The 72,089-nt window shown below is 39.6% G+C and overlaps 2 protein-coding genes and 1 long non-coding RNA gene across 10 annotated transcripts; 2 read left to right on the top strand and 1 right to left on the bottom strand.

Annotated features, from left to right (window-relative positions):
- Positions 1 to 19,305: 19,305 nt before the first annotated feature.
- Positions 19,306 to 61,888, bottom strand: lmo1 (LIM domain only 1). Of its 8 annotated transcripts, none has more exons than XM_069897491.1 (5): positions 61,247 to 61,273; positions 57,343 to 57,456; positions 34,650 to 34,863; positions 20,943 to 21,068; positions 19,306 to 19,707 (listed from the first exon to the last, which is right to left on the bottom strand). In XM_069897491.1, the coding sequence occupies exons 3-5, from the start codon at positions 34,853 to 34,855 to the stop codon at positions 19,602 to 19,604; spliced, it is 438 nt and encodes a 145-aa protein (XP_069753592.1). In that variant the 5' UTR covers positions 34,856 to 34,863; positions 57,343 to 57,456; positions 61,247 to 61,273; the 3' UTR covers positions 19,306 to 19,601. The 8 variants fall into 8 exon arrangements, with proteins under 8 accessions (XP_069753592.1, XP_069753584.1, XP_069753573.1 ...); XM_069897483.1 differs by lacking the exon at positions 61,247 to 61,273 and adding an exon at positions 60,211 to 60,428; XM_069897472.1 differs by lacking the exons at positions 57,343 to 57,456; positions 61,247 to 61,273 and adding an exon at positions 61,380 to 61,888.
- LOC138754103 (cuticle collagen dpy-7-like) lies at positions 26,982 to 31,375 on the top strand (the record flags this gene model as incomplete). Its single annotated transcript, XM_069917927.1, has 3 exons — positions 26,982 to 27,093; positions 27,680 to 27,748; positions 31,272 to 31,375. Coding segments are annotated over 3 exons (285 nt in total), but the record flags the coding sequence as incomplete, so codon positions are not given.
- LOC138742731 (uncharacterized) lies at positions 60,701 to 63,507 on the top strand. Its single transcript, XR_011344379.1, has 2 exons — positions 60,701 to 61,539; positions 62,582 to 63,507. It is a non-coding gene; the product is annotated as an uncharacterized lncRNA (long non-coding RNA).
- Positions 63,508 to 72,089: the final 8,582 nt, after the last annotated feature.

The raw sequence follows: 72,089 nt of genomic DNA, 5'->3' as shown, positions 1-72,089 counted from the left end.
ATGCACTGGAATCCAATGTCAGGTAAGATTGTAAATATAGCACACCTTGTTTTGGTGGGGTGGGTGGTGCAGATGAGGTAATACTAAGAATTTTAATCCCAAATCAACACCGACTCTCTTTTCAAAATAACTATATCGATTAATTATCATTGCCTTCAATATTTCTCAATCATTCATGATAGGCTGAACAATTACTGCAGAATAAATATCTTTTGCTTCTCAGAGTCATTAGGATCTGCACTGCTGGTTTGTTTGTTTTTTTAAATTTATTCTGGGGTCTTGAATGTGGTTAGCAAAGCCAGCATGTATGACAAATATTGGTCATTATTCATGCTCCCTGTGAAAATGCTTGTGAGTTATTTTCTTTGACCTCTTAACTCTAAGTGGTGAAGGAGCTATCACTGTCCATTTATGGTTGGGTAGACCATTGTTGGATTGTGATCCACTAGCCAAGTAAGGATGGTGTTTGACTTGTTGGGAAGCTTTGCGCTGGCGCTGTTTCCTCGCAACAGTTGTCCTGGCTGCGGCATGCTTGTGAGAGTCTATCAAAACCCATGTCAAGTTGTGGCAGTACATCCTGAAGGCCATATACCAGGCATGGTTTAATCATTTTGCATCAATGGAAAAGGAAATAGCAAAGCAAAAGAAACAATTCTACTTTTTTTTGTTCATATCATACATGGACATTGTCATAGAGTATTAAAGTATGGAAACATGACCTTTGGTTTGCTGAATCTGTGCTGACAGCAATCACCTATCTACAGCCATATACAGCAGATTATATTAACTTAGATTTTCTCTTTCAAATTTGACCTGACCTGATCATTTCCCCTTCTCTGAATTAGTTTCCAGAATTGTTGTGTTTTTTAAAAAATTCCACCGTTTCAGTGGTGTTTCTTTTCTTTCGCCTCCTTCTATTTATATTTGCACCATGCAGATACACAGCAAATAAACAACCTTCATCGGCTTTTAACAGCTGTGGCTGCTGCAAATCTTTACATATGTTTCCTGTGCTCTCTGTAACCTTCCCCCCCCCCCCCACCCCCCTTCTCTGCAACTTCTGTTCCATTTCCAACTTTTACTGGTTCTGATGAAACTCTCTACCAATGCCACATGACCCCTCGAAGATTTTTAATGTGTTCTGCTTTCATTTTACAACAATACAGAGAAATGTGATTTTGGTGCAGTAGGTGGTGCTGTCTTGAAGTGAGCCTGTATTGTTGAAGCAGGATAAATGCCCTTCTACCGAGCCAATGGTTCTATATTTTATCAGATTGTATGATGGGCACAGGTGGAAAAAGTATGAAGGTCTTCCCTTTCTCAAGATGATCAATGGAAGAGACGATTAAAGAGAAGAAAAGTGAAGTTCAAATTTATTCACGTTTCAACAGAGGCGATATCTTGAGAAGGCAACCTATATACTCAAGGACTCCCTCCATCCAGGCCATGCCCTCTTCACTCTGCTACTATCAGGAAAAATGAACAGGAGCCTGAAGGCAAGCACTCAGCACCCCAAGGACAGCTTCCTCCCCTCTTCCATCGGATTCCTGTATGAACAGTGGGTGACACGCTGATACAGCGCCAGTGATCAGGTCTAGGGTTCAAATCCCATGCTGTCTGTAAGGAGTTTGTACGTTCTCTCCATGTTTATGTGGGTTTTCCCCAGAGGCTTTGGTTTCCTCCCACCATTCGAAATGTACCAGGGGTTGGAGGTTAGTTAGGTGTAACTGGGAAGCATGGGCTCGTGGGTTAAAAGGACCTGTTAACGGACTGCATATCTAAATTTGCTAAATCTAAATCTAAATAAAAAAGTGAACCAGACATGGCCTCACTTTGACTTTTTCTTGCACTTTTATTATTTATTTTGTAAGGTGGTTTATATAAATATTTCCATTGTGATGCTGCCACAAAATAATAAATCTTGTGGCATATTCATGACAATATATTCTGAAGTTTATTTATCATCCAATTGTATAAGTTCAAACTCAACAAAACACTGTTCTCCAGTCCTTGGTGCAACGTATAGCAAACACACATTCAGACATAACACACATACAGACAAATGATGCAAATACACAGTACATTTATACAAATCTTAAAATAAATAAATATTACTTTTAAATAAATAGTTGAGTTACAGAGGGTTTGTATGGGCAATTCATCAGTCTCACTGCCTGTGGGAAAGTAATCAATATTCCACATTTGGTGGTGCAATGTGTAGGATCACACCAAATCTAAAGGTTATCTAAATCTTGAATGGTTGTTGCGTGAAAGAAACCCCCCCCCCCCTTAATTTTGATATCAGTTATCCACTCACAATAATTGTTGACTCTCTGGGGCGTTCACCATAGTTTATAAAAAGAAACATTTCCACCCCTTTAGTAACAGGGGGCTCATGGCATCTTCAAAAGAACTTCCAGAACAGTATGAGCAATGTTCTGCATGATATAGTTTATGAACCCAGACAGCAGCAACAGAAATTTGCCAAGACAGTGTTATATTTAATATTTTTATTATTATTTACCAATAATATAACACCTTATCTAAATTTAACCCTCAACAGAGAGAGTGTGAGTGTGTATAAAAAAAATCTAACCCAAACCTTTACAGCTCAGGCACAATTCTGGAATGTCACTTCAAATTTCAGTCACAGAAATCCAGTATCGACAGAAAAAATCTTAAATTGATGTAAAGAAGAGATTGAAAATGAGGTAGGTGAGACTGTTGTAATCTCAAAATCCTTGTTGAGTTACTTCCTGAGAAATATCCCTTCAGACAAGTGGTAGTCAAACTCTTGGCATAGGGGAAATAAAGTGACTGGCTTTTAGCTTCTAGAACCTTTGAGTGGGTCAGCTGAAATGACCATCACAATGGTCACGAAGGAGGTTTAAATGATATCCCTGCAGAAGTGAACTTTCCTTTGGCCACATGAAGCGGAGTATTCTTCAGAGCTACTGCTCTTGTGGTACTTACTTAAAAATGACCCCTGATCAAACCATGCACTGTTTCTTTACATTAAAGTGTACATTGCATTGATAAATTATATATAAGCTATGTTTAGGGCTTGAGCCCTTTGACCAGGTATGCTATTTAATTTTTAATGACCCCCTGGAACTGACCAGAAACTTTTTTTGGTTTTTTTTCCCCTTAGTAAAATCAACAAAACTGCAGATTCTGGAAATCTAAAATAAAAACAGAACAGGCTGGAACTATTGAACTTGTCAGTCGGCAGCTGCGGGAATAGAATCAGAGCTAACATTTCTGGTCAAATATCCTTCCTGAGAACTGTGGATTTTAAACATGAAACATTAGCTCATTTCTCTGTACCACAGAAGCAGCTCAACTTGCCGAGTGTTTCGAACACTATTTGCTTTTATCCTAGATGAAGTAGAAAAAGGCTATCCAGTTCTGCCATGCAACTCTCTCCACCTGGATCTGCTCCAGCAGTTCCTCGAGGATGTGCGGCAAGTGCGCAAAATTAGCTGCTCTGAAATTATAAATTGAGTATAAATTACCCACCGACTGGTTACCCCCATTATTTGAATGGTGATTGAGGCTCAATTTCTCAAGCTTTGAGCACCTGTTGGATATACTGGCAGCTGGGCCATAACTACTTTTCATAAAATACACTACAATTAAGGTGGTTCAGAGAGAAAATTTAGACACCAAACATTGCCCCACTGTCACTCATTAACAGTAGGTGCACATATTCTGAAATGTTTGCTCATTGATGCAGGAACTAGACAATCTTTATTAATCTGGCAATTCCAAGAAGGCATATGCAGTTAGATATGTTAGTCAGATGGTCATCAGCAAGGATTTCAACTGCCACAGAAAAGGGAAAGGCTCCTTTTTCCACCTTTTTTGTCCAAGCACCTTTTGTGATCTCAGAGAAACAAAAAGATACGCAGCCTCCTTTTTGATATTGAGATAAATTTACAACAGCATTGCAGGTTTCAAAATTAGACTCCAGATTTATTGTCCTGAAGATGCCACAAAATTCATTGTTTTGCAGCAGTATCACAGTGCAAACATTCATATGAACTACCTTACAAAAATAAAAAGAATGTACTAAAAGTCAAAGTAAGGCAATGTCTGTGGTTCCTTGACCATTCAGGAAGCTGATGGCATCAGGGAAGAAGCTGTCCTTGAGCTGCTGAGCGCGCATCTTCAGGCTCCTGTACCTTATTCCCTGATAGTAGCAGAGTGAAGAGGGCATGGCCTGGGTGGTGGGCTTCCTTAAGGATAGAGTCTGCTTTCTTAAGACACTGCCTCTTGTCGATGTCCTCAATGGAGTGAAGTCTGGTGCCCAAGATATCAAAGGCTGAGTTAACAATCCTTTGGATTTTTTTCTTGTCCTGAGTGTTGACACCTCTGTACCAGACAGTGATGCAACCAGCCAGAATGCTCTCCATTGTACACCTTTAGATGTTTTTGAGAGTTTTCGGTGATATACCGAATCTCCACAAACACCTCATAAAGTACAGCTGCTGGAGAACCCTCTTCCTGATTGCATCGATGTGGAGGCTCCAGGACAGATCTTTGGAGATGTTGACCTTGGAATGTGAAGTTCTTAACCCTCTTCACTACTGAGCCCTCGATGAGGACTGGATCATGTTCTCCTGACCTCCTCCTGGTCCACGATCATCTCCTTGGCTTTGCTAACATTGAGTCCAAGGTTGCTGGTGTGACACCACTCAATGAACTGATCTATCTCCCTCATGTACTCTTCCTCATGGCCATTTGCAATTCTGCCGACATACGTGGTGTCATCAGCAAATTTGTAGATAGCATGTACATAAGTTTGCTGCAAAATTAATACCTCATTATATTTCAATTTTAAAGAATACACTGTCATTGAATATGCACATTTCAGTAGTGGTACTGTAGGTAGAGAATTATGCAGATACACAGGGCACTTCTTGAACATGTGCATCTTGTTTATTCTATTCTTTACATTGCATATGTACAAATATATCAAATATTTACATACTTTACAAAAGAGAAAACCTATGTTTTGGAAGACTATCCACAGTTCTTCCTGACATGTTGCCATTCATTGTTATTGCTTTAAATAAAATTCAGAGCTTCAGCACAATGAAATTGTCAGACCAGTCCCTTCAGTATTTTCATTTATATCAAGCACCTGTAGAATAGCCTGTAGTTTTCTTGCCTCTTCTTTCACACAAGAAATTCTTTATTATGCCGTGCATCCTCTGGAATGTTTCCAAGTGGAGAAACAAGTTGTACAGAAAAAAATATTTTGCATGATGCTTCAGTATCATAGCAAGACCATAGAATCAATATCCCAGAGCAAAGGGCTTTATCACCAAAACTGTTGGACAAGAAAAGCAATGGAATATTTTTGTCTCAGAGCTTGGTAACCTTTCCAAAATTTTGAGGATCACTTTCCGTGATAGACTTGGAAGCATTAAGGACAAGGATAAGGATCTCTGAGACCAATATGCTCAATCCTCTGTCTATAACCATAATTATAAATGGTCTGACAATGAGAAAGAGAGCTCTGGTTTGTTTTCAAGTGGTAGTTAAGACAGTTTGTGTTCATTCAGTTGAAACATGCACCCAAACTATAGCTACAAATCTAATTCTAAGCCTTAATGTCCTCAGAGCAATGCGGACTTCTAATTCTGACAAAGAGAGAAGGGGCGGTGTGCTCTTTTTAGCTAATTCCGACTGGTGCACAGATGTTGGGGTTATGTCAACCTCCTGCTCCACAAACTTAGACCAAAATCGATCAAATACAGACACTTCTATCTATCCCTAGAGTTTATATGCCTCCCGATGTCGATAGCAAACAGGCACTTGTTGAGCTGCATGATGTAGCCTGGACACAAGTCTTGGCCCACCTCAACATACTGCAAATCATAGTTGGTGACTTAAACCAGGCCTGTCTCAAGAAATCCTTACCCAATTATCACCAGCAGGTAACCTATTGTATCAGAGATAACAGCACACTCGACCATAGCTACACCAAGATAAGAAAGGTGCACCATGCTTTACAGAGTCTGCATTTTGGTGAGTCAGATGACCTAGTTGTGCTCCTTCTGCCTGCATGCAGACAGCTAAAAAAAAAAAGAGGGTCGAGAGATCAAAATAGCCCGAAGGTAATCAAGGGTTGGGGAAACCCTGAACAATTTGGTGGGGAACACTTTGCCAGAATCAGAGGTCCAGTCCAGTCTGTGAATGATGAAACCCTCCGGTCAGATCATGGCACCCAGTGTGTTCTCAGTTATCTCAGTGCAGCAAACAATTGTGATTTCTCTCATCTATCTCTCAAGTCATGGAATTGGGCAGAGCTGAAGATCTCAGCTGAGGATCTAAATAATTACACTCGGGCTGTTATAGACTTTAACAAAGCAGCTGTGGACAAGTGTATCCCCACCAAATCATTCTGGGTTTTCCCAACCAAAAATCCAGGATGAACAATGAAATCTAGAACCTGCTGAGAACCAGATCACAAGCATTTAAGTCCAGATATCCAGATAACAACACAAGGAGCAGATTCAACTTACTAAAAGCCATCTCCTGGGTGAAGTGGAGATTCCAGATGCAAATGCAAGCAACAAAGGATACCTGACAGCTGTGGCAGCACCTAAATGACATAACCTGCTACAAAACCAATTCTGGTGCAATAGAAGACACCAAAGCTAAACTTTCAGATAAGCTCAAAGCCTTCTACACCCAATTTGACCACTAGTACAACATTTCTCACCCCTATGTCCCATGATGGTCCTCTAAAGTCAGTATACAAATATAACATACACACTACCTTCAGGAGAGTGAATCCAAGGAAAGCATCTGGAATGTAGGGAGTACCCAGCCAAGAACTAAAACCCGGTGCTCTCCATCTAGCCAATGGATATCTTCAACATCTCATTCCAAAAGGAGTATTTCAAACAGGCCTCAAATGTAATGGTGCCCAAGCAGAGTGTGGTTACCTGGCTAAATGACAAGCAACCAGTGTTACTCACATCCACAGTGATGAAGTGTTTTGATAGGCTGGTGTGAAGCAAATAAGTTCTTGTTTGAATGACATGGATCCTTTCCAATTTTCCTACTGTAGCAACATGTCTATGGTGATGGCATTCCACTGGCTCAACACAAAACCCTGGAATACCTGGACAGCAAAGATGCATCCATCAGGATATTGCTAGCGACTACATTTTGGCATTCAACCCCATCATCCCCTTAAAATTGATTAGCAACTCCAAGACCTGGGCCTCAACACCCACTGTGCAATTTGATCCTTGATTTCCTCACCTCCAGACAACAATCAGTGGGGATTGGTAAGAACATCTCCTCCACAATCTCTCGAGTACCACAGAGCTGTGTTCTTAGCTCCCTGCTCTACTCACATCACATCAATGACTATGGAGCTTGGTAAGACAACACCCTCCACAAATTTGCTGTCAATACCACAGTAGTGAGTAGAATAAAAATGGGTGATGAATCAGCATACAAGAGGGAGATTGAAAACATGACTGAATAGTGTGCTAATAACAGCCTCACACTCAATGACACCAAAATCAAGGAGCTAATTGTTGACTTCAGGAAAGGAAAACCAGGTGTATGACCCAGTGACCATTTGGGGCGGGGTGGGGGAGGGGAAGGGGGAATCAGACGTGCAGAGGATGAGGAAATTTAAATTCCTGGTAGTCACCATCTCGGAGGAACTTTCCTGGACCATCATATGAATGTTATTGTGAAGAAAGCTCATCAGTGCCTCTACTTCCTCAGGAGGTTTGATATGGCATCAGGAACCTTGGCAAACGTTTACAGATGTGTAGTGGAAAGTGTGCGGACCAGCTGCATCACAGCCTGGTATGGGGCTACCAATACCTCTGAGTGGAGAGGCCTGCAAAAGGTAGTGGGCACGGCCCAGGCAAAACTCTCTCCATAGAGAAAAATCTATATGGAACGCTGCTGATGGAGAGCAGAAGCAATCATCAAGGATTGATTCACACCACCCTGAATATGCTCTGTTCTCACTGCTGTCACCAGGAAGGAGTTATAGGCGGCAGAAGAAATGTACCACCAGGTTCAGGAACAATTGCTCCTCCTCCACCATCAACAAATTCAATTGATGACTTATTTAAGGAATCTTTCTTTGCATATTATTTATTATTGAATATTTTTTCTGTATTTGCAGTCAGTTTTTTTACATTTCTCTTTTCTATACTATCTTTTTCTTGAATACAGGAAAAAGAATCTCAGGCTTGTATGTGATATCATGTATGTACTATGACAATAAATTTGAACGTAACATGCAAAATTATATTTATTACATTGTCAATATATTGAAGCAAACAGGCTAGGCCTGCCAATAGTCATTGGGATTTTAGTGTGACCTGAAATTACTTCCTCACTCAAAACCACTGTCCATTTGTCTATGAAAATGTGTGTAATTGAGACTGATAACAGCGAAAATAAATCCAACCTAAACAGATGGCATTTTGCACAGGGGCAGATCAATGGAAACAGAGTCAAGTTCAAATTTCAGCAATTTCTACCTATGGCAACAGAGAGACAAAAATGTCAATAATGCAATGTTATTATTGATTTGCACCATTTCCCTTTATTACAGATGTAACAAGCAAGACAATTCAACCAGGAGGCATTTGTAATTTCATCAGTTTTGCCTGAAGGATTGCTTGATCTTCGTGTAACAGGAATGAGTCTTCAATTAAAGATCAGTTTCCACTTGCTATTGTAGGAAACAGATCAGGACTCTTTTCACTTTAAACGCTTTTTAGAATAGAGAAAAAATATCATTTAGCATCCAAAAGATCGATCAGTTTTCTCAAACAAGTGTTTAAAAACCTTGCTTGTTATGTCACTGAAATGGCATCTGAACAGACATAGTACATCATTGTCCTGACCATTAACAGCACAGTTTGTAAAGAGACCAACAATTGTAACCAAAACGCATCTACATTAATCTTTTGTATATGGAAGTACATATTAAGAAACATCCAACACTCTGGAAAAACATGTTTCAAAATATTTAAAGTCAAAAAGAAAATATTGGATTGACTCTGCGAAATAGACAGTAACTGCTCTCTCTCTACTGATAGGTTATTGAAACAGAAACTTGCGTATAAGAAACCTTTGGCATCTGTTGAAGGGGGATGGAAATTGCAAATGTTGGAATGGAGACCAAGAGGGAAAGTCATTGGGGCTGGTAGTGACTGAGAAAGGGTGATGAAGCCTTATTAATCACATGATCTGTGTGAAGGAGATATAATAGAGGACAGCAAAAGAGGGAAGACAAATGCTGGAACATTGGACATGAAGTACCACAGATGCTGGAAATATTCAGGACAGGCAGCATCTTTGGTTCTTTCGACACGCACTACAATGTTCTTCATCCTTCTATGATGTCTTCCTACTACTTCCTTGCTTCATCTTTTAAAAAAAAATTCTTTCCCATCCCAGCATCTTCAAACTTTGGTATTTACCCCCCCCCCCCCCCCCACCTCTTTCCCCTCCCACCTGTCAGGCTTTGTTCATCTCTCTCCTCATCCCCCCATCCATCCTTTTATTCCAGTGTCTGCCCTTTTGCTATACAGGATGAAGGGCTACAGCCCAAAACCTTGACCAGCTGTTGCCTTCCATGGATATTGCCTGACTTGCTGAGTTCTTCCAGCATTCTGTTGCTTCAATGCAATTGAACTGAATTCACTTTTAAATGAATAGCAGGTGTTGGCTCTCTGGAACCACAATGAAATTTCCTGTAGTTCTGCTATTCAGATCAGTTGCGTTAACTTGCTCTTTACCATGTTATCTTTTTGACAAATTTTGTGATTTTAAGTACACATTCTATAAAACATTCTATATGCAAATTCAAGAGAGTAATGGACACCTGCCTCTTGAGGCAAGTACTTCTTGTCCAAAGCAAATTCTTGCTACAATTGTGTGTGTGTTATTAAAGTTCGCCAATCAGCGTAATCTCATCTTTTAAAAATAAGCTATTTTAGCAAAATCTGAGCCTTTTGTTAGGTGACCACAAATCATTAATGATTGATTAATGGGGTAGGCTACAGGACAAGGGAGAACAAGGTCACCTTGGATCACTGGAAGTGCACTGAATGCTTGCTCTTGTCTCAGGAATGTTGCTGCACACAGATGAATGGTGGAAAATCTATTACAAAATAGAACTACTCTCAGCGTGACTGATGCTTGAATGGAGATAGAAATGTAGAGGGGAGCTGGTGGGACCACTATTTTATCTGGGACTTTGAAAAAAAAACAGCTATACAAAGCAACTTTAAACAAATTTAAAGCGAAATCGAGTTTCAGGTTTAGAGTGAACACCACTTGAGGATGTACATTTGAAATGCAAATTGGCCTCATTTTCAGATGCTGACATATCAGCCTGATATTACCGCTAATGAAAGACATGTTATTTTTCCCTGCCCTTTGCTTCAAGATCTGGGTCACACCAGCCTGACAGTGTGATAATAAACTGCAGCAGAATTAAACATCTCGACTGCTCAAATGGTATGTTAAATCAGTAATACATCACTGGCCTGGAAATCTGATGGTGCCACAGCTGTTTTGCAGGTATGAATAGATCCCCAACATATGATGCAGCACCAACATTTCACATTGAAAAGGAATCAAGGACTTTGCATGAAATAGGTACCATGTCCTATTCATTTGAAAAAAAGTTCTCAATAGCTCTTTGATGCTTCCTTCGCCAGATTGGTTTCCTCCAAATGAAATCTCTGGTATGCAAGCTGACCAAGAGCCCTTGCAGGGTGCTATCAAGAAGGGATTTTAAGATTTAGTTCCGCTGCAGCTAGGAGAAGCAGGGATTTTTCCTTTGGTTCCATTAATGCCACGTGCTACTTCTCAGCCTCCACTCAATTCTTACTGATCTCCTCCTGATTTGTTGATGACTCCATTTCTCTCTTGGTTACCTCTAACCCTCTTCTCCCTACCACCAACCACCCCCCCCCCCCCACAAGATGACCTCTTAATCTCCCTTCTCTGGACCTGCTCAGAGTAACCTCAAATGCAAATATTCTTCAACTCCAATGTTCTTCATCTTATTCATCTGATGTTTATATAGGCCTCAGGTTCATCACTCAGAAGGCTCAACCCATTTATATTTAAAAAAAAATCTCTGCTCTTTTTAAAATTGGAAAGGCCCCCCAAAAAACTCCCAAAGACTTGGATGAAGTGTGATGCAATTAGTTAAATAAATGATTGGTGAAATCCAGTGTTAATAATGATACATTAACCATTTCAGGACTGGTGCTAGATTTTTAAAATATCTGTAGCACATTCATAATCAGTAACAATTAAAAAACTGCCTGAAATGTATTTCAAAACATTGATTGCCATTCTATTTCAAAAGTTATGTGCCCCATCAAATCTTCAATTAGTTTTTTTTAATACCAGCAGTTGGGGACACCAGTAAATTATCTTTCAAGCAGGCACTCAATTCTCCAATTGCATCACCCACACTAACTCAGTAAAACAAACAAGTTTCACAGGAGCATTATTAATTGGCCTTGCTCATGTAATATTGTCAATATATGACTAGCAATTAAAACACATTGAATAATTTGTGTTTGTAATCAGTCTTATACTTGAAATCACATCTAATGCCCATGGTTTGTAATGGATACAACTTAAACATTGCAAAACTTGTCAACTGCAAAATGTATTTCATATATTAGTAAATACATTTTGTAGAAGTCTAGAAAAGTTATGTTGAGGGAATAGTATTGATATTTGTACTCCTTCTCACCATTAAAAAAAAGTATAGGCCCGCTAATCCTTGATGACACAAGTGCATACACCCTTCCTGATCTGAAGTCAGTCATTGCCAGCTGGATTTGTAGATTTAGCATGAGTTTTTGATCCAACAGGAAAAATATCCAACTATTGCCCCAGAGCCAATGAACATGGGTGACAACATTATTGAACTAATAATTTGATGATAGGCGTATAACAAAACTTGAAGAGATATCAGTAGCAGGCTCCCCAGTCCATTTGAATTCAAAGCACTGATGCTGTGCGCCTTTCAACCAAGGGTTAAGTAACCAAGGTTGGGATGAGTGCCTCAGAGGTGGATAAGGGAGGAATACTATCTCAAGGTTCACTCAGCTCTTTTTTCTATGGTTGGAAACAATTGCAGCTCAAGGAGAATATTAAAGAAGCCAAGTCAACTTTAGCTACTTAATAGGAGAAAGAGTAATGAAAGAGCAACTGACAAGCTTACCAATTTATAACTGGAGGAATTTGACATGAGATAATTATTCTGGCAATACAGAAGCATTGGCGCAGAGCTACAAATGGATGTTCAGCTGATATGTGAAAATGTAAGGTGAATTTGGTGATTTTAATAAGGTTTCAACTTCCAGTTCACCCAACCTTGGCAAAACTTCTTGCGTAGACAGTATATACGGAACCACCGTAATGAGGAGGCACTAGTAAAAACAATGACAAAAGGCTCTTTATTTTGTTATTTTAAAGTACTTGGCTTCTTAACCACTGATGCTACACATTGGAGAACCAGGTTTACCTTGAAGGGCTCAACCCTGAAACGTTGGTTATGCATCATTACCTTGGCTTATATAAAGTTCAATGTCCAGCGTTGTGCTTTACTTCAATGAATATTATGGATACAGTAAAGCTAAAACAATATCTATATGGTTGACTTTTGTGGGGAACGCAGGCCATTGAAATTTTAATGGGTCATTTGTCAGATAATGACTACAAAATTATCACACTACATTTAAAACAATGAGTTCATTCCCACTGTGGGAAAAAAAATTGTGTGAAGTGAACTTGCAATCCATAAAATGTATTCGTATATAAATGATAAAGATCAATATCAGCCTCTTGATTATTTTTCTTTTGATTTCCAGAAATTTTGGAGATGGAATCAATTTTAAAATCATTTCATTGTCTAGCTATTGCAATAAATATTGGACCCAAGATCTTCCACATACAATCTAAAGTATAATTTCATCAACTGTCTGTAAGGAGTTTGTATGTTCCCCCTGTGCCTGTAGGATTTCCTCGGATGCTCCAGTTTCCTTCTGCCCTTTAAAACATACAGGGGTTGTAGGTTAATTGTGGTATTTGGGTGGCATGGTCTCATGGGCTGGAAGTACCTGTTACTGTGCTGTTCATCTAAATTAACCTGCACCAGGACAAGACTTTCACACTGCCCATTAAGGAGAGTTAGTTTATTACATTGTAGAAAAGTTCCACTCTCCTGTCAGTACTTGAATAATTTTGAAGTCCAGATCTCTGGAATTTTTAAAAAAAGTGCTGCCTAATGTGTTGCGTCCCCATAAAATATATAGTTGAAAGGAATGGACATCCAAATTTATATAACTCAGTAGAAAACCTCACGAAATCATAACATTTTAGATCAGAATTTTCCTTGACAGCATAGACCATTTTAGTCAATCATAAATGGGCATCAATGGTAAAGAAGCAGCAGTACAGCTCTATTGGCTTGATAAGCAACTTCCAAGGACAATTGATAAATAACCAGGTAAACAAGAACTTCCTTTATTCCTAATTTTAGGACTGGTTTTGAAATTTTATTTAATTGGACTTCAAATTCCACAGCTGCCACGGTGGAATTTGAGTTCCCTGGATTGCTAGTGCACACTTCAATTATACTGCACAAGAATTTTTTTTTCCATAAGGGTTTTCTTCCATAAAAGAAATTGGGATTGTGATAGACAACTTCAAGATGGACACAAAGATAATTTCAGATTTGCTGCATCATGTAGGAAGCTGAAAAAACATTAACTTTTTATTGAATTTAGCATGTTTAAATACATAATGATGGTGACACATTGCATTAGTTCAACTGATATAAAAATGTTTTGCTGCCAATTTTTGTTTGTACTCAGCATCTGCTGCCTCTCATGTTATAGTGACTATCAATAGTTGGCCAACTTTGATGGATTACAGTTGCCCAGATACCATGGAAACATGGTCACAGTGTCATGGTGAAACCTTTCACCATGATTGACATTGACTGCACCTAGATCAGCAGGGAAGGCGGCCAAGTGCAAATGCAGAAAATAAATTTTCAATGATGTGTTGCCCTTCATGGCTTTGTATGCTTGAAGTACACTTAAAATGACAGGAAATCACAAAGGTTGATGGTATCCAAAAAGAAAAGTGTGAGATAGGAGAATTTTAGTGATTTTCTTGATCAGCAGTCAAAAATCTGTAAAATGTACCCATACGTGTTCAGGAAAAAAATCTTTGTTGTCTAGTGTTATTAGTAACATAACCATAATGAATTGGATCCATGATGGTCTTAAAAATAGCCACTATCACATATGGACTGAAATAAGTTTTTTTTTTCTCCTCTCCCCAACTGCATTTAGAAGGCTCATTCACAAATTGGGCAGGAACTGAACATTTTAAAGTTTCAAATTGGTCTCTTGTTAATTTTTTCCTCATTTCTTGACTCTCTTCCAAAGCCAGGAGCCGGTAGCATCATTACTTTAAATATTCAAAGTTGTCCATTAAACTTGAACCAGTATTTCCTTTCATTTCTCAGTGGATTGTCAGATAGTATTGACATCTTTGAACTGTTGGTAGTCTAACAACATATGCTCATTACCACACATGTAATAGAAATGTTATAAAAGCATTGCAAAGATTATAGCATCATGGGTCCTTTAAAATTCCTGTCACTGAAAATCTATATATATGAAGGTATGCACAAGAAGCCTGTTAATTTCTGAATGGCATTGAAATGGCTCTTCAAGCAATCAAGTAATGTCATTGATACTGTTTGCATCTGGAATAGCTTATCTACAAGTGTTTGTAAACTCAAGCTTACTGAACAGTTTCAGGTGATCAGTTCCAATCAGAAATACAAGAATGACTTGCGAAGCTGCATGCCAAAATTCAAGAACTTGCTCATTAGAAGAACTAGGAGGGCTACCACTTCACACCATGGATTCAGCATGACTAATGGAAGCCTTAGATTGGACTGTTCCAGTGACAGGAATTCAATGTGCGATTCAAATGAATTTTCCATGAACCATAGATTTTAACCCAAGCTCCTCATTCCTCTACCTTGCTGGAATCCTCAACCTTGCTTGACTTTATTACTTCTCTTTGAACAAAGAGTCTCATGTTCAGAAAGTGACAAGGATTTGAAGAGAATGACCAAACTGTTGTAGGAAATTTTGTACTCCCATCCCCAAGGATTACTGTAGTTTCCTGTCCCTCAAGATTAGTGTAGAAGGTTGCTCCAACCTGGCAAGTCATCAAAAGCACCAGAGAATGCTACCACCTTCAAATTAAAAACAATAATTGGACCATTTGCTTAAAAAAGAGCAATGAGAACCATGAGAAAATTTAAACTGCAATTTTGCTTGAAGGATAAATGTTGCTTCGGAAAATATGGTTTTCAAATATTCCATGAAAATTTGCATTCAGCAAAAAGAATGGAGAGACTTAGCTCCACATTTGAGGACGGCACCAACAATAATTCACCCTTTTTTCATTTTGCAGCTGAGACTTGATGCAAAAGGTTCTTGGAACAAGAAAGGCAGGATCTCAAACTCAGAATCTGAACTCAAGCAAGCATGCGCATCTTAGTGCTATGCAATTGCATAACACTAATTCATTACATAAGTGCTAAAATAGTAACATCTGAATATACTATCAGCCCATTTCTAGGACCCATGCTTTTGTATATTCTCTTCCTTCACTCTTCCTCAATGTTGTTTCCTTCAACACATTAAGCCCTGCAACATCATTCTTTTAAATGAAGTGCTCTTCCCATGACTCAAGTCATTTCCTCTGCCCTATATTTCCATTTAGAATTGTCTGAAACCGAAAGATAAATGACTAGATGTCAGAATGAATTATCCAAAAATGAAATAAATGCCAACAAGTAATGTTTCAGTACTGAAGTCATTCAAAGGACATTGTACTGAACACTTTTTGAAGAGATTAATGATTATAATAACCCACTTCATTTACATTTGAAAGTTACCAAAATTATTTTAACTCCGGTTTGGTGTCAAAACAAGTCTTAGCAGGGGGCATTAGAGTAACCAGGGTGGGGGTTACAATACCTCTGTGCCAGATAAGCTCTGTGCCTCTCCATTCAGTCCTGAGGCAGCAGGAGAGGATGGGTAACATCGACCAGGTTCCCCTGCTGCAGGAGATACAAGAGCAGGAAGTGCCTGACTTTGTGCCGCTCAGCAGCCCTGGAGTCCCAGTGCATGGGTCAGCAGTCTCCAGAACTGCCGACTGCTGGGACAGTCGACCCATGCACTGGGATTCCAGGGCTGCCACCATCATCCAAGCCGCTAAGGAGAGGTCACCAAGGTCGGCGAGAAATCACCAGCCAGGTATGGGCTGTGAAGATCCAGGCTTTGTTCTGAGGTTCCCACATCAGGTGGAGGAGGGTGGCAGCTCTGGGGGGAATCCAGGGAAGTATCCATAGACCCTGTCAGGGGATAACCCCATGAATGCCCACCTGCGCAGTGTGGGGCTGGAGTGCAGCTCAAGGCAGAGGGACCAGCAATTTCGATCAAGTGCAATGCTTGCTGCAATCTCTTCAAAGTGACCATACATGTGAAGGTGTCGGTCACAGACAGGCCATAAGTACAGTCAAAGCACATCGCCAGAGACTAATGGGGAGATCGGTACTGTCCCTAGAATTAAAAAAAACAGCCTACAAATACACCGGGACAGGTAAAGGGGGGAGGGGAGGAAATCCCTCCCCCCTCCCTTGGTGCTGACCCTGTTTGAACTCTATTGAGAATATTTCCTTTGTGGGAGATGGGCTTAGTAAAAGCACTGCAAGATTTATTTTCCATCTACAAATTTGGTACCAATATTAATTTGGTAGAGAAATGTTGCAATCTGAACAAAAGTGGAATAAGGTAGAGGAGAAGGGGCTGAACCACAAGACTAAACTTAAATGGAAGAAAATTGTTAAAGATAGCCAAGTGCCATATTAAATGCATTCATTGCATCTTCACAAGTGAGACAATAGCTGAATATAATTTTTACACATGGATTGCAAGACCAATCCCAGAGAACAAATTATTCACTGTTGTAGTTCAACATTTATAACATCAAGATTTAAAGAGGCATGGACAAATACAACCAGAAGGGACCAGCGTGATGACGACAACTTGGTCAGTAGGGCCAAAAGGCCTGTTTCTAAGCTATAAAACTATTGCCATCTGAAACCAGTGGCACAGACATCCACCATCATGACAGGCTTCAAGAGGCAAGTCTAACCTACCAGCCAGCTGTGACCCACTTCAATCTGCCCACTGTCCAAACAAATCCAAAGCATCTCCCTGGCCCTCAACTCAGGTCAGACTCTAGTTCATTGTCAGCAGTTCTGCCTTTGATTCCATAGTTCCTAATAAACAGCTCCAAAACTAGTCTATTGGCCTCAACATCAACTTGCTCTCCCACCAATTTGATGCTTGGCTATCTAATGGACAACAGGGAAGAAGGGAAGCAACATCTCCACAATCATACTCAAGAGTGTGGCATTAGAAAATTAAACGTTCCTCTGAAATACAATCATATTATTAAAATGCATCCAACACTCCTTGCATTTCAATTTGATAGTCAAATCCTACATTTGGAAACCAAGTCATTGTACAAATATCCTTCAATCACTGTACTGAAGTGATAACCTCAATAAATGATCACAATAAATGACCATTCTTTGGAATAATTTGACCATTATACTCCAGTATTTTGATTCTCCCCTCAAGATAGAATAAATATAGCAAGACGAATGGTTTTGAAACAAAAGATTGTTTTGCATACTGAAATGCACAAAAACCACTGTGTTGGTACATCGGTCATGAAATTACCCCAATCCAACAGAAATTTTCTTTTCAATCATCTATATAAATGTTTTTAAATTTAGACATACAGCATGGTAACAGGCCATTTCGGCCCATGACCCCATTCCCCCAATTACACACAACTAACCTACAACTCCTGGTACATTTTAAACAATGGGAGACAACTGGAGCTCCTGGGGAAAACCCACAGACATGGGCAGAACATACCAACTCCTTAGACAGTGGGGGATTTTGAACCCCCAGTCTCTGGAACTGTAATCGTATTATCATTTTGAACCAGTTTATGGAGATATTCACTTGTGTAAACATGATGCCAGACAATATTCTCAACATGCATCAAGCCACCGTCAGGTTCACTGGTGGAATTAGACTCATTGTCACACATCTGCCATACTGGCAGTGATCAAGCAAGTTTTTGTTTTTAAAATGCCACTGCATAAAGTATATTCAGATGTATTCCCAAGTGAAGGAACAGCATCTATTTGGCAATTTTCATGTTGCATACCTATTGCACTGGAAAACTTACAAGAGCAATTGTCATGGGAGAAGAGTTAGAAAATACAACGTACTTGAAACACCAGTCAGGCAGCATCTCTGGAAAAAGTGTTAATTTTTCAAGTCCAAGACCAGAGGTAGGAATTTTTAAAAAAAATTTTTTTTCAGCATCAGAGTAGGGGAGATGGGTAGTGCAAAGTGAAATCTCAAATCTTCATTTCTCATTTGTTCTACCCATCTCTCTCTCCCTCAGCTCCCCTGCTACTGAAAACTCTCCATCTTTCCTAGTTCTGGAAGTCTCAGACTTGATATTCTAACTCTAGCTTCCAAATGCTGCCCAACTGAATGTTTCTGGCATTGTGATGTTATTTTTGATTCCCAGGAGATTTTGTTTTGAGAAATCACTGTCAACAAAGGTCCAAATATCTGCAATAAGTAGAACACCATTTTCATGTTCATACAAGAATGAATCCACGAGAAGCAATGAAAAAATGTGATATAAAAACAATGCCCATTTTGCTTCATAAAGATCATTAGTTTCAAAGAATAAATCAACTCCCATAGATGTACTGCTTACAGGATCAGTGGTTTCCCTGAACCTCTAGTCTTTAAGGCATTTGAATACAAAGGGGAAACAAATTAACATTTTCAATTAAACATCACATTTAGCAGGCTCCTTGTCATTACAGATTTTTTTAAACAATGGCGGCATTGCACTCATTCAATTGTGGAGTGAGGCCTACAATGAAGGTACGTGTGTAAAAATCTTGCAGCCTTTGTAAGGGTTGTGTCAAAAGGCCTGTCCATGCTATAATGACTGATTGAAAATAGAACAGCTTTTTGTAACCATTTCAATTTTCAACTTTTTCTGATTGTGTTCCAAGGTGGTTTAATAAGTCACATGTTCGCAAGCAAAACATTTAATAATCTTTAATGCACACCAGTCATAATAAAATTGCAATACATTTATGTAAAATAAATGTTCCAGTTTATATATACAGAAACAGACTGTACATACCCCTCCCAAACCCAACATCACAAAACGTACAGGCAAAGCACTGCCCAGCTAAATAAGCACAGCTGTGCATCTAAAATGTTAACAGCTCAGTGTTGGAGATTGTTACTTTAATCCATCCTGGACTATTTGAAGTGTTGCAAGCAAGCCGACAGATGCTCTCTATTTTTGTTCAAGCATTGCAATTCACCCCCGCAATGCTTTTGAAGGCCATAGACAAGTCACTGAACTTGTGATGCGAAACTTCCATTCATCGCCCCTTCCTCATAGTCCATTTGGCAGAGGATCATATTATTCTTCAGAAAAAATTTGTCTCCCACACAAAACCTGGATGGAAAATTAGGTGTACCAGTAAGGTTGACTTCCCATACAATTGGCATCCAGTGACAATTTCTTTAGGCCCACTGAGTCAGATTGCATAACAATAGAGTTTGAAGCCACTGTATTTAAATATTGCAATGAATATTACTCAGGATCAGAAGGAAGCTGCCTAGCCTACAAATCTGCTTAGCACCATGTATACTCATTTTGAATTTAAATTCCACTGATTTGAGTATCCAGGATACCTATTGGATACAAATCAATGTCTGTTGCCACAGACAGCTGTGGAAGCCAAGTTATTAGGTATATTTAAAGCTGATGTTGATAGAGTTTGATTAGCAAGGATATCAAAAGTGGAGATGGTAAGAGAATGGGATTGAGGGAAAAAAATACATCAGCCATGATTTGAATGGCAGCAAACTCAATGGGTTGGATGGACAAATTTTGGTTCTACATTTACGGCCTTCAGCAAATATTGGACCAATCAAAAATTGTTCAGGATTAAGAGGATCTTGGAAGTAAATAGTTGTACCTACATTAATAAACACAGGTATTACATTTACTAGTGGAGTCATTAGTACATTGATGTTTTATCTTAATTCATTGAAGGTTGTAAATAATTAATTTGCAGTAAACATGTCTGAGCAAGAAATTCAAAGAAAATGGGGCTGTGACCCATTTAGGATAGTCAAATCGACTTTCAAATTTGATTAATAGGTGATCAATTAGTGATCAGGTTCCAGTAAGCATCAGAAATGCCTCCGTTTACTTTTGCTAGCAGCTCAATAGTAGGCGTTCTAACTGGTCAATCCCACCAGCTACTCAAAGATCAAAAGGTCAACATTTCTGGCTTCCTGCCAACCAAGGGCAATTGGCAAAAGCAGAGACCAAACCCTCTACCCCACCCCTCTGCTTGCATTTACTATTGGTGACAAGGGCAAGATGCACAATATTTGTAAACTGCAAAGACAATCTTGTTATTCTGTTCCACCCCCCCAAAAAAAATCAGACTCTCAAGGCTCTCTCAACTGTTGTCACAATACTTTTGAATTCATGTAATACAGCTCAAATTAGCACCTTTCTACATTTAGAGGCTGAATAGGAAGATTTAAAACATCTCTTAAACCAGAAACACAAGTGAAAGATCATTCTAGATGGGTCTATTTTTATGGACAGTTGAGAGACTGCTTGTTTCTTAACCTTTAACTTGATGCAATTCATTTTTCTCCTCTCCAACTTACCTCTGATTACACAGTTGACAAGCAAAGCAATCCAAGTGGTAGACATTTTCTCGGGCTCTCATCACCATCTCAAAGGCAGGGATCAGTTTACTGCATGCTGCACAATTCCCAGTTGTACCAAAGAGCCTAGATGAATAAAATAATAAAATGCAATGAAAAAAACAGAAAAGACAAATGGATAAAACAATCCAAATTCAGGGCCATGCATCCTTACAGAAGACATTAAAAATCATTTAACTTTGTATTTGATGGGATAGAATACCAAATAGTGATGTGGGAAGCAAATAGTCTAGTCTAGCACAATTAGTATAAAAGCCAACAGTTCCATTAAATACAAGGGCACATCATTATTGGAAGGTGCATTATACAAGACCACTCCACCTCCCTATGCTGGTGAACAAGGATCCTAAAACATTACAAGTTCAAGAGATCTCCTGATCTTTAGATAATCAGCTGTTAACTATGCAAAGAGTAGTAGTCCACCATATTTGTCTCAAGCTACACAATAGGCACAGCAAAATACCAAAGGTCCCAAAAATCTCAATTCTGGACTGTCAATCAGCTGCTGCAGAGAAAAACAAACATTTTTGGTTAATGACCATCAGAAAAGGAGATGGAGTAGTGGAATGTCAAGAAAGAATAAATCTGAAGATTGAAAGCTTCTAGAGTACACTAATACTGCAGCAATTGGAATACCAAATAACTGCATTGTGATATTGGAAGTCACTTTCAATTAACACATCGATATTCCTTAGTATTATCCCAATGGCTTTAAAATAAAGATTCCACCCCTCCCCCCCCCATCAGTCTTCAGAAATATTGCCATTTCTTCAAAAGTATTTGAGTCAAGTTGCTCACCTCCACTGACTTAATCTGCCACTTCCATCCATCCATCCATATTTATGGGTCATTTCATTTCCTCCTACACCTGCTCTGCCCCATTCTCCTCAAGGGAGAATTCTCTCAAATTACAAACTACTATTTAAGACAAATTAGAAACAGTAAATCCCTGAACAAGTCCTCACAAAAGCACAGCAATACCTTCCAACCTTTTAAAATTACTACAATCATAATCTCCAATGGCAACAGTTTAAGATGCACAAATTACATTTAAAAAAAAATGGCATATCTAAATTCTTGCATTTCGGTATTAACATCCCTCCCCCAATAAAAAGCAAGGACAAGCTGGCTCAGACTTGCGTATTAATTTGCTTGCAGTGCTCCCAATGGTCAAAAACTTGGTGTAATTAGTCAACTAATTAGATTGAACCAGATGTTAGTGCAGGTGGTAATTGTCTAACCACCTTTGCAATAGTGTTTATTGTTTGGAACCATTTAAATCTTCCAATCCCTTGGGCTTCAAGTGTGGGGAAAATAGATAATTATGTACTTTTAATCTCTTGGTAAACCATCCCATTTCAGATTTTAACTTCATTCATAATTTTAAGCAGCACGATAATAATTTGGACTGTGCAGTAAAATTGATCTGATTGCTAATTGCACTGATTAGAGTCATTTTGCATCAGTAGAATTGACTTCATTAGAAAACAATCCAAATATGACAGATTTCTGGGCAGTTCACTTTCCACAGATCTGCAAATCTACTCTGCTCATTCTTGACCTTCAATTAAACCAAGCATTTCTTTAGTTGTGTGTGATCAAAACAGATTTATACCTCCGAACAGGATCTAGCCGGATATATCCTCAAGCTGTATATCCAAGCCCTATTTTCCAGCCTTTGTCCAATATCTCTAGGTACCTCTCCAATGTCAGAAACAGCACAACGGTGCCTGCCACAACCACTTCAATTGGCTGATCATTTTACATACTCACTGCCCTCTGTGGGTAAAATTGCTCCTCATTCCCTTTAAATATTCCCCTTCACCATAAATCTATCCCCTCGAGTTTTACTCTCCACTACCTTGGATTCATGATTTTATACATCTCCAAGATCACTTCCAGTATCTTACACTTTAGGAAAAAAATTGGCCTATCCAATCTCCTTACAGTTCAAGCCATCCAGTTTCAGTAAATTTTTTTTTTTTTTTTTTTAAACATTTTTCCACCTTCATAACAATTTTCCCCACAGCTGGGTAACCAGGATTGTGCAGGATCTCCAACAACTTGTACAGTTGTAACATGACCTCTCAACTCTTGTACGCAATGCTCTGATTGAAGGCATGTCAAACATCTTCACCACCCCGTCTACCTCTGGTCAGTCTTCACCACCCCGTCTACCTCTGGTCAGTCTTCACCACCCCGTCTACCTCTGGTCAGTCTTCACCACCCCGTCTACCTCTGGTCAGTCTTCACCACCCCGTCTACCTCTGGTCAGTCTTCACCACCCCGTCTACCTTTGGTCAGTCTTCAGGAAATTTTGTTCTACAACATTCCTGACCTTTACTGTGCAAGTCTTACCCTGATTCACCTTCCCCCAATGAAACTCCTCCCATTTGTCCAAGTTGTATTCTATCTGCCATTCCTTACACCAGTTGACAGGGACGTTACCGGTGGGTATTTCTTGTGTCCTCCTCTGGAAAACACTCAGGATGAAAAGACAAAACTAATAGTTTGTAACATTCCATGGACATCAGATTTTCATTTCACCTGCATTGCTCCACACCAAACATTCCTCGAATTAAAGGACTACTCCCCTGGAGGAGGGGAGTTGAACATAATTTCTCTTTATGTGGATGAACTCTTGCTTTTCATATCAAGCCCCGAATCCTCTATTCCCAATGCTGTCATTACTTACTAAATTCAGTCATTTCTCAGGATACAAACTAAATTTACATAAGTGAACTTTTCCCTGTGGATAAATTTACATTAGTGTATACCAGCTTTCCTTTTAAGATAGTGCAAAATCAATTTGCTTCGCTTGATATTACAGTCACAAGAAAACAAGCATCTTTAGAGAAAATGTTCTCACTTTGTTAAAACAATGCTGAACACAGTCTACATCCCTGGTGAGCTGAATTAACTATCAAAATGAATATTGTTTAAATTATATTTTTTCCAGTCTATACCAACTTTCATTCCTAATTTTTATTGATTTATTAGACTCTGTTATATCGTCTTATATATGGAAGGGTAAGCACCCTCGACTAAGTAACGTTCATCCTCTAAATTCTTAAAGCCAAATGATCTTTTATTTATTCAAATGTGGATTCTTGTTACGACAAATGTGGGAGAGGCTTCCCTTATTCACTTGTTCTGAGTGTGTCCTAGCCTTGAAAAATACTGGCAGGATGTGTTCAAACCTTGTCCCTAATTCTCAATTTAAATCTGGAACCCAATCCTTTGGTTGCCCTTTTTTGTACCACTGGAGAAGACTACATTAATTTAATTTCAATCAAACATCATACTCTGTCCTTCACTTCTCTTTTGGTTAGATGTGCAATATTAATAAGATGGCGGGATGCTGCCCTGTCTAACCACGCTCAGTTGCTGAGGGATATTAGTTTAGTTTAAATCTAGAAAAGATTCGCTATTCAATTAGTAATCCAATGGTGTGGAGACCTTTCCTGTATTATTTTCAGAACCTTAGTTAAACAAAGAACTATTGATTCAATTTTTCCTCTTCCTTTTTTTCCTTTTCTCTAAATACAAAACCTGACTTCCAGCAACTTGCTGTGTTATTCCAGGAACAAATCATACTTTTAGTTACAAAATTCTGGTGTATAGATAGGGCCAAAGAGTTGAGAGCTTTTTGGGATAAACTTAAGCTGTGCTTTTAAAACATGGACATGCATTACAAGTTTGACAATCCTGTTGTGTTCAATATTTGACATGTGTACTTTACACATTTTCTGTATATGGGGGTTTGTTTATCCTTGTAAAATTCAATATAAATATTAAAGACTATTCTCACCCTCACCTTAAATTAAAGGACTACTCTCTCTACCCTTCCCCCCCCCCCCCCCCTTGATTTAAAGGACTACTTCCCTCTCTCTTGCTGGATAGGCTATATCATTTTTTTCCCTCCCAAAATGTAGGATACTGAAAGTGATCTTGGAGATGTATAAACTCATGAATGGATACACAAAGTGAATGTTCAGTCTGGTGTAGTGGAGTATAAAACTCTAGACCAGATTTATGGTGAAACAAAATATTTAAAGGGGACTTTGAAAAATTTTACCCACAGAGGGCAGTAGGTATGTGAAATGAGCAGCCAATTGAAGTGGTTGTGGCAGGCACCGTTGTGCTGTTTCTGACATTGGAAAGGTACCTAGAGAAGATCAAGATATTGGACAAAGGCAGGAAAATAGGACTTGGAAATACAGCTTGTGAACATATCAGGATGAAACCAGTTCTATGAGGTACAAATCAGTGTCGATTATACAGATAAAGAAATGCATGGTTTCATTAAAGGTCAAGAATATAACATTTTCTCTAGCTCCTGTTGTAATCTTAACTAAGATACAACAGATTCAAATTTATAACCAATTTGTGTCATCCACATACTAACCATCTGGACTTCATTCTTACCCAAATCATTATACTAGATGCAACCAGACCTAGCATCAAACTCTACAACACACAAATAATCACAAGCCTCCAATTTGTTCAATACCCTCCACCATCATCTTTCCAATTCCTACCACCAAGCCAATTTTAATGCTATTGGCTAGCTCACCCTGGATCCCATGTGGGATCTTGTCAACGGCCTCGATATCCAATGTAGGCACCATCTACCATCTTGCTCTACGCAAATCAGTCTTCAAAACAAATTCACAATTTCTAATGTGCAAAGCCGTGCTGTCTCCATAATCAGTTCTTGCCTTTCCAAATAGCAATCACAACTCTCAGAATATCCCAAGTAATTTTCCTATCAGTGGCCTATAGCTCATCTCATTCTTGTAGCCCTTAAAGACACAATATTAGTTATGTTCACTCTTCTGACAAGTCATCCCTCATCAACTATCTCTGCCAGGCCCCCAGCAATTTCTTCCCTAGCTTCCCACATTGTCCTAGCATAAACTCAGTTATGCCCCAGGATTTATCCACCTATTCTGCATTAAGACTGCCAGCAGAACAACCTCTTGAGGTCAAATGTTTCACTGTTCTCTTCCATAATCTTCTCCAAAGACAAATAACAATTTAAGACCTTCCCTATATCCTATATTTTAACGGAGAAGGCCACATTTAATAGGATCTATTCTCTCCCAAATTTCCCAGTTACCGTTGATATACGGAATCTTGCGATTCCCCTTTAACTTGTCTGCCAAAACAGTCTTGTGTCCTTTTCTAGAGAGCACACTTTGGTCAGAAAGAAAACCACTAATTTATGACATTCCATGGACATCAGATTCTCATTTCACTTGTTAAAAAGTGTTCAATACCTTAATACCCCCCGGCCCGCCCCGGACCCCCCGGCCCGCCCCGGACCCCCCGGCCCGCCCCGGACCCCCCGGCCCGCCCCGGACCCCCCGGCCCGCCCCGGACCCCCCGGCCCGCCCCGGACCCCCCGGCCCGCCCCGGACCCCCCGGCCCGCCCCGGACCCCCCGGCCCGCCCCGGACCCCCCGGCCCGCCCCGGACCCCCCGGCCCGCCCCGGACCCCCCGGCCCGCCCCGGACCCCCCGGCCCGCCCCGGACCCCCCGGCCCGCCCCGGACCCCCCGGCCCGCCCCGGACCCCCCGGCCCGCCCCGGACCCCCCGGCCCGCCCCGGACCCCCCGGCCCGCCCCGGACCCCCCGGCCCGCCCCGGACCCCCCGGCCCGCCCCGGACCCCCCGGCCCGCCCCGGACCCCCCGGCCCGCCCCGGACCCCCCGGCCCGCCCCGGACCCCCCGGCCCGCCCCGGACCCCCCGGCCCGCCCCGGACCCCCCGGCCCGCCCCGGACCCCCCGGCCCGCCCCGGACCCCCCGGCCCGCCCCGGACCCCCCGGCCCGCCCCGGACCCCCCGGCCCGCCCCGGACCCCTCGGACCCCCCGGCCCGCCCCGGACCCTCGGACCCCCCGGCCCGCCCCGGACCCTCGGACCCCCCGGCCCGCCCCGGACCCTCGGACCCCCCGGCCCGCCCCGGACCCTCGGACCCCCCGGCCCGCCTCGGACCCTCGGACCCCCCGGCCCGCCTCGGACCCTCGGACCCCCCGGCCCGCCTCGGACCCTCGGACCCCCCGGCCCGCCTCGGACCCTCGGACCCCCCGGCCCGCCTCGGACCCTCGGACCCCCCGGCCCGCCTCGGACCCTCGGACCCCCCGGCCCGCCTCGGACCCTCGGACCCCCCGGCCCGCCTCGGACCCTCGGACCCCCCGGCCCGCCTCGGACCCTCGGACCCCCCGGCCCGCCTCGGACCCTCGGACCCCCCGGCCCGCCTCGGACCCTCGGACCCCCCGGCCCGCCTCGGACCCTCGGACCCCCCGGCCCCTCGGACCCCCCGGCCCGCCTCGGACCCTCGGACCCCCCGGCCCGCCTCGGACCCTCGGACCCCCCGGCCCGCCTCGGACCCTCGGACCCCCCGGCCCGCCTCGGACCCTCGGACCCCCCGGCCCGCCTCGGACCCTCGGACCCCCCGGCCCGCCTCGGACCCTCGGACCCCCCGGCCCGCCTCGGACCCTCGGACCCCCCGGCCCGCCTCGGACCCTCGGACCCCCCGGCCCGCCTCGGACCCTCGGACCCCCCGGCCCGCCTCGGACCCTCGGACCCCCCGGCCCGCCTCGGACCCTCGGACCCCCCGGCCCGCCTCGGACCCTCGGACCCTCGGCCCGCCTCGGACCCTCGGCCCGCCTCGGACCCTCGGACCCCCCGGCCCGCCTCGGACCCTCGGACCCCCCGGCCCGCCTCGGACCCTCGGACCCCCCGGCCCGCCTCGGACCCTCGGACCCCCCGGCCCGCCTCGGACCCTCGGACCCCCCGGCCCGCCTCGGACCCTCGGACCCCCCGGCCCGCCTCGGACCCTCGGACCCCCCGGCCCGCCTCGGACCCTCGGACCCCCCGGCCCGCCTCGGACCCTCGGACCCCCCGGCCCGCCTCGGACCATCGGACCCCCCGCTCCGCCTCGGACCATAGGACCCCCCTCTCGCCTTGAACCATAGGACCATTGGCCTCCCTCTCGCCTTGAACCATAGGACCATTGGCCTCCCTTTCACTACTGGGGCCTTGTATACAAAGTGAATATTGCAAAGGCAGTCAACACTGGCCAAAGTTTGTGACACGTTTGACATCCAGCCTTTCAACCACATAGCTCCTCCCCATGGTTTATTGTGCATCTTCTTTGATGAACACAATTAGAATGTGTTTCTCAGTCCATTCCAGTTATTTCAATTAAATCTTAGTTGACTGGCACAAATCCATCACTCCTTTCTACCCTCAGATCATGGTTGGCATTTTATTTTAAAAAATTATTTGACAATTGATTCAACTTCTAATTATGAGAATTCAAAACTCCCTTCCCACATTGACATAAAGGGCTGTATTTAAATTTAGGCAAGGCCTCCTATTCAAAAATTCTACTGAAATAGTTTATCTTCATTTTGCTCATTGTGCTCAACATCCCTCAGCCTAACATGGATTACTATGTCTCATGTTCTCTCATCTATGCAAAACACATGGCCACTGATATTTGCACCACAGCATACTCCTATGTACTCCTGTTTAAAGGTCAGAATTCCATTAGCCTGTTATTTTCTGAATGCCTGATACCTCAAGGACCTGCCCCATTTTGTAGTTTCAACATAATTTTGAAAGTAGATTATGGGTCTGCAGTGGGGAAGGATTAGATAGTTCTTGAGTACATTTACAAGGGTCAACAAAATATCATGAAACAAAAAAGCTGCAATGTTCTTTTTTTTAAGGTCTAAATCATCCAGTATTACTACAGTCTAAAATTATCTAATTTTTGCAGTATGTGGTTTCCATGTCAATGGCATTTTAATGAATCAAACTATACTGTCTTAAGTACATTTCTATTCCATCAAGTCCTTTAAAGTAGTTGTGGGGTTCCCAATTCATGCCATAACTTATTTATTAACCTTTAGCTATTGCAAGTTGACCATTTGAGCTAGTTGTAAAGATTGTACAAGCTTCATGAACTTATTCAAAACACTGACATACATTTTCATATACTGGTTTATTGAACAAGAACAGTGTGCATACTTTGTCCATTGTTCTGTCAGGGTTCCTTTCTGCAAGAAAGCACATTGCACTGTAATTTACAAATACTGTATTAAAGAGATGCACAAGGAATATCTTTGACTCAGTTGAAACCTGCAGACTGCCTTTAGTATACAATTTGCATTCATGACATATTGCTCCAAATGGCCTCTTACCTGCTACCATTATTAAAGGTTTCTCTATGCAGCAACTTCACTGATTGTAAGCGCACCAAAAATTGAACAAGCAACACTGACAACATCCATCATACCAAGTTGTAGAACCATTCTGCAAACTGAACTAATGTAGGCTGTTCAAGACAACCATTTATGTGCAATTGACTCAAGGGAAGTTGATCATTAACCCACCTTTTCCCACCCCAAATTCCAGGTCACACCCACAATGTAAGCCTTGCAATAGGTAAAGCAATATGTATAGTCCATAAAAATATATCAAGTTCTAGCTCTTAAGCCTCAAAATATTTAGTGGTTTATTGTAAAAATTACATTATTCAGCTAATGGGAGAAAACAATGGCTGTTACTGCATGGTTAATCATTTGAATGCACCACTGATTTCTTCCAAATCAAATTGCCAACTATAAATTTGAAATGAATGCCATTTTTAGAAGCTAGTTGTGCAATTTACAGGAAATTTCAGAGTGGCTGGTGAAAATTAGTCTGTAGTTTCAAGTGCTTAAAGATCAGCTAATAAACAGTTCATTCCAAGACAAATGCCACAATTAATATCATACAGTAAAATTATTATATTTATTATCTGTGCCACTGCACACAATGGCAATTTATACTGTTGCTGTGTAGCTACAGCAAGATTTTTTTGGTCACATGGACATTGTACCTGTATGACAAAAAACTCAGTACTCCAGGAAGGGGAGGCTAAAGATCCACATACCCATCTCCACTGGCAAGACAGCATTGAAGCAGGTTAGTACCTTCAACTTCCTGGAGCCAGTACATCAAGGCAAATATGAAGGCACACCAATGCCTATTAGCATGCATTGGCTAGAATTTTCTACAGCTGCACTGTCAATTTTACTGACTGGTTGTATCACAGCCTGGTTAGGAAATTCAAGAACCCAGGAACATCGAAGTCTTCAGAAAGTAGTAAACAATGCCAAGTTCATCATGAGCACAGTCCTCTGATTCATTGAAGATACCTATGCAAGGCCCTATCACCCTGGTCACAATCTTCTTACTGCTAGATTCAAGAGTAAATTCACCCCCGCCACCCAACAGCAATCAGGTTCTTGATACCAAATGTATTACCCAAACCATAAACTACTCTGGGACGCACGGATGTGTGCGCACTTTTTTCCACCAGCTATAAATAATTCTTTTCATATTTACTTTTAGTTAATTTAATTGTGGGGATTTAATTTTTACTATGGTTGCACCAATTTCAATTCACAGTACACTTGTGCACATGACAAACCCATACCAAAGATTCAAAAGTTGCACATTGTCCAGAAAAGGGGAAATCAAGTATTTGATCGAAAGGTGCACAGCTATGGAGTGTGCACGAAGTAAATAGTGGATTTTTATTTCAGTTGATGTTAGACCACAGGTTAAAGTGAGATCTTGTTTCCCATGTCCTTAAAAAAAATAAAGTTAGATTTAATGCCTGAAAGTGAGAAAACCATCATGGAAAATATTGAAACTCAAAACTGTTTAAGCTGAAATCCCTTGGCAATATTACATTCATAATAGAAATAATTTCAAACACTACTTGATTACTCTTGTACAAAATCAATTGACAGAGTTTTTGAAAAGTAACTAATTGTTAACTTTTAATTGCAACTTCAACACAAGCTTAGTCACACAAGTGAGGTGCACAAATTTTCAATTGAAGTAAGCCAAACAATTTTAATATCCTGTGTGAATATTCAATTCATAACATCTTTCAAGCCCGACACCAGAATTAGAATGCAGAACATAAATGAGTTTTATGGAATGGAGGGGGAAATGGAAAAGCAAATTCCAGTTTAAACTTAAAATTATGAAAGTATAGAGATTTTTTAAGATTCAATTCTAAGTATTCTAGATACTAAATATTGAGTAGGTTTACATCGTGCTCAGTAGTGCTGGTTTGAATGAGTGGAAGCAGTATATCCAGTTAATGTTCACAAACTAGTGCAAATATAGTGCTATAGCTTCAGGACTTGTATTAGTGACTAAACTATGCTTGTTAAAAGCTTCCATTCATTCCCATATTCAGGAAAGAAATTGGACTCTGCTGAGAACTGCAAGGGAACAGATGTTCAAGTTTGCAGATTTCTCCCACAGCTCTTGAAGAATGCATTATTTAAATTTCGATCATAATGGGTTTCAACTTGCACCTTTTACCCTGAACCACAATTATGACAAGCAACTTTGAAATCTTCAGGGATTAGTGCTATGTTAGCAGGGGGTCTGGTCATATAGGTCACTTGAAAGATACCTTTGCATTGACCAAAATCATAGTATTTCTGAAATACTTCATTTTAATTTAAAACTGGAATGGCAATGAGAAAACTGCATTTTTTTTTAAAAAAAGGGACAAAAAACAAAAATGATTATCCCAAGTTAGCCTAATGGTTTTGCGTTATTCCTACATGCTAGAGACCAAAATATCTTGAATGTCTTCCAGCGATGCAGAAACTAATTTCACAATGTGCTCTTTGCTTAAAGAAAACATCCATGTCATTTGAATGGTCATTATTCTGCTGCAGCAGAAATCAAAGCACAACAACCTCCCTCTTCTGAAAATCATGTTGTGAAATAAATGAGGAAAATTAGTTGTTTTTCTTCCTTTCTCAAGCAGCTTTGAATTTGCTACATTTCCAAATAGATTTAAAAAATCCTGGTCCTCACCATGTAAGGAACATAGAGAAATACACAAGATTTTGTTGATGGTAAAAAATCAAGTTTGCAAACATTGGGGCAATATGCAATGTTCAAATACAAAGGCATGGCCAGCCTTAGATTCAAATTTAAATACAAAATACTTGGAAGAATTTAGCTGGATTTGAAAATGGGTGTGATGTTTTCCTATAGTGAAGGAAATAGGATATTGCAGCTGAAGTTATTCAAAACATAAAAGGGGGTTTACACAATTTTAGCTTCAAAAATCAGAGGAATAAAGTCAATTTTTTTTGCAACTTTGCTCAATTTGGTAATCTGGCACTGTTAGTATTCAAGTCCATTATATTCAATTGATCTTTTGTCCAGTAATGCGATACTCCATATGAGAACTGACCAACGCTTTATTTAGAAGTACATCACCAATGCATACATTTTCAGATACAAGGGCACCTGGACATCCACATCTGACCTAAGACACTTGAAGGGCAATTATGTAAATATTGTGGTTAGCATTTTTTTGCATCTTTGAACGTCATCTTTACCAAACCACTAATCCTATTAATGGCGCTTCTAATGTTGGCGAGCATAAACTTCCAATTTCACAAGCCCATAAGATATAGAAGCACAAGCTGATCTATTCTCCCACTCACATGCCATCTCCCTATAAATTTTGATAGCCTGACTAGTCAGATATCCATCAATCTCTGCCTAAACACACCCAACAAACTTGCTTCCAAAAGCATCTTTGGAGGCCAATTCTAGAGGTTCACCACTCTCTGGCTAAATAAATTCTTCTGCATCAATTTTAACCGGGCTTGACCTTGACTATACCATGGGAACCATCTTTGCCAGGTTTACACTTGAAATGCTTCCATGAGATCCTCCCCTTATTCTTTGAACTCCAAAGAGTACAGTCCAAGAGTCATCAAATGTTCCTCACATATTAATCCTTTCATTTCATGAATCATTATTGTGAATCTGCTGAACTCTCTCCAATGCCAGCACATAAATTCTTATACAAGGAACCCAAAACTGTATCCCACACTCCAAGTGAGGCCTCACCAGGCCATATAAAGACTCAAATTCACATCCCTGCTTTTGTATCCTATTCCTCTAGATATGAATGCCAATATTGCATTCTAATTCAACACAGTCAACTGGATATCAACCTTTGGGGTATCTGACATGAGGACTTCGAAGTCCTTTTGCACTGCTGAATTTTGAATGTTCTTCCCATCCAAATAAGTGCCTTTTTATTCCTTCTACCAATGTGCATGACTGTACGCTACCCAACATTGTATTCCATTTGCTCGTTCTTTGCTTATTCTTCTAAATCTACCAAGTCTCTCTGTCGCCTCTCCATTTCCTCATCACTACCTGCCCCTCCATCCATTTTCATATCATCTGCAAACTTTGCCATTTATTCCACAATCCAAATCCTTAAACAATGCAAAAAACAGCAGCTCCAACACCAAGCCCTGCAGAACAGCACTGGTAACCAACCAGAATAAGATCCCTTGATTGCCACTGTTTGCTGCCAATCAGCCACTGCTCTACCCATGCTAGCATATTTCTTGCAATTCCATGAACTCTCATCTTGTTAAGCAGCTTCGTGTGCAGCACCTCGTCAAAGTCCTTTTGAAAAGACAAATACACAACATCCACTAAATTTCTTGTCTAGATTCAGAAACAATGGGGATTAAATTTCCAAGTCAGGTATGATTTTCAAGGAGACCCACAGGTGAAGCTTCACACATTAGCTACCCTGGTTTCTGATACTAAAGGTTACACTCTAGGTGCTGTCAGAATAGTCTAGAAAATAAATTGGAATGCATGTTATAGATGGTACACTGCAGCAGAGGGAGGAAATATTCAGATGGATACCAAACATATAGGCTCCTTTGTCCTGGACACCATTGAAAACTTGTTGGTGCAGTCTTAATGTGTGCTTTGTAAATTGTGTGAAGGTATTGATTGCATCGAAATTCACTCGCATTGAAATAACCAGCCCCTGACCTGAGGTGATGTTGCCAATCCAAAGTTACTGGTGGTCAGGAACTCTATAATGCCATTAAAGTGGTTAGATTCCAGGAGATGTCGTCATTGTGAGTCAATCTGGAGCATGTGACTTACCATTTCCCAAAATAATGTTGGTCTCTTATGTTTGTGAACTTCACGTAAAGGTGCATAATTCTATTGGCCCTAATCAAATATCTATTTCCTACCCTTTATTGAAAGGACCAAGATGCTTGGCACTCAGACAGAAATCTTGCAATGTTCAGGAACTGGAGGGGTGCTCTCAATTTTAATTGATATTTATCAAGGATACATTCCCAAAGTGCCACTCAAGTTCTGCGCAAGGCTACAAATCTTCTCTGGTTCAGCTCTTAAGTTGATATTAGAACCATCATTTCAATACTGTGGGATATTCAGTTCTTCTGCAATGTGCATTTCAATACAAAACACACTAGCTTCAACAGATCAGCAAGAAGAGTTATGTAAAAGTAATTTGAATTGCAGATTTTTAAAGATTGGTCAATGTGATTTTAACTAAATATGCCCAAACTCTCCAACTACCTTCAAACCAGAACAATCAGCTTTTTCATAAGTTAATGTGCTGTAGAACAAAGATTTCTTGAATATATTACCTGAGGAGCAACCAATAATTAGTATGAAGATCTTCATTAATCTTGCATTAATTGAGCATTTCCACTCAACTAGTTCAGATTTTATATTCTCAACTATATTTTACCTCAAGTAATCTCTACGGCAGAGAATTAGGTTTGCTTTCGTGTAGAGAGTTGATCCAACTTCTCCAAGGCGGCAGTCACAACAAGCACATTTTAGGCAGTCTTCATGCCAATATTTGTCCAGTGCCTTTAGAAGGTAACGATCCTTGATTTTTCGATTGCAGCCTGCACAACCTTTCTGCTTTCCTTTTGGTTGCACAGAAAGCATTGGCACACCTACAATACAAAAGGAAATTGGTTAGAAAGATTAAAGTTCAAAAATGTCCCCCTCAAGATTAATAGACAAGATCTGAGGAAGACAAAGCAATGAGCATTCTTTACTGGACTCATATATTACCCTTCAGTTTGCGCAGAGGAACACTTAGTACAGCTTGGATCTGTATTTATATGGCATTTTCAACTGAGACTGGATTGTTGGGAGACAAATCAGCAATATTAACCATCTGTACACTAAAATGTTTTATTCCAAAAAAAATAGTTTTTGAGCAAATACTTTGCAACCAGTTTAATCACTTGGAAGTGACATGGGAGCAGTGGCTAAGTCACCAGACAAGTTAACCAAGCCTCTAAATTACAGTCCAGGGGAGTCCAAATCCCATCATAGGATTTGGAAATTTCAATCAAGCTGGAATTGAAATATTTGTTTTACTAAAGGCACCTGTGAAGTGCTTTCCTCATGATCTACTGTCCTACATTTAACCTTCGTCACTTAAAAATCAAATTTGAGACAGATCTATCTCCCTCTCCCCCCCCACCCCACCCCCATTATACCTACTATCCCTAACCAGTCCACGTTTTTCTAAATCTTCTCCAATAAATTCCACAAACACTGATGCAAGGTTTATCAGCTTTCAAATTATTGATTTTTTTTTAATTAAAAAAGGGACAATTCTGCAGTCTTGTGACTAAAGATAAAGATTTTTGTCATGCCCCTAATCACCGCTCTGGTTTCAGTCAGTATTCTGAAATTAATTTAATCAAGCCCTGGGATTTACTCACCTTAGTGACCATCTTCCTTATAGTAGGCAACAATGGAACTTTTACCTTTTATTTTTTCCAAGATACTTATATATACATATCCTTTAAGGGAGGAAACTCTTTAACAGATGTGACAGAACTTTGGTGCCTTTCTGGTCAATGTGTTACCCATATCATCTTAACTTCCGTTAAATGGTCTGGCAAGCTTACACCATACTTAGAAGTCTTTCCTAGCCTTATTGATCTTGCAAAACCTTTGCTCGAAACACCTGGCAGTGTGTTTAAATTAGGGAAAGGTGTAACAGATCAATGGCAACAGTTGTGCACTGAAGAACTTGTCAGAGTGTAAAAGCATGAGCAAAGCAGATTCATTTGAGATAATTCAAGTTTTTAGACATGGTAGAAGAGCACAAGAAATCTGATGTGTCATGGTATCAGTCACATGGGCAAGAAAACCTGCACTTCAACTACTTATTCCACATTTATCAATTGGGGGAGAAAAAAAACTGAAATTAGCTAAATCACAATAGCCACTACCTGGATACTATCAATGCTAATCAGGCATTAAATGACAGCCCGGAGAATCTGACACTAGTGAGCAAGCTGACCTGGTCAGACTGATGGCCTGATACTCAATTCATTAGTTGCCAAACTTTTGCCCACAGCAGCACAGATGGGAAACAGTTCTTGGAAACAGTCCTTCACACAGAACACCACATTGAACAGAATCAAAACAACTTGCTCCACAGCACTATGGATGAGTGCAGTCCTCCCTCTACCATTCTTATCAAGCCCCAGAGTTAATCCTAGTGTAAGTTTAAGCCAACATAGTTGTGCTACTTAAAACTGTCAGAAATGCATGGCAAAATAGCCATTCTAGACATTTTTTTTTTTGTTCATGGTCCCCTGAGGATTCTAAGCAAAGTTTATGGGCCACCTTCCCTGTGAAGCAGGCAAGTTTTGATTTCTTCTGTATTTCCCTCCTTTTTCAGTTGAAAAAACAAAAATATTTATTTTACACGAGAGGAAAAGACAATGAGACTTTTACTTCAATGTGCTGTGAGCCCCCCAGGGGGCATTGAGAATGGCTGTTTTAGACTGCCAATCAATCTCACAACTAGAGTGGGTTTAAGTTCTGATGAAGTATCTGGTTGTGAATCCAAGACATTTCCAAACATCGGCAAGACCCAACATACATGTCAAAGGTTGAAACATTCATAACCTGGTTCTGCCTGAAGCATTTAGTGAAGGCTTCAACTGGAAGTGGTGAGAGACAACCCAAACAGCCACAACTGCAGTTACACCTGCAAAACTGACATCTTGTAAAGCATAAACCTCACTAAAAAAAGTGCTAACTAAGGAAGGTTTTAAACTTATCAACATTTTAAACATGTGTACCTTTCAGTTACAATGCCTCAGAAAAAAAATTACTTACTGCTGCATCTGGAGGCTGACAAGAAAAGGAGAGACTTGAGGCCTACCTTGATGCTGAAGCATGAACCTAGTGCTTGGGCTGCCCCCCCGATTGAGTCTTTTGAAGGGCCCTCTACTGGTGTATCCCATCCGCAAAAACAGATGGCATCAGAGAGGAACCTGGAACCGAATCGCACATGTGCGATGCAGGTGTACACAAAGCTTTACTAGGAGTAGGGCAGCAGACTGTTGAGAAGTTGGGAACTTCAACTTCTGTTCCCAATGAAGATTCAGACTCCAGAGGAGGATTGGTGGCTGAAGATGAGGAAGAACAACAAGGAGGTAATTGAAGAAATTCAAGTTATTTCACAACCTAAAGTAGAAGTTTACCACAATGATAATGTATCAGTTTAAAGTAATGAAGGGGGAAATGAAAGAAGGATTGAAGGCTGAAATGAAAGCAAAAATGAAAGAGGAAACTAATAAAGTCTTAGAGGTTGGAGAAAATGGATGAGAAAATTACAAGAGTACAGGAGATAGGATATCTACTGAAGAAGATACACCACCTGTTTAATTATAGTGATTCAAAAGCTTCTAGACAAAGTATTGGAGAATTTCAGAAGAATATTAAAAGAGTAGGTCTTCCAGAAGAAAAAGGTGGTCCTGATGCAATTCGTTTCTATCAAGAATGGATTCTTAAAGATTTGGGGAGAGCAGAATTTTGAAAATCCAGTTGAAATTGAAAGAGCTCATAGGGCTCTGAGAACAAAGCCTCTTCCTAATCAAAGACAGCGTTCTATATTAATCAAATTTTTATGTTACACAAGACAAGGTTTTAAGTCTTGCTGTGAAAGGGGCAAGAGAATAGCAAGGCCCGCTGCAATGGGAAGGAAAGAATTTAACCCAGTTAAGAAAATTCTCTATGACAAAAGCTATAAATTTGTTCTTTGTTACCCTGCAACTGAAGAGTTTTGTTCCTGGAGACCAAAACAGATTCTTTACTAACTTTGCTCAAGCATAAGGATTTGCTTGAAGTCTCCCTGGAGCACAACACATCCTTGATGGGATGAATTTTTTTCTTTTCTTATTTTATTATTATTGGAAATGGGGAAGTTTGTGAGATGGATGAAATTGAATAACAATATTTTTTCTCTTTTCTTTTGATTTCCAGGATGCTATTTTAATTGTGGTAAACTAATTAAATATTATGTATTAAATGTACCAAGGGAGTTTGGAGGAGTGGAGTGGGGGGGGGGGGGGTGGGGGGGCGGGTGCTGATTGTGTGTTTTTGTGACCTTAGTCATAACACACAAAATAAAGGGAGATAGTGCTGTACTTTTAAACATATCAATATAGTTATAAATATGTTATTGTATCTTATTTGTATTTTTTTTCCTCTTTGGATTGCTGGAGGAGATGCATCCTGGCACATAATATTGCTTCTTGGAATTAGAGGAGTCCTGTTGGGAGAGGTGAAGGAAGGGTATTGATTGCATCTTACCAAGATTAATAAGGTACTGAAGTTTGTAACTTTTAATGGATTGAACTGGAATGTAAAAAAGAGTCTTAACGTATATTAAGGAGTTGATGTGACCTTTCAAGAAATTCAGTTAACTGAAAAATATTGGAAATTAAAAAAGGACTGAGTTGGACATGTGTCTTCATTTAATTCTAAGGCAAGAGGTGCAACAATTTTCATAAGAATCTTCCGATTAAAATTTAAAGTGACAGACCCAGCAGGGTGGTATGTAATGGTACACTGCTAAATATTCTCTGAACTGTGAACTTTAAAAAATTTGTATGCTCCAAATAATGACGATAAGAAATTTATTCAAGAAACATCTTAATTTAGCAGAGGCACACAAGATTTTAATCAGAGGGGATTTTAATTTTTGTTTAGATCCATTGTTAGATAGATCTACTCGAGCAACAACAAAAACAAAAGCAGCTAAAGCTACACTGGTTTTGATGAAAAATTTGAGTTTAAGAGATATGGGGAAGGATTCATTCAAGAAGAAAGATCATTCATTTTATTCAAGTAGGTATGATTCTTATTCTAGAATTGATTTATTTTTGATTTTAGCACAAATGGAAACTAGGATGTTTGAAGCTGATTATAAAGAAATGATTTTATCTGATCATTCACCTTTTTTAATAATGATGGAAATGCCGGATAAGGAAAAGACAATCTGTAGATGAAGACTAAATTCTTTATTTTTGAAAAGATTTGAGGTTGTTCGAACACAAATCTGGATATTTTGTGCTACAGATTTGAATTCAGTAAATAAGTTTATTATATTCGATGTTTTACAAGCATACTTGAGGTCAAATTAGGTTTAACTAACAAAATTAAAGAGTATACGAGATTGATCAATTAGAAAGAGAAATAACACTTTTGGAAAAAGATCTTCAAAAGTCTGGCTCTGAAGATAAATGTAGACAATAAATAAAAAACTTCAGTATAATACATTACAAACTTATAGAAATGAGAATGAACACTTACGAATTAGGTGAGAGGTCACAAAGTATTAGCTTGGCCATTAAAGGCAGAACAGATCAATGCAATTAAAAATAGTAATGTAGTTACTTATAAGCCTCAATAAATAAATGAATCATTTAAAAAAAAAAATGAAATTATATAGTTCGGAATCTTTAAAAAATGAAATTAAAATAGATAGTTATTTAATCACAGATAATGTTACCTAGATTAAGTTTGGAAGAGCCAACTGAATTAAATCCTCCTTTCACTGAGTAAGAGGTGAGGGAAGCTATGAGTTCATTGCAGAACAATAAATCCCTAGAAGATGGATTCTGCCTGAATCTTGTAAAGAATTTAAAGATTTTTTAAATTCCTATATTTACACAAGTATTAGATCAGGCCTCAGAAACTGACTCCCAGAATAATTTTTCAATGGCAGTAATTACAGTGATCCCTAAAAAAAATCATGATCTTTAAAAACCTTTATTTATAGTCCTATTTCATTATTAAATGCAGATTAAAAAATTTTAAACAATTTGGCAAAATAAATTGTTGCCTAAATTAATAAATATGGTTCAGACAGGTTGTGTAAAAAAAAAAAAAAAAAATCAGAAAGGTAGCTAGATTGAGTATAATCCATTTAGCACAAAGAGATGGCCTTAGATGCAGAAAAGGCATTTGATAGATTAGAATGGGAATTTTTTGCTGCCTAAAGTATTGAAGAAATTTGGATTGAATTTTGTAAATTGGATTAAGTAATTATATAATCCTAAAGCATCAACTTGTGGACAAATATCTGCAAAGTTTCAATTAGTGAGATCAGTAGGCAAATATGCCTTTTATCTCCATCTTCATTTTAGCTATAGAACCAAGCAATCTGGAATGATTTTAAAATTATGGAATTTAGGGTACGTCAAGAACATAAAATTAGTTTATTTGCAGATAAGGTTTTATAAACTTGACTGAGCCCAAGACATCTTTACGTAAATTATAATGTTCAATTGGAAGACTATGGTAAAGTCTCAGGTTTTAAAATAAATTGGGTTAAAAGTAAAATTATGTCATTAATGCAAAGTGATTATACCCAATGTCAAAGGGATACACAGTTTAAATGGCCTAAAAAGGGTATTAAATACTTAGGCACATGTACAGATAATTTGAAAATTTTATAGAAATTGAATTATTTAAAAAATTGAAGATTTTTTAAAATGGATTAATTTACAAATTTAGTGGGAAGAGTTAACTGTATTAAGATATATTTTCAAGAATACAATATCTTTTCTGAACATTACCATATTTAGTACCTCAAAAAATGTTTAAGAATTGAATGCAAGGAAATTTCTTTGGAAGGGTAAAATGTCAAGGGTTTCTATAGATATGTTAACATGGAAATATGAATTGAGAACCTTGCAGCTTCCCAATTTAAAAAATTACAAGCAGCACAAGTTAGATTTCTTGCTTCCTTTTTTGAAAATGAAAAATTGGCATAGAATTCAGTAAAATAGGAGAGAGGAAGGCAGAAGAATTTGTATACAAGTGGGAATCAAAATTGATGGTTGGTGATAAGGATGCACCATTATTTAAATGTTTAATATTTGGAACAAAATAAATGATGAGATTGGTGTAAGATGGTCTTTTTCACCTAAAATGTCTGATTCAAAATCCTCATACCTTTTTGATAATCAATTTTTGAACATTTGGTTTCATAAAGGGATTTTATAAATGTTGATGATTGTTTATGAAAGGAGCCAATTAATGTCATTTGAGCAATTGTGAGATAAATATGGTATAACATACAACACCCTTTTTCTGCTATTTTTAACTAAGCATATTTGAGGGAGATACAACTGAAAAATATTATTGAACAAATTTATATCTTACACCACAGAAATTGAATAGATTGAAATCAGATTTATTGGATCAATGCCTTAGGTGTGGTGAAGATGTAGGAACCTTATTACATTAGGACAAGGCCAAATAGAATGCAAGACCCTTATGGGCAGATTTATGAAATTTTTGGAACAAGTTATATGAACTGTTTTTCCCATAAAGTCCAGATTTATTTTTATTAGGAAACATTGAAGGTAAAAGTCCTAAATTAAAACTATCAATATATCAATTGGAATGTGTTAAATTAGCACGGGTGAGGAAATGTATTGCAGTCACTTGGAAATCTGATGCATCTTTAGGAATGCTAAGATAGCATGCAGAAACTCAAAGTTGTATCCCCTTTGGTTAAAAAAAAGTTTGAGAAACAAATATGCTATGTTTTTTTCCAAATTTGGCACCCTTATGCCCAAATATCAGGATTTAATTGGTAATAATATCCTCTCTATGCCTCTAGATCTGCGAGATTCTCCTGAATTACATCTTTTATGTTAACTGTTTTGAGAGGGGGGGGGTTGGGGTAGGGCTGAATACCATCATGCATGTAACTTTGTTTTTTTTTCTGGAACTTCATTCAATTTTGATTACGGCATGTATGGATTATTTTTAAATATTCAAAAAAATGAAGAATGCAAGAGGCCAGCTGAGAATGTACCAAATCATGATGGCCAAAATCAAGTTCAAAGTGCAGGAGTTTAAAAAACATCCTGCAAGGATCACAAAGTCCAGTCAATGCTAAAAGAACCAGTAGAATGATGAAGTCTCATGAGAGGGGGAAGGAAGACAAAACCCAAGGGAAATATGATATTGCCAACACAGCACATTCAAAGTGGAACCAAGTCTGCAAAGAACTGTAACATTGATGACACCCATCTCCAGCAATAAATAAGCAATGATTGAAGTGAACTGATTTCTAGAAAAAGGAGAGCAGCCTTGAAGCTAACAGGCAATAAATTTGAGAAATGGTTCATCCCTAAACAAAACAACTTGATTCACTGCAGTACCCAGCCACTGGGAGATTTGGACCCAGTTGGGGCATAAGATGAATTTCAACCAACTTTGTAAAGGTTGGAATTTATGCCTGCATTATTATAATCAATGTGCTGTGATCGTGGGAATAGTTGTGCCAAGAGTGTTTTGTTTTAAAATGACAGCTTACCTCAACTGCTTTGTGCATGGACATCACATGAGCAGGTATTGCCATTTCTCCAGACTGCTGCAGGGAGGCAGTGTAATAAGCACTACATTCAAAAGTGGTTGGTGGCCATATTTTTCCAGGGGTACAGAGATTATCCTCTGGCTTGTGCAAGTATTGAGAAATGAATGGTCACCTGTTCTCCAACAGGATCACAACTTGTCACTCTGGGCAGGGACTTGGGCTGCATTGACTAAATTGTGTGGTTATAGCCGTCAGCAAGTGTCCAGACTCAGGATGGTAAAATGGGGCAAGCTGCAAGATGTCTTCAGCAACTATAGCAATTGATTGAGATTGGATGGACCAGCCAGGCTATCCTAGTCACATCAGGTGCTCACTCAAACACTGACATCATGTCAGTGCTCAGCACTGCCTCCTAGCTGACAGCCACCTACAGAAAACCAGAAGCTGGTGGGAAAAAGAGAAGCGATGCAGAATGGATATTTAAGAGATCACAGCTGAGCCTCAAAACCCCCTCCAAATACATTTGTTGGAACCAGTGGTAAATAGATTTCATCTTCAAGAGCTTGTGGAAACAGAAGCCCAATGCAATAGCTCAAACACATGCATTCTGTATCTACTATAGTTGATGCATGCCAAGATGAAGTCATTGAGCTTTTGTACAAATCTCATGGATAAGCACTGCACTACTTAATCAAAACAGGGTTGTGCAGACATCTTGAAAAATAATGGACTACATATTGCATAGAATGCAGACCATTCAAAAAGTAAGAAGCTTTCTCAGACTATTTGGGAGTATAGTCTGACCGTAGCTTCATGGCAGCACAAACACTTAGTCATGACATTCTTCATCCATAGCTAGGCCTTACTATCACAAGCTGCAATGGGGCAAGACTCATCCAGCTCCTTCTGGGAGGAGTTTGTCAAGGTGCTTGGTTGGATGTTTTCAGTTGTGAACAGTTATGTTACAACTGATCTTCTGGGTGGGTCCAAGGCAACCTTCCAGCAGCAGTCAATGGTTGTGACAGTACAGATTCTATCACCAATGTGTATATGTACATATATACAGATGGTAGTGTAGGATGACTGTGATTGGCTGAGAGTGTAGCCACACCTACTGGCAGGTCTTAAAGGATTGCTCCTAGCCAGACCAGGTCATTCTGGACTGGTCATCCTACTTGTGATATGCTCCAGTCTTTTAGTTAATAAAAGCCTTGGTTTGGATCAACAAGTCTTTGGTTCTTTCAACGCGCATTACAATGGTCAACTTAAGTCTACCCAAAACTGAGCTTTCCATTCCAAGTGAAGCAAGTTTGCAGATGCAGTAATTGCAGATAATACACAAATGTTCTGGAGAAACTCAGATTATGCAGTGTACACCAGGAGGAAAAGGAACACCAGTATGGATGCTGTTGGATCTGCTGAGTTTCTCCAGTACTTGTGTATTTCCATTCCAAGAGTAGTCCACATTCAAAGTTGCAGATTGCATCATTCCAAGATATGTGACTATACGTACAGAGATGGATTCAAACTCTACAATTATTACAAAAGATGTATGGGGAAAGACTCGGTTAAGTCTCCTTGCCATTGCAAATCATCTGGGAATTGCACAAACTCTGACAAAGTTTATCCCAGAAGGTAATAATATAGTGCAAATAAGTCAGGGCAACCTATGCATTGCTTTATACATCTGCAAAATGAAAAACAGCATCAAAATCAATTTGACAAATGCAGAGCTTGTGTCATCTCTGGATCTCCAACTTCAAGGATCAGAGTGCATTAGGCAAATGAAAAAAGCTCAACTCTAGTTGGAGTACTACAGTAGGCCTCGAGTTCAAATTATTTATGCCAACCAAGGTAATCCCATTTGCCTACAATCAGCCCATACCCTAACAAACCTTGACCTCTCCATTAACTTTCCTTTAAATCTTCCTATTGTGCCTGCTTCTACCATTTCCTCTGGCACTTTGATCCATATGCAGAACGCACTGCAAGTAAATGCCACTTGAGTGTCTTTAAAATCTTTTCCCTCTCACCTTAAACCTCGAGTTTTAGATTCCCCCAACCCCCTGGGAGGAAAAAGTCTTATCTATGCCCTTCAATTTTATAAAGCTCTACAAGATTCCTTTCATTTCTTCTGCTCCTGGAAGACCCAGCTCATCACCCTGCCTACCTGTGTAACTCTCATGGAAACTGTATTCACCAAGTCTGTGGTGATTTAAGGCAAAAATTACAAAATTAAATCAATTCTAAAATGAACTATTAAACAAAACTGCAGATTCTGGGGTCCTGAGGAAATAGGTAAATGTCAGTCAAGCAGCATCTGCGTAAAGAAACTAGTTAATGTTTCATGTAGAAGAGACAAATGCCTGTAGAATCAAATTCAATTTTAAATTCCTTAAACCATCTAATAATGGTGGAATATATTGAGAAGATTTTTGTTGGAAGTCAGTTTCCAGGTTCAATGATGTGGAAAGCTGTTTGTCGAGTCAACATGCACGATGCAAACTCTATAAATAACCATTTAATACCACATTGTTTACTTTTATTGCTTCAATACTCAACAGAATAGAATTTTCCTGGGCTTGTCAGTCTAGTTAAAAATCTTGAATAAGTCCTGTAGTAAGGTGATCAAAACAAAAAAACCTTAAACATTGAGAATGTAGAAATATCAGATGGCAAAACATTTTACAATCTAATTTAAATGGATAAGCATCAAGATGCCCCTGTATAATTGAGACCAATATTAAAATGCCTTTAACTAGGGTACAAGTAGCTAGTTCCATGAAACACAGATAGGGTGATAGTGGCATTTGGTACAAGAGTTGGATCATTGTTACAACTGTACAGAGTGGCAAGACCACACAGTCTATTGTGTGCAGTTTCCATGTGGCCATAGGAAAGATATCATGAAGTTAGAAAGGGTGCAGGGAGCACAGATTTAGGGGAAGGTTGAAATGGGACTTGAGGGGCACATTTCCACAGGAATGCAGGCAAGTGGAAAAAAGTTTTCAAACCAAAAAGTTGAGACAGATAAAATTACAGTATTCAGAATACTTGGGTACACAGATAGGAAAGGCTTTGATGGATATGGACTAAATTAAGGCAAATGGAATAGTTGACATAGGCAACATGGCCAGCACAGAAGATTTGAGCCAAAGGGCCTATTTGCACATTCTATGTGTTTCTATCTGGAGGCAAAGGAAAATATATTAAAAACCATAAAAAGTTAGTCCATGATTTACCACAATGTTCTCTTCCCAAAGAGTTCCCACTTTACTCAATGCCAATATTCATCATCCTGAATTCAGTTTTAATCTCAAGGAGATCTAATCCAACTTGAAACAAGCCAACTATAGACTTTTCTAAGAAATGCTTTGCATTATTCTTTGAACTATCCAAGCAACTTTGTTCCTTCAAGCTCCACATTTTAAATCTCAGATTTCTCAGCTTTTATACATTCAATCAAAAATGGATGGGCGGGGGGGAGGGGGGGGGGGGGGGAAAGAAGAATGAACGAACATGGCGAAAAATGTCATTAATTGCACTTCTTAGTCACTGTTGCATGTTGAAGCAACTTGCTGCAACTAGAGTGCAAAACCCTCAGCAATTCAAAATCCATTCCAGATTTATCAGTTTTGATATTCTTAGCCCCATGTGAAGTTGCTTCCTGGCAATAGAATATAGTACAATATTTAGTTGAAGAGTTATTTTCCTCCCCATCCTCCCTCTACACCCCCCCACCCAACCCCCTAGTCTATGCACATGTTTGGGGAATTCAGTAATCCTTGTATACAGATGGATTGCATCTGTTATTCCAGACATGTGCAAACCGTACATCTTTTAGCATGAAATTTTTCTTCAGACTTCACAACTTGATTGTTTTCTTTCACAAGAAAATCAATTTTAAACAATTATTCAAAATCCTTGATTTTTGTTTAAATGTGCTACAATTCAGCAAGTTTTTCAAAATAGTTTAAAAAAGTTATTCTAATTACAGACCCTGTAAAAGGCCCTTTGGCCCTGTATTACAAAGCTGAATTTGCCATTGGCAACTTTATTTAGCACATCCATTCCTAGTAATTGTAAATTCTACTGAAACTCCAGCATCCCCTCTGCTTTCGGGGAAGTTGTCCATTACCCAACAGAAAGAGTTGCAGCCCAATGTGCCAACTTTCTTGCAACAAAGTCTTGTTTGTATGAAGGCTCACAGCAAACAGGCAAGCTTTCACTGCAAAATGCAGAAAAAGTCAGTCTAAAGCAACAAAATGGTGGTGCACATCATCAGGACACTCCGTAGAATTAAGATGTAAGTGGTGTCAATGCTCCAAAGCCGCACTAGAATTGTAGCATCTGCTCCAATCCTGTAGTTAAGCTCAGATCACCTTCAGGAAAATGACAATTAATAAAGGAACAGACTCGTTTCTAGCCTTGATAAAGAGTCCTGTCCCAAAACACTGACTAACCATTTCTATCAGCAGGTGTGGTTTGACCTGCTGAGTCCTTCCAGTTTCATTGTTCACACCAAACTTAATCATCTGTTTTAGTTTCCAGACCAATGCATTCCAGTTGTGTAAACATCCACAAAAGCTTTAATGCCGAGTTAATGTTCAAAATGCATTCTACAATATTGCTTGCAGAACCTTGTCTTGGTACTGGCTCTAAATGCACAGTACTGCGCAAGATTCAAAGTGAATGCCAAAGTTAAATATATGCCAAATACTGTAGGCTACTGTGGGAGCTGAAGGACTGGCATTTGGAATCCACACATCCTTTGGCTTACAAGTTGACAGGCACTCTTCTCAGTCTACTAAGCAATATGCAGTACCAACAAAATTCCTTAGTTGTATGAAATGGCACTGCCAAGCCATTCAGAATGAAATAACTGGAAAAATCAAGAATATTATGGACCCCATTTAAAGTCCAAGACATGCTAGTAAAGATTTGGATAGAATTTATTACACTCGTATGCAAGATCCCATTAAGATGCCTTTCAAACTGGTCCATTACTATTGTAGGTCTGAAGATCATTCAGCCCCACCATTAATTTCTCAATCAAGATGGAGGCTGAACCATTTTATTGCAACTATTAGCTTACAATTACACCAGGATCACAGACTAAAGCCCACTTAACTCAGAGGCTTGGGAATCAAATTAAAGAATTCAGAGAGGGATGGAAAGCAAATCTTGGATTTCCTCAGGGTGCACCAGTTTCTGCCCACTCTACTATGGTTGTAGGTCAATTGGATGTAATCAGGCAGCAAAGCATTGTGGGCCAAAAAGGCCTGTTACTGTGCTGTACATTTTCAGTTAAAAATGATTAAAATTTGAATATTTAAAATTTAATTTAAATTTTTTTCTCCTTTCCTTCCACACATCAAGTGGCTTTATACCTGCTGGCCCGCGAGCCTATGTGCCCCAAATTTACCAATCAACCTACAACTCCTGTACCTTTTGAAGGGAGGAAGAAACTGGAGTACCCAAATGAAACCCATGCAGACATGGGGAGAGCATACAAACTCCTTATAGACAGTGCTGGAGTAGAACCCAGTTCACTAGCATTGTAATAGTGTTGCACTAACTAGTACACTTAACAGTTAAAGGACAACTTTTCTTACTGACCAGCTTGAATTAGTGACTCAGCCCTGTATTTTTTTTTAAAACATTTATGTCTTAAGATCAGATCTCATTACAAGCCTCTCAACCCATTGCACCATCTCAATTTCCTCCTCTGGCCCAGTCAAGAATAGGTCAACTGCTTCATCTCAGCTAGAAATAAAAATCAATATAAATTTACAAATAGTGTATGGAAAATGTGGTTTTTAAGTACTGGAAGATCTCATTGCAACTTCTAATTCTATATTCAAGGACAGATTTTGAAATCACCAGGAGGGGCCATGTTCAGTTTGAATATACGGACTTGATGACAATGTTACCTCTTCACCATCATAGTTGTTTAATTTGTACTAAGTCAGTTTAATCCAAGTTAAGAATCTTTTCAAAAATACTCCAGTAAATCAACCAGGATGCCCTTTTCATTCACCACAGTCTTTACGATCTTATCCACACTGCAGACAGAGGGCAGTGTAATCTAGACTTCAACTGTGGATCAGCATTCTGACGAGGGCTCATCTCAGTACCAAAGCATTGAAGATGAGATGTTGCTAAATGTCTGCCCAATCAGACAAACATTAGGACATTCTGTTCCAACCACTGTTCAATAGACACTAGGTCAATGGAGCTTTTCCACAGCAAACTTTTCATCACTGATTGCAAGTGTGGTGTAGATCAACTGAGCAGAACTTCCTGCTGCGACTAGGCACCAATCCTTTGTGACACTGGGGACAAATAGAATCTCAGCATACCCAGGCACTATGCACTTATGTCAGACCACAAGACATGGAACAAAATAGGCTATTAAGCCTATTGCGTGTCCTGCCATTTCATCATGAGCTGATCCATTTTCTCTACTCAGTCCATATCCCCATAACCTTAGAAGTGAAATCAAGGACAACAAATGGCACATTTTTCCCTTCCTCTGAAATTTGTACATCTTATTCTCGTAGACGTGGTGCATTTCAGATCTTCAAACAAAACACGAGATTGCTTAGATGACCATTACAGCACAAGAGTTGGATATCAACCACACAGAAATGTGGAACATGTTCTTGGTTTTCTGCTCGCATAGATTAGCATGTTTAGGATCTGCAAATTTTTATGCACCTGGCAGCAAGGACAATATTAAACTGTCCTCTTATGAGTGCTGATGGCAGAGAAGCCGAAGTGCTAATTACACTGGACAATATCTCTCCTCCCAGATTTGCTGCCTCAAAAAAATGGGAATTATGATAGACAATTTCAAGCTGAACACAAAAGATAATTTCAGGTTTGCTCCATCACACAGGAATTTGAGAAACATTAAATCAACTTTTATTGAATTTAGCATGTTTAATCATAAAATGCTTCAGACACATGCCCAAGTTCAACTGACCTAAAAATGTTTGCCACTGATTTTCATTTGTACTCTCATGTCAATGTCCAACAATAGTTGGCCAACATTAATTGATTCCAGTTGCCCCAATACTACTTTTCCATGATTTCAATGCCTGGTGAAACCTTCCACAATGTTCGTTACTGACTGCACCGAGATCAGCAGGGAAGTCTAAGTGCAGATGCAGAAAACGAATTTCAATGACATACTGCACTTCATGGCTTTGTGTGCTTGAAGTACACTTAAGATATGACAGGAAATCACAAAAATAGGTTACATCTATAAACAGTATGTGATAGGAAAATTTTAAGGTAAATTTTGTGATCAGCAGCCCAAGATTCATAAAATACCCTCAGTGTTATTGCCTCCTGTATTGATTACACATTAGACTACCATGATTGCAATAGGTGAACAGGTGCAATAAACCACACCCTTGAGGAACAGCTTCTTCCCACAGACAGTGAGAATGCTGAGCGACCAAAGGAACTGCTTTCATTAACCATCCAAGACTCTCATATGTACCAAACAATATTTATATATGGATACTTGTCCTGGAAATGTATTTTGTCAGTATGATTTATGTCTGGTTGCGTGTCTGCGTGTTTTGCACTGAGGACTGGAGAATGCTGTTTCATTGGGTTGTACTTGTACAATCAGATGATAATAAACTTGACTTGATAGTTTAAAAATTTTTTTTTTTTTTTTTTTTTTTTTTTTTTAAAATGCATAGATTTGCCTGCTCTTATACAGATGGTAAAGCAGGATTTAAGGTTGGCCATTTATGATATGTACACATTTCTAGCATCTTTCAGTTCCAGAAATCCTCTCCAGTTTTGATTTGCTCATTTCTTTCCCAAGATGTAAAATTAACAAGGCTAAAGCTATCGCACGTTGGAACTCTTCCATTGTTCCTTTCAGCCCCGTTTTCTCTACAAGCTTTTCACCTTAATTTCACTTACATGTTTCCCTCGCAATGTTGCTGCCTGCCTATGTATTTCCATCAGAAGCTTAATTTTAGTTTCTCAACGCCAGTTTGCACTTTCCCAGTAATGAGGCAGTTTGTTTCAAGATAATTTATTTAAAAAAAGGATTGGTTTGAAAGATGATCAAAATGACAGAGTTTGGGGCTGAGGATGGTTTGTGGGGACTACTGAAGGATTCAAATCACTAATGTGGCATTCAGCTCATTTGATCCCAATGTCTGTATTTGGGCAAGCTACAGACACTTCAATAGCAAGTGAATTACAGTGTCTGAAATTAATTTTAATTGGGGTCAGAAGTAACTTCTTTGAAGAGCACACTTGCCTGGTATGGTAAACTTGTTGGCTCCGACAGCAAAAGGAAGCCTTTTTCCAGAGATTTCCATTTAACCCATTTAAAGAGGTACTATTCACATCTTCAAAATAGAAGCTTCACAAATCATTATTGCCTGAAAGTTAGCAAAGCTGAATAATCAACTTGAGGGGAAAGTCCAATGCCAACTCATAGGTTCATTAAGCCATGTTAACCAATTGTGGATAACTCCCAAACAGTTGCTGCAAGAGGCATCAATAATCAGACTCAAGTATATGGAATCACACTGTCAACTATCAGGGGCTACTGATCTCATCAGCACAGGAACTCAGGATCCAAATTGCAAATGATATACATACAGTGATCTTATTCATTCTTTACAGTAAAAGTTCTTAATTTTCAATAAATGTTGAAATTAACTAAAACCTTCTCCAGCTGTCAAAACCCATCGAGGCATTCTTGGAGCTGAGCACCCACAAGCACTTTAACCCAATAATTAACTGCCAATCTACCATTAACATGCCAGAGTGAACACTCGCAAACCAGCACACAGGTGTCAGATTGCTCCGGGGATGAACCACCTTGAGAGGGTGTAGCATTGCCTATTCATTTTTGAATTGGTGTACCGGTTAGCCCAGTTTGAAAGGGACAGGGGGTATGCAGGACATCACTGCTGGAGGAGAGATGCCCCTTCGCTCTGGGATGCAGGGTGGTGTGCAAAAGCGCACAGAGAACCGGTTAATAATGGTACAGTGTGAATGGCAAAAAACACTATTTTGAACCAGTTCATTGAACCATCAGTTTACCAGTTACCCAATGTGAAAAGGGCTACAGCATCCAACATCTGCCACATCTCTATGCAGAAGGCAGACATTCATCCTATATCACGAGGTATGACTGGGGACAAGCAGATAATCAGAGCAGCAGGCCTGAGCCAGGACAATCTGGGCCAATAAGAAATGGAAATACCACCAGATGTACATGGCATTGCACACCAATACAGTTTAAATAATCCTGTGAACCTGTGTAAAAGACAGCAGCCGTAAGATTGCTCTGGAGGTCAAAACACATTGCACTTCAGCTGACTGCTGTTATTGACCCAAATCACAGCAATTATGGCCAGCAGTTGCAATGAGAACTGCCAGCATTCAGCCACACCTCAACAACTCCCATCTGTGTCAAGGACAAGCGGAGTGACAGTTACATTGAATCCAGTGGAGCAGAGTGATAATGTAGAATGATAGATGAAATGTGGTGAAATTCTCCAGCATTGTGTTGGAGAATTTACTTTGGTAATCTCTGCCAAAGGAATCTGGTCCCTGATCATTTTAATGGAATTTCTCAGCGGATGAAATGCAAATTGTTAATTCATTAACAATAAAGACTGACCAAGCAACTACTTCAAGTGCATTTTTAAAAATTCTACCTTTAAAAAGGTAGAATTACACAATTTACTTACAGAAATTGAAGAGGAAATTCATTTGCATGAAAGCACCAAGATCAGCTAAACCAGTGGTTTTCAAACTGCCTCTTAAACTCTCATTCCACCTTAAGCAATCCCTTACTAATCAGAGCATTTATGGCATAGGGATTGCTTAAGGTGGTATGTGAGTTTAGTTTGAAAACCACTGTGCTAAACTCAAACTGCAACTGAATGACATACAAGTGTGATAAAAATAAAACTTCCTTCAATTATTTCAAATGATATTCCCATTGAATGTTACTGTAAAATAAAGCAGCAATAGGCATGAGCATTTGGACTTTAACTACACCATCAATCAAGCTCCCATTTACACCAACTCTACTTTATTCTCTTCACATTCTTCACTCTATCCAGATTCTACCACTAACTCATATGCTCAGGACAATTTACAGTTGGCAATTAACCAACCCACACACATTTTTGGAGTGTGGGGAGAAATGGAACATTTGCAGGAAAGCTAGTCATATGCAAACTCCACACCGCACTGTCAGGGTTAGGTTGCGGAAGATGTGTCCAAAATACATTGGATGGTCAAGATGTCAAACATCCAAATCTCTACTAGTTTAGATTTATAGAAGTTTTATCAAACTTTAGGTTCTATTATTGGGCAGTCAATACATGAAATCTTACATTTTGGTTCTATTATATTAACTGTGAAGACTGTCCAATATGGCTTTCTTTGAAATCTAATTCTGCTGCAAAATTTTTTATTATTTCCCTTCTCAGATCTCACTTCCTATATCTTTAAATTAACTGTTAACCCAGTGGTTAAACATACTTTGAGGATCTAGATACAATTTAGAAAACATTTTGTCTTAGAGATTTTCTCTTTCTAGTCCTATTTCTTTCTTTATTTATTGTTTAATTGACCTATCTTATAAATGGTATAGATTAGGCATTAAATGTTCTAAAAATTTACTCAAAGTAAGTCATGCTTCTTTTGAACAACTCAGTTAAATATGGATTACCAAATACTCTTTTTTGGTTTTTAGGTTGTTTTTTTAAGATTAGAGATTTTCGCAATTTCAATTACATACATTCCCTATGAACACTAATTAAAATTTAATAGATGTATTTTTTTTTTTTTACATTCTTTGTTGGGAATAAAAGAGGCTCCTTTAGATAAAAACTTAAGCCTGGGAACAGAATCTACAGCTTTTAATCTTTGAAGAAATTTGGCATGTAATTTTCAAATTGGTTAATACCTCATCTTTATAGCCCACCACTCCCTCCTACAATTTAAAGTAGTCCAAAGAGCTCACATGTCCAAAGTCAAATTATCTTGTTTTATGCAGATCCATCTCCTCATGATACATGCAACAATAGAGATGCTTTATTAATTCATACATTTTTAACATGCTTGAGAAATACTGGAATGAAATGTTTCAAACTTTTTATGTACTTTTTTAAAGTTAATTTTAAGCCTAGTCGTTTAACTGCCTTGTTTGGTATTGTTGGAGAGAATGGCATAACTCTAGTGGCATCTGATGTGCATATATGAGCTTTTACTTCACTTATGGCAAGGTGAGCAGTGTTGCTCAGGTGGAAGGCCGTTGCTCACCCTACTCCATGTTCAATGGTTACATGATGCCATGTTTAAATTTAGAGAAGATTAGCTGCTCAAATTTCTGATTTGAATTTAAATTTTCAAACAACGTGGGTACCTTTTTGAATCATTGTCAGAATCTCTGGTTTAATGCGGAAGTGTCGACTAAAGGTAGTTTATTACTTTATCTCCTTGCCAAACAGCTTCATTTTTGATAGGGAGTTTAGATTTTTTACAATAATATTATCATAATTTGCTCGTAAGGTGCCTTGAACTGGTATGATCTTACTGTAATATCATTTGTTTGCACGGTACCTTGGATGAACTGGTATGAGGTGCAATATAATATTTTGACTTTTAATATGTATTCTTATGTACTCTATTTTCCAATCTGGAACTTCAATAAAAGTATTTAGAAAAAGAAGAAAATTTATAAAAGCCACACACACTATTATGAGTTTAGTGACGGGATTTGAAAGATACAACGGAAACACACACGTCTTTCACCAATCCCATTGAAGTGACCATCAAGTTAATACAGTAGTTCACAAAAAGAAACTGACAAAAAGTAGTACATTTAACAACAATACCCAATGAATAAAAAGAAACTGACAAAAAGTAGTACATTTAACAATACCCAATGAATATTATGTAGGCTAATGAACAATTTGCAAGAAAACAGGCTCTTTTCAATTCGAAGGGCATGACTAATATGACGTCTCAGAGTTCTTGATGGAACCCAGGTTGTCGAGGGGATCAAGTGTAATACATTCAAATGTTCTAATTGTACAAAGTGAGAAGCTGTGTGGAGGAGTCAGAGGAACTTCAGCTCAAGATCAGGGGCAAGGACAGAACAGATAGAATACAAGAAATATCATCACCCACTTCAGAAGAAAAATGTAGTTTCTTGTCCTGGGGAGATTGTTCAAAACAACAAGGTGCCCTTGCAAATCATATGATACAAATCAGGGAGAGTGTTACACAAAAGGCTGAGACTATGGGCTTGGTGAGCAACACTGGATGTTTGCATTGGTTTAGTTGCCCTACCAGGATCATACTTGTGATGGGGACAAGAAATTTCACCAAGTTGCTCCTCAGCTGAGATCACTAATGTCTGAGAGAAGAAGTAGAATGAACCAATGATTCATTTTAGATGTGGGGAAGTGTAGGAGAATGCTGATGCATGGCGTACCATCATCTTATTGAATAGTTGTGCTTTTAAATAACCAATTAGTGTTTAAAAAATTCTCATGCCATGTGGAGAACCAAAGAAACTCAAAAATCAATATTAGTACTGTTGCACAGGGTTTAATTCTAAACATACAAAGGAGGATATCTTAAACTAAATATCAAGGGTAGCCAATGCATCACCATTTTCTAGAAAAGGCTATCTACAAATTTGCCAATGTCACCACAGTGGTTGGCAGAATCAGACAGCAATGAGGAAGCATACAGGAGGGAGAGATCAGGCTCGTTGAGTGGCGTCACAACAACCTTGGCAAAAACCAAGAAAATGATTGCAGACTACAAGAGGAAATCGGCAGAACACAAACCAATCCTCAATCGAGATGTTAGCAGTGAAAAGGGTCAAGAACTTGATTCCTGGGTATTAACATCTCCAAGGATCTGTCTTGGTGCCTCCATGTCGATGCAATCATGAAGAAAGCTTGCCAGTAGCTACACTTTGTGAGGAGTTTGAGGAGATTTGGTATGTCACTGAAGACTCAAACTTCTACTAGTTACATCACTTCCTGGTATGAGGGTGCCTGCACTCAGGACAAGAGAAACACCAGAGGGCTTAACTTGGCCTACAACATTGCGGGCACCAGACTTCACTCCATCGAGGAAGTCTACAAGAGGCGGTGCCTGAAGAAACCTCTTCTCAAGAACTCCCACAACTTGATCAATGCACCCTTCACTCTGCTAACATCAGGGAAAAGGTACATAACATGAAGACGAGCACTCAGTGGCACGAGGGCAGCTTTTATCCCTCCGCTATCAGATATCTCAATGATGAATGAACCATAGACACTAACTTTGTCTTTTGCACTATTTTAATTTTTTTGTGAGGTGGTTTATATAAACGTTTGCACTATGATTGCTGCAGCAAAACAATGAATTTCGTGACATGCTCACATCAATAAATTCTGATTCTGAGAAACATATTCTGAGATGAGATTTGGTATCATTGCAAACAATGTAGCAAATACAAAAGCACTGAATTTGCACATTTCTGCTTCTGATGCATGGCATATATACCCTTTAGGTCTCCAAGCAGAAGTCCTATAAATTGATATTTACAATTTGTAATGTTTTCAGTCCTTAAAGAATCAAAAATACTGGAATGAAGCATCAAAATAGCTGTTCTGGAACATCTCAAATCATCTTCTTGCTCTAATATCTTCAAGTGGATAAATCAATAAAGTTTACTACAAAAATCCAACATCTTACAATGAAGATAGCAAGGCAAGATTGATCTCCACCACTACTAAAGAATGTTTAGAATGGGCTGTTTAAAAGCAGACCATCAAGAAAGCCATTATTACATTGTTCAGTTACCACCATCAGCAAATCATGTTGAAAGAATAAAGTTGCTTTGAATTATTATGGATTTAAAAAAAAACAAACATGTGGACATTTTCTAAGAGCTACAAAGGAAAATTGAATTTTGTCTTGCTCCATGCTAGAATGCAAATACGAGGTGACCAAAAGTTCAACCGTTACCATACATGCACAGATAACATCCCAATCAGAAATTGGAGAGGTTCCAGGTCCTCGTTAGATGAATGGGTTACTTATGTGTAGTGCACGCACCATCTCACACAGGTGGTCACCCTTTGAAAAGATCCAATCAGATTTTCCTTACTTGAGATGCACCAAAAACTTCCAGCATTGGAGGACACCTGGATTTTAAGATAATTAATAAATTCTACCAATAGAAAGCTATATTGAAATATCAATCATCTAAATTGTTCTTTGTGAATTGTACATACCCAACAATTTGAATTACAAGCTTTATCTTGCAAGGCCAAATATTATGCTGGACAGGAAATTCACATACCATGTACCTAAACTTCAAACATATGAAAAACAATTTTCTTGCTTCTCAAATTCTAATTTAATATTGCAAAGCTGTCTACCATCTTTCACTATTCATCCCCAATGGTAAAGTTCCTGGTTTAAGGAAACAAGCATTTCTAACCAACAAATTGGTGTAGAAAATTTTGTATAAAGTTAAAATCAATTTGATTCCCAGTCCATATCAAGTTGCCAGACTGCCCTTCAGACCGCATTACTGCAGCAACTCTGGCAGCATTTGAAATTGCAAACTTTGGCATTATGTTAAAACCTACCATGCACAATATACTCCCCCAGATCATCATTTTCACTTCTCCCTGCAAAACATGTAATCACAACTGTCAAAAGTTTAGTGCTACCAACATATTAGCTAGAGACTTCTTTCTCTTACCTGATTACCTATTGTCAAAATCCAAGAATTTAAAGGCATGTTTCTGAGAGACAATGAAATCACCTCATTTACACAGTATAAAGGAGTCCCTTGTCTTTTTGCAAAACATCCATTCTGAAATGAAAAGCCAAAAGATTAATTTTCCACAAACTGGCCAATCATGTTTCTATGACTTGACAAATTCAGCTATTATTTAAACAGGCTTTCTCTTGTGTCATGAGTTCGAACAATCAAGCTCATTCAAAGTTTCAATATTAATTTTCCAAACAAAATTTACAAATTCAATTTGTACTCCAATTTCTTGAAGAATAACTGCAGGACAATTTAAGCAAATGTGTTCGCTATACATCTGCGAATGCTGTCAATCCAAATTTGTAAGAATTGTTCATGTGGGGAAACAACAGTTCTCTACATATTGAATTCCGATTTAAATGTGCAGAATAGAGTGATAGTCTAAAAAAAAGTTAAAGATCGTCAATGATTTTGGCACTCAAAATATGATGTCCTATTGGGAAAATTAAAATGGCTTAAAATCTAAATCCCAAATTAGTAAAGGGATGAGATAAAAAGAAATTTGTATTTATAAAGTCTTTCCCTTTTAGAAATCTTGCCAAATTGTTTTGAAGTGCTCACTGTGCTGAAATGTGGGAGACAGCAATTTTCCAAAAATGCTTGGTACACTTTAATAGATATATATTTGGCCAGGATGCTTTGTAAAATAGCAACCCAAAACTTCTGAAGCCAGAGGGATTTGAAAATATCGAGGAAAGATGCTGAGGGGAAAAAAATCTGTGGAATTTCACGTTACAGATTTATTCATACAAGTTAGAGGACCATTAAAAGTGATAGGATCATACCTCTACCCTCTACTTTTATGTTAGGAGAAAAGATCGGCACGACAATGCAAATAACACCTCAAAATAGCACTCAAGTTCATTTGATGCCAACAACCCTGTGGGCACATTACCATTTGCAAAGATTTCAAGCAGGCCATGGACATTACCAAACTATTTTCCTGATCAAAGCCAGCTCAGTTCAACTAATTTTCAACGGAGGTATTCAAACAATCCAGTAACCCAAAGTTTATTACAAACTGAAATTACTAAAAGCAAATTGAGTTTAAAATTGTAGGTTATCACATCAGCACCAAGTTGAAGTGAAATTAAAACAACCCTATGGTACCAAACAACACTGCTTGATCAAGTTATACAAGAATCATGAAAATCTTAGCACAAATTTGTTAATTGAAACATCAACTGAAAAGCCAAGATCTATGCCGGTTAATTTATTCAACCTCAAACCCCAGCCAAGGGCAAAATATTTGAAGCTGAAAGGACCAATGGAACATCTTAATGCACAGAGTGCAGGCCATTAATCTTGACCCGCATTTTTGGAATCCAAAGCAAAATATTGAGATAGATCTCAAATATGACAACGTCTTGTAAGATTTTTCTTCACTCATCCACGCCAACATTAGGAACAATTCATCTTGCTCTTAAGACCTTTTAAAATAGCAAATCATCTTCGTTCATTACAAAACCACAGTCAATTTTAAAATTAATGAAAACCCATCAAAGCATCATGCATAGGAAGAGCTCTTGACTTCAAGATTCCCTGCAACATCCCCTCCAGGCTTTAAAAATTGGTGTATGCATATACCACGCAAGAATATCATGCTCCAATAAATCAAGGATCATTTTCAGGTTTTAGCTATTACAAATACAATTGGAAGATGCAGAAAAGTGCTCTTTAAACTAACATACTTAATCAACTATTTATTCAATTGCTGAAACAAGTATTCAGCAGGGAAAGATATAAAACAGGGCTCCAGCCAGATGAAATACTATCATCAAGCCCACAGCTTTTTAAACTACACACAACTGAAAAACAGGTGTAGACCCAAACATTACAGAAATGGAAACAATCCCTCAAGTTTTCCCACCTAATTCATTTCCATTGTCAAAATTAGTCAAATCTTCTCCATGCCCTTAATGGAATCTAGTTTACTTCAATCTAGATCGAAATCCAATAAAGATGGAGTGCATTTTTAAAATTGATGCGTGGATTAATTACTTTTGTCTTGTGGAAGTTTCACCTACCGGACCACTTCCAAGTGTGAAGGCGACTGATTTTAAATTTTACAAGTTCTTGCCAATTCACCCATTAAAGGAGATATTTTGGCAAGTTGGAAGGAGAGAAAAATGCCATTTGCAGTTAAGTGTTGCACGTTCACAGCTAGCCGGTTCCACCTTTACAGCAGATTCAGCAAATTGCCAAAGTTTAGTTCAGATTGCAACTGTTCATTACAGATAGAAAGCAGAAGACAAAATCAGCATTAGAGCAACCAAGTGCAAGGATGGATATTTTAATAAATATAGATTTGTATGCAAAACTGATGAATCAAATAACGCACATCTGACCATTAAGATCAACAGCCAGGAATGAGGCAAAAAAAAAATTCACAGCAATTACTCAACTGGCTGAATCCAGCAAACAAAGGGTGAAGCTTTTAGGCAATAAACAGCAGGTGATCACACTCTTCTGGAAGTCCTAATGCTACTAAAAGCCACTCTCGGTGCAATGTAATTGGGCTTCAGTAGTTAATGTAGTATTGACTGCATTTATGGTCCTGTGTATCCTCTTTTACTAATGCCATTTGTATCGCCTTTGTACATTTACCATATTGCTTAGCCAATATCTGCTAAAAGCAATCCAAATCATGAATCATACAGAAAACTTTTAGCAAAGACAGACATCCAAAGCAGGAAATTTACAGTTGACTTACTACATAGTCCATTTCGAGAAGCAGGATTTAATATTGCTGACTAAACTTGCCTTGTGTTATGGTTTTCATCAATTACCACTTACCGAAACAAAGCAATTCTACCCTCTATTCTCACCGATTTAACCCCACCGTCACACTCCAATACAATTAGGTTGAAGTGCATCGCGGATAGCAGGCATGTTCAACGCGGGCAATGCATCTGCCGTCGTCTTGAAATTTCGGGGAAAGATGGTTTGAAAAGAGGGGGTGAACAGTGCCAGGATCCAACATCACCCTAAACCGCCCCCCTCCTAGCGACGCGCCACCAAGTGCAGCCTTGAAAGAGTTAAGTGTCGGTTTCCTTGGCTTGAACCAGTAGGAAAACAGACGCCTGACAAGTCACAGATTAAGTCCAATCATTTTAGTACAGAGTTTACGATGCATTAAGGTAGTATTTTATTAGAAGGAAACAAGTATCTCAAAATACCCGCTCGTCACCGCATTTGGTTGCGAAGCGAAGGAGATGGGCAGCGGCAAAAAGGGAGGAGAGTCGGAAACGGGGTTTAAAATGCAAGCGGATTGGAAAGTAATTGTGTTAATTGTGTCAATTTCATCTCCGTAGCAACCGGGCAAGCGCCAGCCAACAACTGATGGGGGGGGTTGGAAATACAAGGAGAACTAGCTTCAGTCGCTTAGGAATCAGGAAAGGAAATTAAAAAGCTTGAAGCATCTCGGTATTTGTGATCCGGCTGCTAATGTCTGACATGGCCCAAAAGCAACAGCCTGTGAATTTACCGCTGTAACTTTTTTTTTTAAATCTAGAGAACTAAATAGAACCCCCCCCCCACAAATTTCATTTAACCAGCGAGTTAGAAATACAAAAGGTTTGCGGCACCGTGGTTGAGAAAGCGGCTGACTGAGGGACGGTATCAAACCACCATCACACAAAGTGAAATTACAGTCAGGGGTGAGGGGAAAACAACCGGCGCGTACAAAAGAGTCGAAGCAGTTCGTTACGGAGGAGATAAAAACCGTCAGAAGCGATTAGAGTTTGGTCAGGGCGAAACCCCAATCGGAAGCGAGAAAGACGCAATGTTTGTACAAAAGGGCAGAGAGAAAGAATGCAGAGACAGAGCTTACAAGTGATCGCACCAACGTCTCCCACCTTGACTCAGTCAGTGGCCGTTCTCCTATCACCGGTAACAGTGGAGACACAACACCCCCCCCCTTCCCCCCACCACCCCCCTCCCCCCTAAAAAGTGTCGCATCTCACCTTCCTCCTTGTCTAACACCATGGTCCTGTGGATGTGGCGGAGTCCGGCGCACGGCGCTCCCTTCTCGGCTTCTCCAGCCAGCGAGATTCGGTGGCCGAACTGCTATCTATCTTGCCTTTTGAATACAGGGGGAAAAGCCGCGACAACCCACCGCTCTTGGTTAGTGAATTCTATAAGGATCGCACACCTTCAACGATCGTTCGCTAAAAATTGCACTAACCCGCTCTCAAATGCCGGCAAACCGCAACTATCAGCTTTTTCCTTCAATTTATGTGGTTCTGTACCCTTTAGGGTCCCTGGCTGGTGAATAAATGCACACATTTCCCAGTATTCCTCAGGTTCCCTGGTTAATTAAATCAATTCATTATGCTCATATCTGATTAGCAGCCCCCGAATCAATTATTCAATACACAAACATAATTGCCTGTGCCAGAGGTGTCTAAGTTTTAGCTTATTTAACTCCAAGGACACTAATTACCCCTAGGGCAAGGGAACTTTTCTCATTAATTCTGACAAATACAAAAGCCCATTTAAGGAGTGTGCGTGGTTGGCTCACAAAGGGAACATTCTGTAACACACGTGCATTTAGCAATGGAGATCGAGAGAGAGAGAGAGACTTTTGCTATTAATTTATAAATGGGTAACCTTACTCCCAGTACAATGGAAGAATATTCCACCCTTGAGTCCTTTATTAAACCTTGAAGATTAGTGGATTTTTTTTTGGGGGGGGGGAAGAATCATACCGATTTTCTCATGAAATGATAGAAAAGCAGTAGAATCCAGATTAGCCCCCTTCTCTCCACTACCACCCCCGCAACCAGGGTCTGACAGACACACACGCACGCACACAAACACTTTCCCCCTTTTTAACATTCAGTTCAACTTTAATCCTAACTATTAGGAATTAGGCATGCGGAGCTATCCAACGACAGTTCTAAATTACAATCAAACGGTTACCAATTACACAAATTATTGACGGCAGATTCTCTTTTCAACTGCAAATTAAGGCTATTAAGAAAGCCTTTTTTAATGCAAAAGTGACTAATTAACCAACGGATGGGAAATCTGCAGCCCAGATATCAAAAAAGTGCTCTGTGCACATTGCGGAAACACAAGGGAACCAATTAGTTTAATTATCAAAACAGCTAATTAAAATTGCACAGTTCCTAATTAGTTCTTTGCTTTTTCCTCTAATTGACAGGATGGAGATAAATGGGCAGCGGATGAAAAAAAAAGTGAAGGAAAACAGAGAAACTCTGGTTGAATATTTATGCTGACTTTATCTCGGTCTGTGTGGCAGCCTTGAAACTGGGAAATTAATGACCTTAATTCCCAAACTCTTTACTCTAACTGCGCTCCCCTCTGCGTTCCCTAAGCATTCTGATTTTTATGGGTCCAGCCACCCCGCCAACAATTTACACGGGAAATAAAAGCTCTGGGAGGTGAGCAGGATCCAACAATTCACTGCTTAATGTGACAGTTCCCAGTTAAAGACACAGGGGCCTCTTTGTGCGTTACATTTAATAGATGCCAGGAAGCCGATCTTCATTACGCATCGCTGGCAAACCGTCGTCGCAATGTTCTTTGTGACTTCCAATCAGGTTAATTAAGCAAGCTTCCAGCTTGATAGCCGGCGAGAGAGATTCGCTCCCCCCCCAAAAAAAAATTGATGCAAGTGTTGAAATGATTGTTTTTCTTGGTGTATTTTGATGCCAAATTGCATAGCCGTGGCGCAGAGTTAAACAAAACAAAATTGATACCAGGCACTTTTCAACGTCGACTGACAACCCAAGGAGACTTTACCGCTGCATGTGAATCGTTTTAAATGAAGTCTAAGCGTGGTTTACAATCGTCCCACCGAAAACTGTTACCGTTATTGAAGAGATGGATTGTCTTGTGTTTAATCAGATATATGCCCCGTCTTTAGAAGGTATTTACCTAGCTTTTGTTTTTGGCTGCTCGCCACCCTTCACTCACCCTCTTCTCCCAATGGAATGACTGTGAACATGGAGCTTGCTGTATGGGAATTGCAGGGCTCACTCGACTAACACCTACCAAAAAGTGTTTTGGAAAGTCAATGCCTTTTAGAATCCGAATGAATAAAATTGAGAATTTTGTCACGCCGAATTGTGCGAGTTTGGGCCGTTGGTTGTTCTATTTTCCATGAACCGCCTAGAGTCGATAGTTTCATTCCTCGCACACGGAGGATATTTGGTCCGCAAATCCCATCCTTCTCGTGAACTCTCTTCCATAGCTCAATTGTCAGTAAAATATCTCACTGGTTTGCCGAAGCAGCATTCCAAAACTACTAATAATTAACTGACAGCTTCCCGGTAGAAAGTTTTCTCAGGTCCTGGTATTTTGTTCAAATCATATTTGATAATATTATATACATGATTAATTGAGTTGATTAAAACCATCACCTTTGCACGACAGGTATGTTCCGGGAGCTGCACCGCTCAACATCCATTTGGAATTGCAGCAGATTGTGTGTTTGCAACATGTTCATCTTTCTCCCCCCCCCCACCACCTTTGTATTTCACGAGAAAGCTAAACATGACCGCACGACTCACTCGTGAAATTGGCAATAGTTCGGCTTGAATTAACCCTATAGAATTTCACTTCATTTCGGAAAGCAGGATTTTCAGGAAGGTAATTCTTTACCTCAAGATAGTGACTATGAATGTTTTGTTCACTTAAAAAAATCTCCCTTAAAATGAAGCTTTAATTTATAAAACTGTGGGTAGAATAACCACAGCAGGGAGCTAAATGCAATACTGTAACTGATTTACTCCATTTTTCCCTAACTGATGAAAACTATTCTCTCATGTTTGCTCTCTGGTTTCATTCTTCACGACTTCAAACATGACCCCTAAATTGGAACACATGTGGGGATAAAACTGAAAAACAACGTGGGGGCTAAATCATACTTTGAAAAACGTAAATGCTTCATGTTATATAATTGAAGTAATGAAGAGGATTCTCAGCTTGGTTTGATCGAAAACACTGCACAACAATTTTTTTTAAAAAAGTTTGCTTCTTGAAAAAAAATTGGGATTATGTCAGACCACCTCAAACTGAACACAAAGACGATTTCAGATGTACTGTGTCACAAAGGAAGTTGGAGAAACATTAAATTAAATTTTATTGAATTTAGTATGTTTAATGGCTGACGCATTGCACGAGTTCAACTGAAATATGTTGTTGCTGGTTTTCATTTGTCCTCAGCATCTGATGCCGCTTGTCTCAGTGCCCAACAATAGTTGGCCAGTGTTGATGAATTCCATTTTGCACATTTTCCGCTTTTCTATGGTTGCAATGTCCTCGTGAAACCCCTCACCATGTTCGTCACCGACTGCACCAAGATCAGCAGGGAAGATGTCCAAGTGCAAATGCAGAAAATGAATTTTCAATTACATGTTGCCATTCATGGATTTGCATGTTTGAAGTAGTCTTAAAATATGACAGGAAATCTCAAACATAGGTTATATCTAAATAACGGTAAGTGACAGGAAATTTTAAAGGTGATTTTCATGTTCAACAGTCCAAAATCCATAAAATACACCCAAAAATCTTCAGGAAGCAAAAATGTCATTGTCCAGTGTAATAGTCTTGTCATTGAGTCACATTATTGGGAATTAAACCTTTACCCAAATCCAATACTTATCTGTCCATCATGCAAGACTAACTGCAGTTGTGGTAATACACACATTTGGGCAAGATACTTAATTGAGATCCTTTCTGCTTGATCCAGCAGTTCAGCTGGATGACAATATACAGTGCCATCTATACTGTTTGGGACAAATACACTTTTTTTCCTTTATTTCCCCTCTGTTCCACAGTTTGAAATGAGTAATCAAGCAATTCATATGTAATTAAAGTGCATATTCAAGATTTTATTCAAGATGATACATATTGGTGTGACCATGTAGAAATTTCAACACTTTTTATATATCGTCCCCTCATTTCAGGGCACCATAATGTTTGGGATATTTGGCTTCACAGGTGTTGGTGAGTACTCAGGTATGTTCAATGGCTTCATTGGTGCAGGTAGAAGAGAGCTATGCCTTCATCTAAGCTTTTGATTACCTTTGAAGTCAGTAGTCACCATTTTTAAACATGAGGTCAGGAGTTGTGCCAATGAAAGTGAAATAACCCATTATGAGGCTGATAAACAAGAACAAAATAGTAAGAGACACTGCCCAAACCTTAGGATTATCAAAATTAACAGTTTCGAGCATCATTAAGAAAAGTGTACAAGTGAGCTCAATAATCAGAAAGGGACGGTTATTCCAAGGAAGACCTCCACTGCTGACGACAGAAGAATTCTCATCATAATGAAGAAAACCCCAAACATATGTCGTACAGATCAGAAATGCTCTTCAGGAGGAAGGTGTGAATGTTTCAATGGCTACTGTCTGCTGAAGACTACATGAACAGAAATACAGAGGCTACCCTACAAGATGAAGACCATGGCAAAGGTGGCATGCTTTGGGTCTTGGACAGTCCCTTTACATTTCCACACTTTGCTCTTGCCATCAAGCTGATACAGGTTAATTTTGGTCTCATCTGTCCACCTTTTTTCCAGAATTATGTAGGCTCTTTTAAATACATTTTGGCATACTGTAATCTGGCCATCCTTTCTGTGGCTAACTAGTGGTTTGCATCTCATAGTATAGCCTCTGTATTTCTGTTCATGAAGTCTTCCGTGGGACAGTAGTTATTAACATATCCACACCTGCCTCCTGAACAGTGTTTCTGATCTATGTTTGGGGATTTTTCTTCATTGTGATGAGAATTCTTCTGTCATCAGCAGTGGAGATCTTCCTTGGAATACCAGTCCCTTTGTGATTACTAAGCTTACCAGTACGCTCTTTCTTCTTAATGATGTTCCAAACTTGGATTTGTTCATCCTAAGGTATGGGCAATGTCTCTTACTGTTTTATTCTTATGTTTCAGCCTCATAATGGGTTCCTCGACCTTCATTGGCACAACTCTGGTCCTCATGTTAAATAATGGCAATTACAGACTCCCTAAGGTGATCAACAGCATAAAAGCAAGCCAATCTATCTTACACCTGCACCAATAAAGCAATTAAAAATGCCTGAGTCCTCTCACACACACACCTGTGTAGCCAAATGTCCCAAACATTATGGGGCTCTGAAATGAAAGGACTATGTATAAAAAAGTGCTGTAATTTCTACATGGTCACACCAAAATGTATCCAAATAACCTTGAATAAAATCTGAAATGTGTACTTTAATTACGTGAATTTTTTGATTACATATTTAGAACTGTGGAGCACGGGAAAATAAAATTAAAAAATGTGGTTTTACTCTAAACATTATAGAGGGCACTGTAGATCCACGGCATTGTTTGAAGCTGATCAGGCAGGATTCATGGTCAACATTCCTCCCCCCAGAAAATACCACCAGATACCTAAAGTGACTGTGATTTTGCTAACAGGTAAATACATTTTCTGTCCACTGAGCAGTTCTGAATAACTTGACAACAGTATTTTAAGTAATTCATTATTGGGAATGTACTGAATTGCTTGGTACAGTGGAAGAAGATATCGGCATATTCTGATGGTATTTTAGTGTATATATTATGAATAAAGCATTATGGAAGAATGTTGTTATTCACTTTTATACAAAGTGTGAGGAAAATGATCAGATGCAATGATGTATCTTAATTGGGAAAAATATCTCTGACAGATATATTCATATTCTGCTTGGTTCAAGATCATTTTTTTTTAACCTAGATTTCAATGGCAAATATCCAAATATTTTTGGTCTTCATACAAAGTCATAGATCATGAGTTCCATGACTAAAAGTGCAAGCCGTGCCCATGCCCAACTCAATACATTTACAATAAAGCAGCCTGTCATATCAAAGTGATGGTTATTTTATATTTATTATCTACATTCAAGTCCATGGAAAGTTCAAGTGGGAAAATTGTTCAAAACAATTTCTCCCACGTGAATAACTCCTGCGCATATAGAATGAACTGCATCTTCCAGATCATGTGCCCTTTAGATTGCCTCTATTTATTTTCTAAATTGAATCAAGTTAAGTGTTTCAAGGTAAGTCAAGTTTATTGTCATCTGATTGTACAAGTACAACCTGATAAAACAGCGTTCTCTGGTCCTTGGTGCAAAATATGCAGACTCGTGCAACCAGACATAACACACGTACAGACAAACAATGCATATGCAGGACAAGTATTTCATTTATACATATAAATAAATAAATAAATATTATTTCATCAATACGACAGTCTTGGATGTTTAGAGTGAGCAGTTCCTTTGGTCGTACAGCATTGCCCATTCAGAGCCAGCTCTTCAGCGCTTGACGTCCTGCTTTGCGGAAACTGCCAAAATGTTTGGCCTGGAAGTCAGCCTGAAGAAAACTGAGGTCCTCCATCAGCCAGCTCCCCACCATGATTACCAGCCCCCCCACATCTCCATCGGGCACACAAAACTCAAAACGGTCAACCAGTTTACCTATCTCGGCTGCACCATTTCATCAGATGCAAGGATCGACAATGAGATAGACAACAGACTCGCCAAGGCAAATAGCGCCTTTGGAAGACTACACAAAAGAGTCTGGAAAAACAACCAACTGAAAAACCTCACAAAGATAAGCGTATACAGAGCCGTTGTCATACCCACACTCCTGTTCGGCTCCGAATCATGGGTCCTCTACCGGCACCACCTACGGCTCCTAGAACGCTTCCACCAGCGTTGTCTCCGCTCCATCCTCAACATCCATTGGAGCGCTTACATCCCTAACGTCGAAGTACTCGAGATGGCAGAGGTCGACAGCATCGAGTCCACGCTGCTGAAGATCCAGCTGCGCTGGATGGGTCACGTCTCCAGAATGGAGGACCATCGCCTTCCCAAGATCGTGTTATATGGCGAGCTCTCCACTGGCCACCGTGACAGAGGTGCACCAAAGAAAAGGTACAAGGACTGCCTAAAGAAATCTCTTGGTGCCTGCCACATTGACCACCGCCAGTGGGCTGATAACACCTCAAACCGTGCATCTTGGCGCCTCACAGTTGGCGGGCAGCAACCTCCTTTGAAGAAGACCGCAGAGCCTACCTCACTGACAAAAGGCAAAGGAGGAAAAACCCAACACCCAACCCCAACCAACCAATTTTCCCCTGCAACTGCTGCAATCGTGTCTGCCTGTCCCGCATCGGACGTCAGCCACAAACGAGCCTGCAGCTGACGTGGACTTTTTACCCCCTCCATAAATCTTCGTCCGCGAAGCCAAGCCAAAGAAAAGAGAAAACAGCATTCTCCTTGCCCATGGGAAGAAGCTGTTACTCAGCCTGGTGGTGCTGGCTCTGGTCCTCCTGTATCTCTTCCCTGATGGAAGCAGCTGAAAGATGCTGTATGATCCCTTGATGGAGGGGGAGGGAGAATCCAGTGATCCTCTCTGCCACCCTTATAGTCCTGTAAATGAACCTTCGATCCATTTCTCTGCATCAACTGTTGAAAGATAGTGTATCATTTTTTTTTGCCATTTTTCTGCAACCATTCTACTGCAGTTGTGTAGAAGATGGTTGCGATTTAACAATTTGGAAATTGTGGAAGGGGCACGACCCAAAATGGTTTGTGTGGTTTGAAAGCATGGTGGACAAATTTGAAGATTTATGGGACAGACAATGCTTTATTGTAGAGAAACTGAACTAAAGCCAAAGGCAATTAGAATGTCATGTGTTAATCGTACAGCATCTGTGTCAGGCTATTTCTGTGCAAATATGTAAGATTCAAAAATTACTACAAAGATTCATATTTGAATACCCAGCATTCTGGTAAATGCTTAATATAATAAGCTATATTATGATTCAGGGTCTTTATAGAAAGCAAATGAATCCAAAAAATTTGGTGAAGAATTCACGGCAAGAATGTGACTGGATCGTGATTGGGTGAATGTCCATAAAAGAAACTCATTTGTTTTTTTGCTTATTTTCAGAATGCCAAAGTATGCCAGGATTCTGTCAGTAACACCTGGTTGTGTATATTTCATGTCTGCCGTTCTTGAATTCTGTGGGGATATGTAATTTTACTTCTATTTTTCTTTCAGGTGCAAACGGATATCATGTGATGAAGAGGACCTATCTGGTCATTTTACTGTGCAAAGACTTTTTTAGTTCCAATCAGCTAATTTTGAATTCTCCAAATTGTACAATACAAACATAATTAAAGACATTGGTCAGAGACTGCTTTTTATCTTTTAGGAACCTCAAAAATGTGGAAAAATATAGTAACAATTTTACTCTTTGATTACTATTTCATTCATCTTTAAGTATAAAATTGTCAATGAATAGATTTCACAGATATTGTTGTTCAGGGAAAGTATGCGCACTTAAGTACTTTTATGTCAACTTCAGAACTTAAGTTTACTTTTATCTCAGAAGAGCAGCTCGCCTTTCCTTTAGCACCAACATTTAATTGTATTGCTATGTTAACGTGGACAGCTGGATGGAAGCTGGCCTAAACTATTTACACTTAGTAACAAAAGAAAGATTTTAATTTCATCTGTCTGGTCTGAATTTAAACATGGGTCACAGAGAAGAATGGGCATACTTTAACCAGCTGTGAAAACTATCTCTCTTCTGGATGATGCATCATTACATTTTAATGGTTGGTGAGGTAGATTTTGGCAAAGATTTAACTCCTGTGGAGTAAAGCAGCCCAGCATGTCCATTCCACAGGAATGCTCCTTGCAAACAAATGAAAACCTTCTGTCATTACAGAATGTTGCTTTCCTGCATTGCTCATCGCCAGCCATATTCTGAAAGGGGATGCTCCATGAACAAATTGAATCAGGGGATATTTAAATAGATATTTCTTGCGCACATTTAAAGTTCAAATTATAGATGCAATATATTCCAATTTCTACTGCCGTACATTTTCAATGATCAAGATACCACATTTTCTCTTTTGAATTTGAATCGAGGCTCACAAACATATAAGATAACATTTCATTCTGTTTGACCCTTCAATAACTACAGAAAACAAATACTCTTAAGGTCTTTTACATCAGTGGTTTAAAGCCTTTAGTTTTCCTCAGTTGTATAAAACACTTTTAGCCCCAAAACAGGTTGAAAAACATTTTGCGACTGAGCTTTCTTTCTGAAATCTTCATTTTATCTTTCTTCAGGAGTGAGATTTGAAATGAATTGACTTGAGTTTTTACATGACTGGAAAGATTTCTGCAGCGAGTTCTATACCTTATAGTCCAATGTCACATTATAATATAGAAGAATGCCAATTTTCCCACAGCAACTGCTGTTCAAAAAGAGAGTGATGTGGCCTCTTGCTACCATTCGTAATTAAACTTGTCCCACTGCAAATGGGAGCTCATCAAGTATATTCCAAGTGCTAATTAAATGTAAAGCAGATTTCTGTATTTAAATTCAGCAATTTTCAGACAACCTTGAATTGATTCCCACTCCCCCTCTGACCACGCCCCATTCAGTGTTTCTATCAATTACTTTCGATCAATGTCCCTGCTAAGGGGAGCAGATCCTTCTGGTATACTTTATCCTGGCCTCTTTTAATTATAGCGTTGTACACCACAGAAACATGCCCTTCAGCCATAGTCCATGCCAGCCTCTTTGGTGATTTACATTAATCCCACTTGGACTCTGCAACTGGATTTCCTTATTGAAAGGCTATGGTCAGTAAGAATTGGAAACTATGTCTCCTCCTCACTGACAATCAACGCAGGCACACCTCAAGGATGCGTGCTTAGCCCACTGCTCTCCTCTCCCTACACCCATGACTGTGGCAAATCATCTACAAATTTGCTGATGACACCGCAGTCGTCTGCAGAATCACAGGTGGCACTGGGGAAGCATACAGGAGTGAGATAGATCAGCTGGTTGCGTGGTGTCACAACAAAAACTTTGGACTCAACATTAACAAAAGTAAGGAACTAATTGTGGACTTCAGGAGTGGGAAATCAGGGGAACATAAAACCAGTGCTTGGTGAGAGATCAGCAGTAGAAAGGGTTAAGAACAAATTCCTGGGTTTCAACATCTCTGAAGATCTATCCTGGGGCCTCCATGTTGATGCAATCACAAAGAAGGCTTGCCTCTTCATGAGGAGTTTGAGGAGATTTGGTCTGTCACCACAGACACTTGCAAATTTCTACAGGTTTATCATAGAGAGCATTCTGGCTGGTTACATCACTGTCTGGTATGGAGGTCCCAGTGCACAGGACAGGAAAATACGACAGAGAATGTTGGGAGTGAGTGGGGCAGTTGGATCAGTGCGGGAACTGACATGGGAGTGTGGGACTGACGTGGATGTGTGGGGAGAGAATGGGGCAGTGCCCCTCACAGAAATGAGGCCCCAGCGAGGAACAAATTTGTGGCCCCTATTCAGTGTGGCGCTGATCTCATAACCTATTCTAACTGCTGTGAATTTCAATTTTTCTTGGTTCCATGTTCCTATGTAATAGTTTCTTAAAAGATCCTATTGTACCTGTCCCCACCACTATTCCATACACACTACTCTATGTATGGAAAAACCTACCTCTTCCATCCCTGTTGTACTTACTCCCAAGCTCATTAAAACTATACCTCCTCATATTAGCCATTTCAACTCTGGGAATAAAAAACCTACAGCCATCCACACCATCAGTTATGGTTTTTACAGAGCTGTTGCGATAATTTCCCGTCGAAAGT

This window comes from Narcine bancroftii, chromosome 1 (assembly GCF_036971445.1).
Source record: "Narcine bancroftii isolate sNarBan1 chromosome 1, sNarBan1.hap1, whole genome shotgun sequence".
Lineage (NCBI taxonomy): Eukaryota > Metazoa > Chordata > Chondrichthyes > Torpediniformes > Narcinidae > Narcine > Narcine bancroftii.
Note: the sequence above shows the minus strand (reverse complement) of the source record. Positions and strands in the feature narration are given on the sequence as shown.

Bases quoted from the DNA above. Each gene is read 5' to 3' on its own strand.
- lmo1 (XM_069897472.1), bottom strand. From the start codon at position 61,401: ATGGTGTTAGACAAGGAGGAAG. The intron at 21,069-34,649 runs GTAAAATATAGT...TTATTCATCTAG, and splicing joins TGCCGTAGAGATTACTTGAG to GCTCTTTGGTACAACTGGGA. The intron at 19,708-20,942 runs GTAAGTTGGAGA...TTTTCCATCCAG, and splicing joins TGTCAACTGTGTAATCAGAG to GTTTTGTGTGGGAGACAAAT.